General features: G+C 36.9%; 12 protein-coding genes and 1 non-coding gene across 13 annotated transcripts in view; 3 read left to right on the forward strand and 10 right to left on the reverse strand.

Annotated features, from left to right (window-relative positions):
• Positions 1–20: 20 nt before the first annotated feature.
• EV154DRAFT_570794 (uncharacterized protein) lies at positions 21–869 on the reverse strand (the record flags this gene model as incomplete). Its single annotated transcript, XM_051606220.1, has 3 exons — positions 21–85; positions 151–632; positions 698–869. Coding segments are annotated over 3 exons (719 nt in total), but the record flags the coding sequence as incomplete, so codon positions are not given.
• Positions 870–5,735: 4,866 nt separating this feature from the next.
• On the reverse strand, positions 5,736–7,220 carry EV154DRAFT_581112 (uncharacterized protein; the record flags this gene model as incomplete). Its single annotated transcript, XM_051606631.1, has 1 exon — positions 5,736–7,220. A coding segment is annotated over one exon (1,440 nt), but the record flags the coding sequence as incomplete, so codon positions are not given.
• A 438-nt stretch (positions 7,221–7,658) lies between these two features.
• Positions 7,659–8,759, reverse strand: EV154DRAFT_581118 (uncharacterized protein; the record flags this gene model as incomplete). The annotated part of the gene is made up of 2 exons (XM_051606632.1): positions 7,659–7,909; positions 8,006–8,759. Coding segments are annotated over 2 exons (1,005 nt in total), but the record flags the coding sequence as incomplete, so codon positions are not given.
• Positions 8,760–9,017: 258 nt separating this feature from the next.
• EV154DRAFT_431654 (Endonuclease/exonuclease/phosphatase) lies at positions 9,018–9,599 on the reverse strand (the record flags this gene model as incomplete). Its single annotated transcript, XM_051596624.1, has 1 exon — positions 9,018–9,599. A coding segment is annotated over one exon (582 nt), but the record flags the coding sequence as incomplete, so codon positions are not given.
• EV154DRAFT_431660 (uncharacterized protein) lies at positions 9,600–10,913 on the reverse strand (the record flags this gene model as incomplete). Its single annotated transcript, XM_051596625.1, has 2 exons — positions 9,600–10,440; positions 10,495–10,913. 2 exons carry the CDS (start codon positions 10,911–10,913, stop codon positions 9,600–9,602), a joined length of 1,260 nt encoding a protein of 419 aa, XP_051451159.1.
• A 555-nt stretch (positions 10,914–11,468) lies between these two features.
• EV154DRAFT_t143 lies at positions 11,469–11,542 on the forward strand. Its single transcript has one exon. It is a non-coding gene; the product is annotated as a tRNA-Val (tRNA).
• Positions 11,543–17,782: 6,240 nt separating this feature from the next.
• Positions 17,783–18,835, reverse strand: EV154DRAFT_394795 (uncharacterized protein; the record flags this gene model as incomplete). Its single annotated transcript, XM_051595169.1, has 2 exons — positions 17,783–18,329; positions 18,429–18,835. Coding segments are annotated over 2 exons (954 nt in total), but the record flags the coding sequence as incomplete, so codon positions are not given.
• Positions 18,836–19,417: 582 nt separating this feature from the next.
• EV154DRAFT_529882 (uncharacterized protein) lies at positions 19,418–19,746 on the forward strand (the record flags this gene model as incomplete). The annotated part of the gene is made up of 1 exon (XM_051603711.1): positions 19,418–19,746. A coding segment is annotated over exon 1 (235 nt), but the record flags the coding sequence as incomplete, so codon positions are not given.
• Positions 19,747–26,881: 7,135 nt separating this feature from the next.
• Positions 26,882–27,424, reverse strand: EV154DRAFT_487747 (uncharacterized protein; the record flags this gene model as incomplete). Its single annotated transcript, XM_051599008.1, has 3 exons — positions 26,882–27,036; positions 27,063–27,197; positions 27,226–27,424. 3 exons carry the CDS (start codon positions 27,422–27,424, stop codon positions 26,882–26,884), a joined length of 489 nt encoding a protein of 162 aa, XP_051451162.1.
• A 12,554-nt stretch (positions 27,425–39,978) lies between these two features.
• EV154DRAFT_570807 (uncharacterized protein) lies at positions 39,979–40,780 on the reverse strand (the record flags this gene model as incomplete). Its single annotated transcript, XM_051606221.1, has 3 exons — positions 39,979–40,085; positions 40,143–40,177; positions 40,308–40,780. 3 exons carry the CDS (start codon positions 40,778–40,780, stop codon positions 39,979–39,981), a joined length of 615 nt encoding a protein of 204 aa, XP_051451163.1.
• A 16,759-nt stretch (positions 40,781–57,539) lies between these two features.
• EV154DRAFT_487753 (uncharacterized protein) lies at positions 57,540–58,078 on the forward strand (the record flags this gene model as incomplete). The annotated part of the gene is made up of 4 exons (XM_051599009.1): positions 57,540–57,551; positions 57,611–57,618; positions 57,718–57,794; positions 57,873–58,078. The coding sequence occupies 4 exons, from the start codon at positions 57,540–57,542 to the stop codon at positions 58,076–58,078; spliced, it is 303 nt and encodes a 100-aa protein (XP_051451164.1).
• A 7,409-nt stretch (positions 58,079–65,487) lies between these two features.
• Positions 65,488–68,614, reverse strand: EV154DRAFT_570816 (uncharacterized protein; the record flags this gene model as incomplete). Its single annotated transcript, XM_051606222.1, has 4 exons — positions 65,488–65,603; positions 66,596–66,802; positions 66,880–67,249; positions 68,462–68,614. The coding sequence occupies 4 exons, from the start codon at positions 68,612–68,614 to the stop codon at positions 65,488–65,490; spliced, it is 846 nt and encodes a 281-aa protein (XP_051451165.1).
• A 716-nt stretch (positions 68,615–69,330) lies between these two features.
• The window catches only part of EV154DRAFT_570817 (uncharacterized protein), a gene marked incomplete at both ends in the record, with an annotated part of 3,240 nt that continues 481 nt past the window's right edge, over positions 69,331–72,089 (reverse strand). The window contains 6 exons of the mRNA XM_051606223.1: positions 69,331–70,089; positions 70,155–70,348; positions 70,413–70,683; positions 71,267–71,689; positions 71,756–71,805; positions 71,866–72,073. Coding sequence (XP_051451166.1) covers positions 69,331–70,089; positions 70,155–70,348; positions 70,413–70,683; positions 71,267–71,689; positions 71,756–71,805; positions 71,866–72,073 — 1,905 coding nt within the window. The remainder of the gene's footprint in view (positions 70,090–70,154; positions 70,349–70,412; positions 70,684–71,266; positions 71,690–71,755; positions 71,806–71,865; positions 72,074–72,089) is intronic.

Consider the following 72,089-nt stretch of genomic DNA (forward strand, 5'->3'; position numbering starts at 1 on the left):
CGTCTGCTATGATGGGGGACTCATCGCGACCCATATCTTCGAAAGCGTCATTGATAGAGTCTGAACTATCGGGATCTTGTTGATTCTACATTTTTTTACCTTGTCAAAGATATTGATGAAATAAATCGTTAAAGAATGTTTTACTGTTACCCTTCTTCTGTGTGTTTGCTTGTCACTTTTAAAGCTCTCCCTTAACAAGCTTTTGGCACACCACATTCCCTTACACTGGTATATTTTGAATCCCTTGTCATTCGCAAGCTTTTCCAGGCGCAACATGTAAAAATCCCTATTATTTGCCGGGATATCCTTCCAGATTTTTAACACGTCAGGGTGGTCCAGGTCAATCAAATCATGCTTCAACGAACGTGCCAGTGACTTTAACTGAACTCGTTTGATTCCCAAATCACGTTGTGAAATTGGGACTAGAGGTGGCTTTTGTTGCTCATCGGGAATATCCTTACAAAATAACTGCCAGTCTTTTGTGTGTAAAAGTTGCAGCAGTACATTAAGTCTATCCGAGACCTTCTTTCCTTCAAAATCTTCAGAATTTGTGTCAATCGTTCGTTTACCACGCTGATCAGGATATTCAATCACTTGGGATCTTTTTACAGACTCGGTGATTCGATCAAGAGCTAAAAAAATACAAAAAAAACTAATTCAGTCACGATTATCAGAATCTGGGAAGGATATGCTTTACCACTTTGTTCGACGATACTTTTTTGTATCATATTTACATCTTCATCGGTGATGTTTGGTGCAAATTGATTTTTGAACTGATGAGACAGCGCAGCTAGCATTTGTTTGATCTCGGTAACGTCAAGTCCGATTTTACGAACAGAATTAGTGAGTGCAATATTCATATCAGACATTTGGAAATGTTTGTTTTAAAATAATTTTTTTAATGAATAAAAAGGTATAAAAAAGTTAAAAGAAGCTATGCTAGTACATGTAATATATTTTTATCCCACCTTTAGTTACTTGGAGTTAAATTGTCTGCTTATCTAAATTATGTCATTTTTTTTTTTTGACGACATGTCGTCATGTCATGGCGTTTTAAAATTTAAATGACGGAAACAAAATCGAAATTAATACTTAAGGTCAAAGACCATAGCTAACAATATATCGTACCTGTCGTCATCTTCCAGGGAACTTTCATCATTGACGTATGTCACTATGAAAGGGAAATAATTAAAAAGACGATTTTAAACTTAGGTTATTGAGTATATAAAAAGCACCTTACATATAGACATTACTTACACCGGTTACATTTTCCAAATATAAATCACACTTCCACAAATATTAAAATTTTCAAATGTCATTCCCTCCCTCTTCTTCGTCAAATGCCAACAGACAAAGAGATAGACTTCCTCGTGAAGCTTTTGAATGTGACAGCTGTTTGATGATCTTTGACAGTTACCGTCAACTCCAAAACCATAAGAGAGTTCATATAAGAACAACAACATCTGAAGATACCGATATGCAAGAAAGCAATTATAATTCTGCTGATAATGGAGACGTCAGTGATTACGGTATAAATAACTACCTTATCTCCTTATTTTAAAAATAACTTACAAGATAATTTTAGTCTCTACCACAGTTGGCATGGATGTTGATGACCAAATCAATTATAATTGCGGATGCAGCTTTGAAGAAAATGAAGGCAGGGCTCACGTTTATCAAGCCAGTAGAATCGGCTCAAACACATTCACAAAAGCTGAATTAATGAGCATTCATCTTTCCCAATTGATGCTGTAACACAAGATAGCCAGAGCTGCTTACAGGGACATTGTAAGATTTGTTAATACGGTTATTCGGGACCACGATGAGATTATGATGGGTAATAAAAATAAACATATGGCCTTGATACATTAAATTTTCTAACATCACATTGGTAATTCATTCAGAACCCGGAGCCAAAATTAGCTATGGTGAGGTTGTTGATGATTTAGTCAAAGCTAAATCCAGTGTTCATGGCCACGAATATGATGTCAGTCCCAACGGCTGTAGATTGTATGGATTGGATGATGAAGAAGACCAATGTATTGACTGTGACGACAAGCGATATAAGACTAGCACTGAATTGATCAAGGTCCCCAACGCCAGTATAAAATTGATGTCTATCGGTGATCTTCTTTCCAATATGTTGGCTGATCCGCACACTAGAGACCTTCTAAATTATAGAGCCAACAGGGAATCAAGTAACATGCAAATGAGTGATATTTTCGATGGGCAAATTTACAAGGATCTGGTAAGAAAGGGATTTTTCTCCGATCCTGACGATATCGCCATTGGTCTTTACACGGATGGGTTTGTAAACCAAAAGAAGGGCAAAAATTCTTTTACAATCATCCACGTTGTGATATTCAATCTTGATTCTTCCATCAGGTAACAATTATACTGGTCTTAAAAGTTACAACTTTCTAAACACTAGACATTAGATACACAAACGAGCATATGTTACAGCTAGCAATTTTACCTGGTCCTAAAAAACCTACTCATCTGGATTCATTCTTGCGACCCATCATCGACGAGTTAAAGGATTTGGAAACCCATGGGCTTGTTGTTAAACGTGGTGATATCGAAATCTGTCGCTCCAAAGTATATTTGTTGCTGGCCTCTGGTGATATTCCAGCTGTGGCGGATATGGCTCACAACGGTTCTCATACCAGTACATACGGTTGTAGTTTTTGTGAATCGAAAGGGAGAAGTTCAGACAATAAGTCTCATGGAAAGTATTTCGACGATAGTTCTACCCCATTGAGACCACTGCAAGACTACATAACTGGAAATCCTGTAAGTATAATGACTTGACCTTTTGTTTTCTCGAGACTAATAATGTGTACCTACTATAGATAAAAAACATTTACCAACCTAGTGTTTTCAGTGAGCTATCGACATTTACCGGTTCCTCATATTTTGGGTTGGATGAGCTCCATCTTATAGCCAGAGGTATCGGCAAACATTTATACGATCTGATCACAGTAGAAATTTCCAAAGATCAAAAGTACTACTATGCAAAGCGAGATAAAACCGTCTCAATCGCCAACTATCCTTTCTACATCTCAAGAAACAATTTGGATATTAGTGGGGATTGCATCACGTCATCGAGAAAGCATGTCCCTGTTTCTTTCCAGGGTAGCTTCGACAATGTTTTTGAAAAGATTGATGGTACACGTGCGGTGGATTGGTTGGACTTCCTTTTGTACATTGTTCCCACACTGGTTGTGCCCTACCTGCCTAACAGGTCTGCCAAAAATAACGTCCTGGGCTTGGTCAAAGGTTGTGCTCTTGCATTGCAGTGGGATCTTATACCAGATCTTATCAATGAAATGGAGGGGTAAGTCAGTATACTACAGTATTGGGATATCAGTTATTTAACAGAAATAATTACCATTGACAGCTTCTTTGCGACTTGGCACACGTATCTTCTGGAGCAGGTCAATCTGAAAAACATCTCTCGGAGCGTGTTTCGTCCTGTACAACATTACTTAATTCACGTTCCATACATCATCAAGAAACAAGGTCCCTTGAGGTGTTACTCTGCAAGATCTCATGGAAAGAGCGATTGGTGTATACTCGAAATCTAATTTAATCAAGAAGAATGGGCGGTAGAAATGCAAGTATGCTCATTGAAAGATTTGCAATTCGTAATTTCATCAACGGCATTATCGATATTACGAGGAAAATTGATTTGATCGTACCAGCCGGACTAGGTAACATCGATTTCATGTATCTTCCTGATAGCCTGGATGATGTGCAGCTTTGGGCGCCGTTTGGTGGTAACGCCTCTCTGGATGGTGAGATGATAGAAGGTATCAGATGCAGCCGAGTAAAGGAATGCCTTATCTAGATATTACCGACGATCTAGTGGTGTGAATGCTGCTACTTCTTTCGGTGATTCTGAAATTGCCATTGCTTCTCGTGCTTGGATAAACAACAATGTTTATTCCTCCAGCATGTACCGAAGACAAAGGAACGAGATAAGTCGGGGAAACCATTACGTGATGTTCACCACCAGCTATAAAAAGTAAGTCGATTCCTGTTTTCATTGAGTTAGCTTCTAACTCCTTTTTCTTTTTCTATTTTTACCTTAGCCACTTCCACGTTTCCCTTCGCTGTTGGCTTGTAGGTGCTGTTCAGTTCTTTTTCAAGCATGTTGACTTAATAACATCCCACAGTTTTTGGCGCTAGTCGAAGTCATGAAACACCACGACGTGGCCCGACACGACAAGTCTGTTCCAATTGTCAAGGCTCGTTCAGGATCAGCACAAGCAACATTCGCGGTCATCAATGTGGCAGACATTGAACATCAAGTTGGGTTAATTGAGTTTCCTCCCAATGGAAACCAGTTCTACGTCATTGCCTCCTACTATGTATTCAACGATAATCTTCAAGCAAATAAAGGAAACATTTCCATTTTGTAAGTTTTTGTAATTGCCATTCGTTTCATTACTTTTCTTTTCTTTTATGGAACACATGTCGAATAGAATAAGGTCATATTTTCTTGGGGCAAAATGATAATAAAAGAATCACAGAACCGAAAAAAAGGAACTTCCTTTTTTTTTAAAAAAAATAAATAAATAAATCTGGTTTTTAAAATAATAAAAAAATGGCAGTCTGTTACCATTTGCTTCACAGGCGCAAAAAAATTATTTTTTATACCGTAACCCATCAAATTCGGATCAATATTGCATCAAATTTTTGGCATATAGCAATCTAATTTTAACTTCGAGATAGTTTTTATAACATCTAAACTACATATTGACGGTTCCAGAAATCTTTTTGAAGCACTTTTGTTTTTTTATGATATTATTATCATTTGTAGTAATATTTTTCTCGAATCTTATTGGCTGGGGATATCGAGCAATTAAAAAAATGGTAGTTATGTTTCCATTTAATTCACAGCTGCTGGTATGTCCGCCATAGTGTCCCTATTTCTTCTGTTGTATATTATTAATTGCAAGTCTTTACAGTCTCCTTGTATATTAGTATGTACTGTGTTTATATTCCCGCTCCAAGCGAAGGTAAACATAACAGACAGAGAAATCCTTATCAAAATGTCAGAACCAATCCAGCCAATGAAATAGTTCCGGCACAACAGCCCGGTACGGAGAACTACTATGACGCAATGGAACTCACAAGACCTAAACGAAGGTTTAAACCAAAGGTCACGAAAACAAGACCAAACAAGAAATCAAAACTATATGTCATAAGAACAAACAAGCAAAGCCATGAACTAACTTAGCATAAAACAATTACATACATATGAAACATCAATCAAATTAGATAGTATAAATAACCCCACATTATAATTAATAAATCTTTATCTTTTATCTCATACTTTATTTTGTACTTGTACTTAGAAGAGTACTCTTCTGGCCAATAGGAATAGGTTCACGTGATAGTCACGTGCTTGGTTATCACGTAAGGGTCCAGTAAACATTTGAGGTTAACAAAAAAGAAGACGGTTTCTTGGTGTAGGCAAAAGATTTTATTTAAGTATATGATAGTAAGATTGGGCTATGGTGGGCAAGTATCTAATCATTGGGGTCGAGGCTATAAGCGCTGTGGAAAGTGAAGATATAAAATATGATAAATATGAATAAGGTTTGAATTGCGTTTTGACAGATCTATGAACTGCAGGAATTGTACGGAGACGGAAATTTGTTTGTTGTTGTTTTTTTTTTTTTTTTTTTTTTTTTTAAAAAAAAAAAAAGAAAGAAAAAAGGCGAAAGGGAAAAAGATATTTGAGAGTTGAAGAAGGATTTCAAAGACGTGGTTTATGAACTTTCGTCCATGTACCAGTATAAGGTGGATTTAAGAGGCGGGATAGCAATGCTATTTTGTTGTTGTCGATGATATGGCAGAAGCCAGTTGAGGGTGGTATTACCAGTACAATCAGAGGCCTCGAGGGAGAAGACACTATCTGGCTGGCAGATCTGGTCGATTTCCAGCATGATATCCGATAGGATAGGCCACCAAAATAGCCATCTATGGTATGTGTGGGTTTGTTGTCGTTTAATAGACGGTGAGAGACTGGACCATTTTGGAAGCTGGTTGATGATATAGTCTAACGGGTTTGGGCTGCTTGTAGGAGCTATATTGAATTTTTCCGCTACCCGAAGACAGTCAACCAAATGATTCCTTGATGCATGATGGTGGTCGCAGCGTGAGCATGGTACTCGACGAGCAGGGAGCCAGCCCATACGCCATCGGAGTAATCGGCTTCTTTCGAAGGTGGTCATAGGTAATTGTAGTATTGGGTCTACGCCAATATACGGTCGACATGCTTTGAGGAGGATATTGCCAGTAGTTGTTGTAAGGCTGATATTAAGTTGCTGTTGTCGGAATTTCAATATGGCAGGGGCAAGCTTCTTATCATTGACTTCGATCCAATGTTGGTACGAAGTGTACTTGGGAGGAGTGTTAATGGTAGGCCAAATTTTGCACGTATTTAACAGACGGGGCCATTGGAATCTTATCGAGATAGGAGCTGTGGTTAAATGAGGTAACAATGACCCAATGAGAGTCGATGTAGGCAGCATTGAAATGCGTACATTACTCTTCAAGCGGATCATGTCGATACGTTCACCCATGTGGGGAAGGTTGGTGAGGTGTTTAAAGACGGTTGTTGAAGCCGCTTTGTGACCACCAAACGCCAATCGAAGACATTGATCTTGGGCCTTTTCCATTAATTTGTTGTGTTTGATTAGCAACAGTGCAATGTTTAGACCATATTCCATTTTTGATCGTATAAACGTAGTGTAGAGTTTAGCTGTGGTGAGCCGAGAGAAACACGGAGAGTGCACTCCCAGAGGTTGAATTCCAGTTCTCATAGCCACGATTGCTGATCGAGTGTTTCGTTCAATGAGCATAGTAACATCTATCTCTGCATTGCTGTTGAATGGGATGCCCAAATAGCTAAAATGGTCTGCGCAAGGAATTGGAGAGCCGTAAAGTTTGAGGGGTGAGGAGCCAATGTACTTGGGTGAGTTGACAATCACACTTTTCAGTGGATTCCACCGGTAACCCAGTTCAAATGAATGTTGTTCGGCCATCTTCAGTAACCGTGGCATGGTTTCGAATGTGCCCAAAATGACCACATCGTCCGCATATAGAAGTGAATTGAGCCAGAGACCATTATAGAGACGCTTCGGGACCTCATCAAAAAGTCGGGAAGAGGATGGTATTCTAATTGATCTTAGCAGATTGGGTAAGGTGTTGATGTATATAGAGTACAAAAATGGGGATAAAATCGACCCTTGTAAAACTCCAGTACCAGGCCAGAACACTGGGGATTTTTCGCCTGCAACAAGTACCTCAATGGAAACTTGATCGAAAAGACATTGCAGTAAACCAAGCATTTGTTCGGAAACAGTAAGCTCAAGAGCTCTCCAAATAATGTTACGGTCGACCGTGTCATATGCTTGTCTAATATCCAAAAAACAGAGAATTGGGGGTTCACCCATATGGTCCACTTTATGTTGTCGGCAAAGTTCATGTAAAGCAAGAGCTTGATCAGTAGTTGACCGTCGTTCTCGAAAACCACCTTGGACGATATCAAGATCTGGGGATGTTGCATGTAGTGTTCTTGTCAGGCACAATTCCATCAGCTTACGTAGTATAGATGTGAGACTGATAGGTCTATAATTGGCGGCTTGTAAGGGATCACCTTTTTTAAATATGGGTACGACTTGAGCCGTGTTCCATGCTTTGGGTACAATAGACCAAATCCAGCACAAGCTGTAGAGCATAGCCAGAATTGGAGCGATGGCATCACATATAGGTATGAGCATTTCAGTTCGAAGATGGTCAACCCCAGGTGCTTTTCGTCGAGCCAGTTTGTACTGGAGGCTAATAATCACCTCATCGACTGTAAAAGGACATTCACCAAGTTTGTAATCGCAGGCTACTGGAGGAATACAAACACCGCCTATTGCTGGTTTTGGTGGGATCAGCTTTGGCATGCGTATTTCTAGTAGGTCATGGAAAAGTGGTTGATCACGATCCGTTATTGCTGGTCCCATTGGTATCAGTGGGGCAGAAGGACGTAGTTCAGGGAGAGTGTCTCCAGAAAAAACACCTCTTAAATGTCGGGCCATTACAGTGGCTGCTGCTTTTGGACCTTCAGGGTGAGAGAAAGAGGGTGAGATTACCTTTTTTCTACGTAATTTTTTGATGATGGATGTGGTTTCAGAAAAGGAACCATCTGACAATTTGCTACAAAAATTTTTCCATGTCTCTCTACGTTGTCGTTTTAATTCGATCCGGTATAGGGCCATTGCATCAGTATATTCTACCCATTTTAGTGCCTTGTTCAAGCCATTGGAACAGCGTTTCCAGGCACGGTGTGCTTGATCCCTTGTATCCAATAATTTTTGCAGAGTTGGCGTCCAAAAGTAGGCATCACCAGGCTGTTTTGGTTTTTTACGTCCGACAGATAGATCCAAGCAGTGATGGATAATGTCTGTCAATTCATTGGCCAGATAGTTGATATCAGGTGGATCGCTGTCGTTGTGTGTTGAAGTACCATTACTCATCGCATCTTGTAACTCCTGTTGGAGTTCCAGGTGGAGTGGTGAAATTTTTTCTGTAAAGAGTGAGATATATTTTTTATGGTATTTTTCTTGACCTAATCGGGAAAGGTTCCATAGTAATCTTGGATGCGCAGATGGTGGCGGTAGGTTACTAGTCATACTAAATGAGAGCGACACTGGTACATGGTCAGATCCCATATGGTGATCTTGATGTACCAACATTGAGGGATTTATCAGATCCTTTAACGAGATGAACAGATCAATGATACTCTGAAAAGATTTGGATCCAGCTTGTCGTTTTCTTGATGAAAGTGTCGATGCAGTTGATACCTCATGATCATTCTGTGTGTCATCCTCACTCTCGGTACCTACATCGTCATCATGTTCAGAGTCAGAAGGTGAATCATCATCCACGAGTTTTAAAACTTCAGGAATATTGGGTTTGGATTTTTTCTTGACACCTCGGCTAGCGGAAGTATAGGTGGGTATACCTTTTGCTAAGATGGCGTTCCAGCAGGTTAATCCATTTACTGTAATCCAGTCGCCTAATTTGGTGCCTCGAGCGGATGATCGTGTGTCACCTAACAGGATTGAATTTCTAGCATTGAAATCGCCACAAATAATTGTGTTGTTTTGTGAGTGATGTGTTGTTTTTGGAAGAGATTCAAGAAGATCTAAAGCAAATTCATCAGATAGAGAGGGTGGCAAATAGACACAATGGATTAAAATATCTGAAATTTGGCAAGAGAAAATAAATTGGCTATACTTATGCTCTGGAGCAAAGAGGTGTAAGTGTGTAACATTGTAATGGCAGTTAGGATTAATTAATAGAGAGATTCCTCGTTGTCCACGCCATGTTTTGGTGCCTTGTGCTTTGGATCCAAAAGTGTGATATTGGGTCCAATTTTTTGTTGTTTGTAACTGGAGAGGAGGGAGAAGCCAGGTTTCGGTGATAAATATGAGATCGGAATTAAAGAGATTATTAGTAACATGGTCAGTTTCTTGACGAACCAGACCGTTTGCGTTCCATATGGTGATGGTGAGATCCTTGGTAGTACTCATTTAATGATGGGGGCTAGTTTCACCTGAACCAGCTAAAGGAGTTGTTGTTTGTTTTTGTTGTTGTGTAGATCCAGATTGAATGGTAGTGTCAGTGTCTTCTTCCATTAAATCTATTACCTCTGTGCTACCGCCGAAAATCTTTGCCAAGTGTTCATCATCCAGCATAGCTTGATCAATTTTATCCATATGCCTCTGGTCTTTTGCTGATCGGGTTATTGGTGTAGTTGTTGTGCGAGATCCACTTTGTTGAGCACCTGATTGGTGTTTCCTGACAAAAGAGCTGTTGGGCTTGATCGTTTTGTTTTTTTCGATCTGCGCCTCCATCCGGCTATTATCCTTAATATCGCCGTCTGCTAAAGCCTGACGAGCTTGATCGTCTGAAATCCATCCTTGTGAAATAAAATCACGTGCAACAGAACGTCGAAGATACTTACGTATATATCCAATAGCTTTTATCAATCTATTTTGATGAAATTCAACCGCCTTGGAAGTACGTGTATCAGTGTCCAACTCAGCAAGAGCTGGATCCGTAAGATGATCAGTAGATTTAGGATTAAAATCTGGGATGGGATCAATCTTGAACTTTTGGAATATGTCTACAATCTCGACTTCGTAGTTTTGATGAATCAGGAGAGCCACCACACCACGAGCGGGATAGTTGATATCCAAAATACGGCCATTATCGATACCTAATTTCTTAAGTTTGTCACGAAAAGCCTTTAAACGGTCTCTATATTTGTTAGGTAAATAGAGATATTTGTAGGATCCACTACCGGATAATTCACGATTGACAGGTGCTTCGAAAATACGTGCTGCGGTCTTACGTTGTTTTGCCGTAACGCTGCGAAATTTATGTTTTGTAGGTACCTGCTGTTTGGTAATGTCAGCAAAAGACGGTACTTTCTTAGTCTTTGGAGCCTTGTCTTTGTTGACATTATTGTCGACAGTTGATTCCTTTGCACGAGTTGACTTTGCTTGAGGAAAGTTAGCATCCGAATATTTTGACGCTTGTGTTCCTAATTTCTTGAGGTGATCCTCAGGGACTGAGAAATTAAAACGATCTCCTAATTTAGAGGCGGGGTTTTTGCCTTCTAACATGGAAATTCTGGAATTGGCTTGTTTTAAGGCACTGCGTAGCTTGGCATTCTCATTCAGTACTGCTTCCAACTGGTTGAGCTGGTTGGCGTGCTGTTCGAGTTGCTTTACCATTAAACGAGCCCATTTAGGTGCATCCTCACCCACCAATAGATCGCTCAATGGTGACCTGGTTTTGTTGGAGAATGTTGAGGTTTCACCGAAAGAGAATTCTTCCATTATGATGTCGTCAAAGTCACTCGCTTTTACCGTTTCGGTGCTGTCAGCAACGGTGGTAGAGTAGTTCTTTCTGTTTCCACTGGAGGGTGTTTTAAGCCCCTTATTTTCAGTAGCATTGCGATTGGGTTGTTGTTTCTGACCTAGTAGCTTAAAAGTGCTTTTGGATGATTCAGTTACTGCAGTGCTTGTAGCCGGTGCCTTTTTTTTGGAGAGAACCATATCTCCCAGAAAAGTTGCAGCGGTTTTGGAGTGATGTCTTTTGAGAGGTAAAATTGATCTACTATCAGAGGTAACAACTTCAGGAGGTGTTTCCTTGGTTGTAGTTGCTATTTCTTGTTTTTCTTCCATTAATGTTCGGATCTCGTTTGGAGAATCACTGGTGACAATGATGTCCTTGCTGTTTAACGAGATCTTGGTTTTTTGGGTTGGGGATTTCACTGAAATGATTGCAAAGAGTTGTTCTTTCGTTTAAAGTAGTAAAAAACGCTAGTTATCTTATAAAATAAAAATTTTAGAAAGAATTTTTATGTCAATAATTTGGTAGCAGAACAAGATGGTTTCTTGGTGTAGTCGGTTATCACGTCTGCTTAACACGCAGACGGTCGCCAGTTCAAGTCTGGCAGAAATCATTTTTTAAAAACTGTCACAGAAACGTGAGACGATGATATTGACCCAAGATTTGTAACAGATGCTGTTTTTTCTTAAGAAATTTTTTTTCCTGAACTAAACCTGGTGTTACAATGCGGATTTTCAATATGTAATAATTGACTTCAACACTAAAAACGTTACTCAGACAATTTATATTTTTCATGCTAACTTTTAGCATTGTACTTCTCTAACTTGAATCTTTACCTTTTTATATTTAAAACCTTTTGACATATTTATTATTATTATTATTTAATCGAAATCAAGGGTATCGTTACCGATCCTTTGATTTCTCAAAAACTATATAAACCTTAAAATAAAACATATTTCAATAACATTCAGATTTTACTATATGCTTTTATCATAAACTTGCCTATCAAATATTATATCTTATTAGTGTTCGAACTTTTCGAGCTTGCACCGATCTTGCGCCAGTTCGAACGAAGCTCGAACCGAGTTTTTGTACTCGAGCTTGCGCCACTTTTTTTGGGTTCGAGCGAGCTTCGATCGATGCTCGCTCGAAGCTCGCTCGGCTAAAATGTCGATAGTAGTCACTTTAAGGTTAAGGTACTTGAAAGACTACAGATGGCATTTCCCCTTGATTTTAATCTTTTCTTCCCTTTACCATTTTTTTTTATTTATGCTCTAATAATTCCAATTAAAATGCTTTGGACTTTTATTTAATTGTACAACCAACAAACACATTTACCATAGAAAATGAAACAGTGTTGCACACTATACCCAACTAAGCCAATTTTTTACAGCAACCATAGTAACATGACGTAACAGAATTAATTTAAACCTTCATGTTCACAAATCCAAATGTATCATAATTAATTTAAACCTTCATGTTCACAAATCCAAATGTATCATAATTTTAGATGCAGTAATAGTTTGATTTAATTATCCGAATTTGGTGTTAAGGCTGGTGAAAAAAAAAAGTTTTCTTTTTCTTTTTCCAACTTCTATTTCAATAAATAACAATTTTATTATCATAATTTTCTGTAATTAACATCACTTTGACGTGCACTTTGTGTAATAAAAAGTGCAAGCGAGTTCGAGCTATCGTATTCGCAACCGAGCCCAGCTTAAGAAACTTCGAGCGAGCTCGAGCTGCAAAAAAACGTATCCGAGCGAGCTTCGACTGGAACACGATCGAAGCTCGCTCGAGTGTCTCGATCTTCATTCCGAACACTATATCTTATATATATAATTGGCCTATTATCTTACTGTCTCCCTAGAAAAACCGAAGCCTTAGTCTCTTTTTCTCTGTATCTGTCTATCAAGACCTTTTATTTTATTTTACTTAACTGGATCGTTACCATATATATTTATTATATATTTATATAAAACAACGTGGGGCTCACTTAGAACTGAATAATTAACTACAAACGTGTATTATTCTCCTTCTACCTTACTGTCAAAACTAAATCTAAACCAATCACTACTACTCACATTGTATCACTAGTTCTTGAGCTCCCATCTATTGTATTTTTTGTAAAAAAAAATTCTGTGTCTTGCCGGTACTACTGTTCATACAGAATTGGAATCGATCGACCAACCAAGGATAAAGGTTGTTGCGTGAGAGCATGGGTGTTCCAATTGAATTTTTATAGTTTTAGTTCTACAGAGTTATAAAAGATTACCTTTTCACGCAGAAAATATTATTGGCCAAGCTGTACAGCTTGGTCAAATATACGTATTTGTCGGACACCAAGACAATTGACATCAGGAAGCTTCAGGAGACAAGAATCCATTGTAATTCTACCGAAGTAATATAAAAGAATGTTACAAGAGTCTTCTAATTTTCCAAATAAATATCATTTTTATTTCTATCACTATGACTGACTATAATACAGTAATTTTAAATTGAACAAAGCCAAAAGAATAACCAAGTATACGGTTATAGGCGAGTTTGAATAAAAATAATAGAATGAAATAAACATGAAGTTTAAGATAAAAGTTCTCAAGAAAAGTGAGCACGGGACTATATTAGGGGTCCTCAGTCGTCGAGGTTTTAAAAAATAATATTTTTTGAATAAAAAAAATTAGCCAAGCATAAATATAATTACATTTTTACGAATGAGGACCCAAAATTATTTTGAGTTTTAATGCTTCATCAATGACGTAAATATGACATCAGTCTGTGCCTGACAAACTTTATTTTGACTGTTCTATCAAACAAGATAGACAGTTTATAAGATAAAGAAAAAGGTAATTGTGAGACTGGGTAAATTGAATATCGTTTTATTATTGAATTAGAGGATGGTTTATATAGGAATTGACAAAGTCCTTTCGGTACTTGTCAATTAATAGAGCAGGCTGAGAGAATGATTTATAATGTGAACATATTGCAGTAAGCATGTGTGGACCATGCGTGCATTGTAAGCTGTGATATTATTTATAAGTTGTTTTTATCATTTGTTAATGCAGATGTTGCGTGTAAACCGCGTGTACGTGAGGTGACACAAAATAACTATTTCGAGTTTCTTCGCTAAAGTAACTCACAGAATAGTGCTTGTATACACTACGAGATATTTGTGTATACAACATTACCCCCAACGAAAGGAGATTGTATCTATCTTTTTAAGAATTAAGATTTATAATGTGTTTAATCCTTGTTTCATTAAGAAATAATAGTCGTAACACAAATATATCGCAGATAATGACAAGCATAATATTGTGTCGTATTTTAGTAAAGTTGTCGTTAAGTTCTGAAACATAACTTGTGATAATGTGTATGTATTTTCTATCATTGTATTCTGCATGTATGTAAGTTGATTCTCCATGTCGTAGATGTATAAATAAAATATGTATCGTACTTTTTATGGTTCGTGATCTGCGTGTAACGTTGTCTTTATTGTTGAGCTTGTACTAAAACCCTTATAAATAATGTAGAGCGTGTTGAAGATCTTCCGGTTGATATAACTAATTGAGTATATGTTTACAACGCGTTGTTATAAGTTGTTATTTTTCAATTGTAGATTTCTTGATCGCTTTTTTAAGGAGTACGCATTTCTATCTGGTATCGTCCTTTTATTAACGGTCTTAGGTGGTCGTGCATGACCAGTAGTTACAGGCGTTTTTCTACGAGCCCAATATTTTTCTATTTCTTGTTTAGAATCAAAACTTTCAGTTGGTTCCCAGGTATCGTGACTCGAATCATAACCTTTTCAATTAACTTTGTATTGATAATTTCCGGCTTGACCTCTATGATCCGTGATCGCCTGTACCTCGTAGTGTAACTCAGTTTCATTTTCCGGTTTTACGTTAGATGTAGATACTAATTTTATATGCGACGTAGGTATATCTCTTGTCAACAGAGCCCCTGACTTGTCTACTAGTATGTAGCTGCCATTGGACGTGTAATTTGATACAGTGAAAGGTCCCTCATATCTGGGCTCAGTTTTGGAGTTACGTAGTACGTTTTTTATCATAACTTCACTGCCGATGGGGAATGGCGTATAGATTATTTTATTTCTTTTCATAAAATATTTATTATCGGCATCTTGCGTTTCTTTGATGCGTTTTTTCAAAGCTGGTATAATTAGGTTTGTAACTTGATCGAGCTTTTCTTTAATAGCTTTCGGATCAATCGTCTTATTAGTCACGTACCCTGTGTCTTTAGAGTAGTCAGCGTCAAAATCATTAGGTTGCCTATTAAACATGACAGTAAATGGCCTACTGTGATGTAACCGGCTGTACTTTAGATTTAAGTAGTATTGCGTACTTGGTAAATAAATATCCCACAAGTGATTTGTACCTTGTAGGCTTTTTACAATAGTGGATTTGGCTTTTGATACAAATGCTTCACACGTACCGTTAGACTGCGGGGTATAAGGTAATCCTGTACGATGTTGGATGTTTAATTGCACTAACACTTCTTCTAAAAGAGAGCTGCAGAAATCATACCCGTTGTCTGTTTGGAGTATCCTTCCGCATCCAAACAACGTAAATATGTCTAAAAATTGTTTTGCAATGGTGATTGCGGATTTATCTGGTATGGCTCGTAAAATTGTAAAACGTGAGAAAAGATCCACTACTACTAGGATATAATTGTTTCCTTCTGCGCTTGTAACTGAGAAAGTACCTAAATCTGCAACGTAATGTGTTCCAGGAGCATCAGGTAATATAGATCTAGGAGGATGGTGCCCGTGCTTACCAATGTTGAATGCTAAACATTTTTGACAGGTTGCTATTTCCTTTTTTATATCTTCTCGAAGATTTTTCCAATGTAACAAATCATTGTGTATGGCTGTTTCAATCGCGTTGATGCCGTAGTGACCTAGCTGATGATGTCTTTCAATTATTTTTGATCGCTCGTTTTCTGGAGGAGTCATATAATCTGCTAATTCAGATTTTCGAATGATTAATTGCTCATTGTTTGATTTAAGGTTGAGCTCTTTCATTGCATTGTCTTTAGCTGCAAGTGACTGCTCAATTTCAGCCAGGGCATTCTCTGCCTTAATCAGGTCTGTGTTATTATTTTTTGAAACCGTTTCTTTTCTTTCTTTATCTTTTGTTTCATGCAATTTGTCCTTCTTTATGTTCGTGGACATACTACCCCCCTCGAAGTTTGAAGACTCGTTAGGTGTTTGTGACATGGAGACATTTGTCATGGGACCGTGATTGGAAGAAGCATCGAGTGGTTCAAATAAACGTGATAGGACGTCTGGTATGATATTTGCGATGCCTTTAACGTGGACAACGTCGAAATCAAATTCTTGAATTGTTTCATGCCAGCCCAGTAACATAGAATTGAGAACCGGTTGGGTGTTAATGTAAATCAGACTACGATGATCGACATGCAAAGTAAATTTGCGTAAGTACAACCAATGTCTGAATTTGGTAAACAAGTATATGCAACCTAACATCTCCCGTCTATTGGTGCTATAGGCCATCTCGTGTTTACTTAAGGATCTCGCAGCGAATGAGATGTAATATATTTTATCGTGGATAACTTGGTAAATGATCCCACCTATACCGTAGGCGCTGGCATCACTGGCAACGTGCATGCGATATTTGAAGTTTGGAGGGGATAACACAGGCGCGTGTGACAGAGCATATTGTAATGTTCGAAAAGCCTTTAAATGTACCTCGGTCCAGATGCCTTTCAGCGACCCCTTATTACGCAGCTTGTCAAGAGACTGTGTGAATCGTGAGTAAGAGCACAGATTGGCTCGAAAAAAGTTACAGAATCCAAGGAATCGTTGAATGTCCTTTCCCGTTTGGGGTATACGCCAATTCATGCAATCCGTTAGCTTCTTACTATTCAATGATAGGCCGTTCTTATTAATGGTAAAACCCAACACGTCAATTTCAAATTGAGCATATTTAGCTTTATCTAAATTCATGATCAAGTTCGAGTTGTTTAACCGTTTCATTACTTCTTGTAGTTGCAAAGTGTGATAGGCCATATCGTTATGGGTGGATATTTGGATGTCATCAATATAAACCGTAACGGATGGAAGATCTTGGAAGAGTGTAGCTATTGCTCTTTGGACCTGATTTGCCACATGTGTAATACCAAAAGGAGCACGCTTAAACATGTACTGTTGACCTTCGTATGTGAAACTGGTGTATGGTTGACAGCTTTTTTCCATGGGAAATCGATGAAAACATTGTTTTAAGTCAATGGTACTAAACAGTTGGAATGCGCTCATTTTCTGATGTAGATCTTTAATTGCAGGTAAGATAAAACGATCATTGTTTAGAAGCTGTTGATTAACCAACCGAATGTCAATGGTAATTCTAGCATCCCCTGTGTATTCCCCGTGAACATTCTTCTTTTTGACAAAAAGCAAAGGGCTGTTGAAGGTGGTATTGGCTGGTGCTAATGTAATAATGTCTTGGTCCCACCAATCTTTCATTTGGGTATACAATTTTTCCTTGTATGCAATGGGAATAGGATATTGACTCTTATGAGCTGTGGCGTTAGGTGGTAATTCTAAAGTAATCATGGCACCTGGTAATGTACATTCCGAAGTGGTGGGTATTTGTTGATTTATTTCAACTAATGGTAATATGGCGTCCATTAAAGCTTGGCGCTCTTCTGGTGTACCATAGTGTTTATCTATTTGCTCTTTAGAAGCAAAAGGATCAATAGGGTCGGGAACAATAGGATTATTACTTTTATTCCAAGATGTGCCTAATCCCGTAAAGTGAATTCCTAACTTATCCATGAGGTCTATCCCAATGCAAACCTCACAAGCAGAGTTAAAATCGAATATTTCAAAATCATGTTTTAAGGTAATACCATTATGCGATATAGTTAATTGTGGTAGTATACCGATACGTTCAATAAAGGATTCTTTATGTGCTAGTTTAATAAATTGATTTTTATTGTAAATGATGGAAGGGGAAAACTTTAAATTGGTAATCTTTGTTGACAAAGAAGGGGTTACGCATGAAAATGAACTTCCGCTATCGATGAGCGCCCATGTTTTGATACCTTCTAAAATGATCGGAACGATAATAGAGTTAGTTTCTATTGGTAATAAAGGAGGATTGTCTTCAAATCTGTTCTTTATGTTTAACTTACAGCTTTTGGAAAACTTGTCAAAGCTTTCTTCAGGATCATCCATTTCCATGTCTTCATCCACGTTAGGAGGTGGTGTGGGGAAAGTCGTGGGACGAGTGTTGTTGATTCGTGTCATAGATCGAAAGGTCAACAATGGTTGTTCATTAGCATTGTTGGTGGCACAAACGTGATCCTTTGTCCAAGGAGTGAAGTCGCACTGGAAACAGCGTCTAGGTTGATCATTTTGATTCCTGTTATTGGCAAAGAATGTTCGATTGGTGGGAGGAGGAGGTCGGTGCTCACTGTTAGAGTTACCATTTTTATTGAGATTACTAGTCGCGGCTTTTAACGTATGACATTCCTCACTAGTGTGACGACCGTTCTTGTGTAAGATACAAGTGTTGCTATTCGTAATAGGTCTTTTCTTTGCAACGTGACCTTCATACAGATTGTTTTGACGTCCCGTCAAGTGTTGTCTGCTGCTGCTCCCATTGTTACTGCTATTCAACATGTTCAAGTTGTTACTAAACTGAAATAACTTGGTGTAAAGATCTTTAGCTAAAGACATGACGTAAATAAGCGAACGCTTATTGGTATCACTTGCACCTGTTAGGATAAAAGTGACTTGATTAGATAGCTCGACGGGGAGTGCATTGATAAAACGACTGATCAGGATCGTGGGATCGACAGTGGCTGCTTGCCTTTTTAACTGTATAAATCTTTCGATAAATACTTCGATTGATTCGTTAGGTTCCATACATATAGTCATTAAAATGTTTGACGCTAAAGCTTGTTCCTCAGCCGTGGTTATTCCATAGTTTTGTATGAAAGCTGCTTTAAAATCGTGGTACAATATAGCTGTGTTTGCGTTGTCTAAAACAAAATCATCCAACCATGCTCTCTGTTCAACTGACAGGCAATATACGATTAACCGTCTCCAATGAGTGTCCAACTTCAAATCATGGGCGTTTAGTATGTCCTCGAACCTCATTAGGCATTCCTTGAGGCTGTTGAAACCAGTGTCAGAATTGGTGGCTGTGTTCCACTTAAATAAGGGCATGTTGTTCGGTACTGTAGAGCGCTTGTCTCCGTTGTTGTCTGCATCACTTTCCTTATCTGAATCTGATGTAAGATTTTGTGCTTCCAAAATTGTCTTCAACACTGATTGTCTTGATTTCACTTCTTGGTGTAAGCTATTTACCATATTGATATCTTTGTTTTTGGCGGAAGTAGCTACGACCAATTTAATGATTAAAGCATTCGTCTCTACTTAGAAATTGTGGAGGACTTCCGTGACATCCATGAAGTTGTCGAGATCCAGATCTGCGAGGGATTTCATATTGGCTGTATCTAGATCCATGTTACTAGAGTTGATGTTGGTGGTCGTTGTGGCTGAAATTTTGCCTGACGCACTGTCATTGATGTCGTCAGCTGATGTGTTGGCATCGTCAGAGACATCCAAAGAAGTAGTAGTAGTAATGGGTTCAATGACACCATTGTTACTAGAATTTGTACTGGCAGCTCTAGACCGCGTAGCGATGGTAGCGTTGAGCATAGGGTTTGTCATTGACAACAGTTTTTTTTTTTTTTTAAAATTAAAAATTGGTGGAAAAAGGGGTAACAAACGATAGTTTCAAATTATTATACTCTTCACAAAAAAAATGTTCTATCAAACAAGATAGACAGTTTATAAGATAAAGAAAAAGGTAATTGTGAGACTGGGTAAATTGAATATCGTTTTATTATTGAATTAGAGGATGGTTTATATAGGAATTGACAAAGTCCTTTCGGTACTTGTCAATTAATAGAGCAGGCTGAGAGAATGATTTATAATGTGAACATATTGCAGTAAGCATGTGTGGACCATGCGTGCATTGTAAGCTGTGATATTATTTATAAGTTGTTTTTATCATTTGTTAATGCAGATGTTGCGTGTAAACCGCGTGTACGTGAGGTGACACAAAATAACTATTTCGAGTTTCTTCGCTAAAGTAACTCACAGAATAGTGCTTGTATACACTACGAGATATTTGTGTATACAACATTGACTTCCTATATAAAGCTTATTAACTTGTGAAGTTCTTTATTTAAAAGCAGTCATTGCTTTTGTCTCTCGAATATCATTGCTACTCTCTCGTCATCTCTCTTTTCTCTTTGGAACTCCAGTAGCTCGTCCTCACGATCTTCATATTTTTGAGATGCTCTTTTTTGTCTCTCAAAGAAGTAGGCAATGCACTCATTAAGTCTCCTTTGTTTTCCTCTACTTTGTCTAGGCGAAGGTGATCTGGTGGAAGAGAGGGGTAAAGCATCATCATCATCATCATCATCATCCAAATTGACATCATCAACATCATCCATGTTAGTTGAATGAATATCGTCTTCATGATCAGGCTGTTCATCATACGCACTTAAATCAGGAGTACCACTGACGATATTCCCATTTGACTGCATTCCTTCACCACTTACAAGTGGATCCGAGCCAAGTAAAGGGAGAAGATCATAATACCACTTCAAAAAATGGGTGGTTTCCTCTAAAAGTTTAGATATAGTAAGTTAAACAAATTTAGCGGCATAATAGTTAGCAGTTAGTAGTTTTCTTCTTACCTTCAACAGTGACGTTACCATCAACAGCAGGATCAACACCATATCCAGTAGCGGTAAATAATGTTTTCAGATATGTAATTGTCTCTATCATACGTTTTGTACTTCTTTCATGATGTCCTCTGTTGACGAGGATTTGAGCTAACTTTTTCGCCATACCTTTTTGGCTTTTGGCTTCACCTGCTTTTTGACTCTCACATCAGCTGAATTCACTCCAATTTCTCCTACCAGCATCCATTCAACCACAATATCTTTAGAGCACTTGCCAGTACTATCGTAGCCATTGATCCAGCTCTTTGAATTCGGGATCTTGTCTTTAACACCAGGACGACTATTAGTCGTGGAGCTTCCCTGGGGCTTAGGGGTAGATGCAGACAGACGTGGAGTTGTTTCTAGTTCCTGAGTTTGTTGAGGTCTAGGCTGAATGTTGACAGGTGTTTGGTTCATTTTTAAAATTTTATGTGATATTTCAGATGATATGAATGACAATCCGATACGTTTTTTTATATAACACTCATCATCATTTCGGGAGCCAAACATTATACGTTGTAATGACATAAGACCTCTTCTAGTACATCTTTCTCTACTATCTTTCATCATACGTTCCTCATTGTTCTATCAAACAAGATAGACAGTTTATAAGATAAAGAAAAAGGTAATTGTTAGACTGGGTAAATTGAATATCGTTTTATTATTGAATTAGAGGATGGTTTATATAGGAATTGACAAAGTCCTTTCGGTACTTGTCAATTAATAGAGCAGGCCGAGAGAATGATTTATAATGTGAACATATTGCAGTAAGCATGTGTGGACCATGCGTGCATTGTAAGCTGTGATATTATTTATAAGTTGTTGTTATCATTTATTAATGCAGATGTTGTGTGTAAACCGCGTGTACGTGAGGTGACACAAAATAGCTATTACGAGTTTCTTCGCTAAAGTAACTCACAGAATAGTGCTTGTATACATTACCAGATATTTGTGTATTCCACACTCATTGATTCATTACATCATGTTCAGGACCTCCTCCAATCGAATCTTATTCTGGGTAAAAGTTCGGAATTTGAAAGCTGGAAACAAAAAATAATCATTCAAGTTCATAGTTTTTTATGCAAATCTTTATTGGACATCGGACGAAGAAAAAAATTTGCTGGAAGCTGGAACCTGGAGGCTCGATTTTATTTGAGCGTCCCTATTGAATCGTCCCATGAAGTGAATGTTCTTTTACTTTTTTATTTTTAATTTATGTGTAGATATGTAAAAAAAGGAAAAAAAATATAGAAATTGTAAGTTTGTGGTGGTACAATATCACGTCCGGAAGTTCAAAAAATCAACCAGTGGTTCATTTTTACAACCTAGTGCGCCGATGTGCTTGTTTTTCAATCCCCAAGTATTATCAAAAACAACTCCTTATCAATTCTAAAATGACGACGAAAGTAAGTGTCTGGACACGTAAGATTCTCGGCGAAGTATTGCTTATGAAGTCTTCAGTGTTACTTATCTTTGTCCCGGTCAATATGTCTCTTTTTCTCTTTGACACCCTATTCTGTCTTTCTCTTTTTAAATGCGTGCAATGAAGTTTCTCTACTACGATCTAATTGGAATTTTCTTTGCTTTTCTTTGTTTTCAAGGAATTGGCTGATTATGTTATATGTATTCATGTTTACAAAAGTCGAAGAAAAAAATCAACGTAGTTATTTTTTGACCGCTGCGAACTTTCTAAAAGAAGACAAAATCTATGTAGTCCGACCGGAAGATAACGCATTTAGGTAATAAAAGTGTAACTGCACCACAGCTGATGCTCTTACAAAACAAGTGAGAGTAGTAAAATTCTAAGAATTAAATGGCGTATCTAAAGTTTATATTGAATATTTACGTTTATTGAGGGACGAGAGCCTCATCCAAAAGACTGAAAGATTAGACGGCGTTTCATCTAACGCGTGAATAAATGTAGTCATTAGCATCGAAAGAAGGTCTCGAAGCTCCATGGTTGTTTTGTCCTTCAGCCATCCGTAGCCTGTTCCCCTCTAGTTTCTCATTTGAAATATCATATTTTTATTATTTTATGAACAGATATTGTATTTTTGTTATATGGTGCTATTGCCGGCCCGGAGTATACATGACAATGAAGGATAATTAATATTAGTGTGTTCCTTATATTGGTAGAGTAATTGAAGAGTACATGTGTCCTTAGGTGATAACAGTTACACTGTGTCTCATTTAAATACAATATAAATTAGATAAAAAGATAAAATAAATAAAAATAAGCCTTTTACACCCCAATTTTTGAAGAATGATAACTACCCTATTAAAGTCTGCATTTTGTTATTATATTCAAGAAGAGTGTTTTTAGTTTGGTTTATTAAGTGAAAAGGTACTGTAATTTGAATCTAGATACAACATTTTAATAAAAAAAATAGAACCCCGATATTTCAAGCTTAAATGTACCCTTTCCGGAGTTTATTTTTAGGCATGAACCTCAAATTAAACCACCCTAGATATTTAAAACATTTCGAGATTTTCGTTTATTATTTCCATTTTTGTGTGTAAACCATTAACGTTTACCCCAAATTAAAAAATGGGACATGAAGTAATGTTTGCCGAAAAGTTAAAGGTCATTTATTCAAAAAGATGGCCTAAAAAAGTTGTCTACGTTTGTATTTAGGCGTTTAATATCACATGAACAAAACTAGATTAACTGATCAAAGCATTCAACAAGACGCCTGGAACGGATCAATTGCGGATTAATAATAAGACAATTTCAAGCATCCTGCAGTTACAAAAAGGAAGCAAAATATCGGTAAAGTTCCAGCTTTCTTTAAAATTAGAAACTGAAGGTCAGCCATAAAAAAGGACATCCAATTTCCTATTCAAAAAAAGCAAATAAGTACAACCCTTGTCTTACTTGAGATGATATACACACTTAATATGTCTAATCTTGTCTTTTAAACAAATATTCGTGTGCGAGTAAATCTCAGAACAATCATAATTTTACTGATGACTCCATCGCAAGATGGTTTGGTAGACACTATTTTAAGCATCCACAATAATTACAAAGAAGTCATCTCAGTCAATGAAAATAATTCTTTACTTTCCATTAAGTAGACAAAGATCATCTTGTGTCTCACCGACGTTGTAACAGTATATTTAAAATCAACTCATGATCACCGTATTTTACCAGAAATCTATTAATGACAAAACTGACTTCATCATGATTTTTAACAATATTAACAATTTTGAAGATGATGACTTTGAGAATGCCAGCGACATACGCAACGTCATGGACTGTCGTAAAGGATTTTTTGTAGCTGCTAGTTATATTCAGATCCATTGAGAATGAGCGGTTATGGGATGAATTTAATTAAATACAATTGGCCAGTTGTGGTTGAATCAGCTACAAGTAACCGATTTAAATAGCACTTGTAAATAACTGTAACTTACAGGTACATATATACAAAACTTTATACTGTGTTTATATGTATATTTCCATCTCAAATGTTTCATTAATTATGAAAATATAAATAATTATTACAGAGTAATTAAGTTGGTTCTGTTTTAATAAGTGTTAGATCCTCTTCCCTCTTTTTGCTTTAAACGACATCTAAATTAATTTTTCAGACGCAATAAATTAGCCTTCCGAACTAAAATTTAAACAGTTTTCACTACAAAATTTGCCGATAAGCTTACATCACAAATGGTAACAGCACGGATAAATCTTTTTTAGTTGTAATATTGCTATTACCATGCTGGGTCACCAAAAGTACACAAAATATATTCAAAATATTGTTTTTGTTAATTGCTGTCGTATTTTGTTTATAAAAAAATTGTTAATAGGAAATAAAATTGCTATTGTCGTTATAATTTAAGTGATGACCACAAGTTTATCTCGTTGCCGATTTTTTGTATCGATTTTTGATTCAACATTAAACGACGTTTCCTTTTGATTGTTTTTCTTAGTTTTTGTCATGTGTAAATTTCTTTCACTTGGCTAAAGCTGTTTGGTCGATTCCTTTACGTAAATGGATTGTTAACATAAACTGTCGTAGAACAAATGGAATTTTTTTTATCGGTTTTATAGTCTCTAGATGACGAAACGCTGTCCGAATATGTGGAGTCATTTTTTATGTTGCTTTGCTGGCTACAGTACTCACCGTGCCAATTTAGGTAAATAATATTTGTCAATTTGCAAATTGTTTTAAGTTGATTAAGCTTTTTTAAATCACAATTCGGGCTTAAACTGGAGTTGACTTTTACATGATACATAAACCTTCGATAAATTGTATTTTAGAATAGGGTAATAATAAACTTTTTTTTCTGTCTTAAAAGAAGTCGTAAAGGGATTTTGATTGAATGACTTTGTGATTTTTGTGTAGAGTGCATCTGGACTTCAATATGCCAAAAAAAAAATTTTAAGCAGAGAGAAAGGTTAAAACTGGACCACCACACTTTCCTCATAATTAAAGTCCAATATGTTTGGACAGACATCATTTTAATCATGATTAAAATGAGAATATGAAGTTTTTATTCTAAAAAAAAAAGTGTGTCCGGGATTTTTGCAACTGGATTTTAGGTGTGGGGGGAAATAATTGTCACAAGCAGGTTCAAAATTTTAAATTTTTCTTTTCCGACCAATAGTATTGTCCCGCGTATAGTATTTGCCGCCTTCGGACCATGAAATGCTTACTGCCTGTACTCTCAATTTGAGTACCCGGATGCGTAGTGTCGCAGCCTATTAAATCAAAGTCTGAGGACATTTACTGTCAACCCTGTAAGACACAAAAAGGATAAAACAAACTTTATGTACTAAGTAAAAACGCTTCATATTTAAAAGATATAATTTAGAGTATTTTGAAAATAGATCCAACTAGTTGTTTATTTTAATTTATGTATTTGAGGGGTCGTATTCGTTAGATAAAGTACACAGTGCCACAACCCGTTATATCAGAGTCTGAGATCAAATATGATCAACACTGTAAGGCACAAAAAAGATAAAACAAACTTTATGTACTAAGTAGAAACACTTCATATTCAAAAGATATAGTTAAGACTATTTTGAAAATAGATCCAACTAGCTGTTTATTTTAATTTATGTATTTGAAGGGTCGTATTCGTTAGATAAAGTACACAGTGCCACAACCCGTTATATCAGAGTCTGAGATCAAATATGATCAACACTGTAAGGCACAAAAAGAATAAAACAAACTTTATGTACTAAGTAGAAACACTTCATATTCAAAAGATATAGTTAAGACTATTTTGAAAATAGATCCAACTAGCTGTTTATTTTAATTTATGTATTTGAAAGGTCATATTCACAAGTACCATTGTGAGTGCAATTGGATTGAAAGACATTGGGGTGCAGCTAAACGATTTGCACGAATAGAATGTGGTTACTCGTTTGACACTCTGAAGTCAAGAATCGAAGAGTTTCTTGACCATGATGAGGCTGTTTTCGGTCCTAAAATCAATAGACGATATTATAATCGTTCTTATAGATATATTGACGCCTACAGCAAGGGTAACGATGTCATGGAAGCTGAAGATATTATCAGTAAGTTTTCCAAAGAATATCGATCCCACAGACGTGCTGTTTAGTTGCTCCTTGATGACTTTCAATCTAAAAAAAAAAAAAAAAATACAAAAACAAATATAGACTCCCCCCAAATAAAATATATTTCCCTGAAAAATTTTCTTAAAAAAAAAAAAATTTCTCCCCACATTAAAAAAATCTGGCTATAAATAAATTTCCTTTTATATTACTTGTACTAGTCGGAGATGAATGCTCAAAAATGTCACAGATTACGTTTTGGCACATTACAATGAAGATGCACTCTACATCAACTACGTCTCAAAATTTAAATATTCAATTTTTAAAAACAGTTAAGCGATATATTTGTAATTGAATCGAAGAAATGAATACGGTTTAATTTAAAAGTACTCACCTTTACACCTTTGTATGTGTAGTTTTGTTAGACATTTGTAACAGTTAGGAAAACAATCTATACTAGACACTATCCGTAACATACCACCTATTAGGGAACAACAAGAGTATGTTCATCGATTGGCTAGAAAAAAATCGATTTACTATTTTTGAAAGGACTTTATTGGAAAAAAAAGTACATAACTCTATGCACAACGGCCTCAACAATGTCTAGTCCTCCCCGGATGTCAAATTTCGTCACTTTTTCAAAGAAATGTTGAACTATACACGGCTTATTTCCAGTTGATCAACTGCCTGCTCACTCGATATACCGTTCTGAGCAGCTAACCGTTTAACCTCTCGCATAAATGTGATAGTTCGACTCAAGACCCAGGATTCTCTGCGATCATCCTTTCGCAAACCTGTACCATGGTGTTCTTCAAGGAAAAAATTGGTGCCCCACCCACAAGCCCCACACCATACGCACGCCAAGCATCAGTCACAGTGACCAAGTTTCGATTCATCCTATAGTTGATGTGGGTCTCGTCGTCATGATTTGCGCCGGATGCCTCATCAACCGAGATAGGAGCTGTCAATGCTGGTGAAGTTGGACACAGAGGATATACCAGGCTGGTTTTGGAGGTGTTCGGCGGTATGCATCAACAACTCAGCAATGTTACCGGTGACGGCTCTCATGTCGCTTTGTTGGGCACTAGCGGTTGAATTTACTTTGTTTTCAATGCTGTCAATTTGAGCTTGTATAACTTTCAATGATGTCGCCAAAGAGTTGAAGCCGGTCTTCATCGTGTTCGCAACCTCTGACATTAGGTTCGTTAGTTGATGATTGATGGAAAACTTTCGATTATTCTCCAAAATTGACGCTAACGACTGACGTTTGAACTAAGAGTATTCCTCGGTTGCAAATACTGGACATGTTCACATATAATTATCCGGGCACTTTTGCTTCAATAAAACAGAGTCCTAACGTAAAAAGATTTAAAAGTTAATGCTGTGATTCTGAAATAAAATTATTGTTATTTTACCTGTGAAAGAACCCTGCCCAAGTAATGCATCAAACAACGATGTCCTTTTCAGTCTCCTTGGCATCTAACTTTGCCTGCCAGGCCTCAATCTCAGGGAAGATCGACTTTTCCAGTCCAACAGGAGGAGCCGCTACAGACATGGCCAAGAAGTAATCGCCATCACGAACAGTAAAACCAGCAAGTACTTTAATTGCTTGTACTGGTAATGTCACGACATACGACCCCACCATACGATCGTTGCTCCATCAACCCGCCATACGCTGTTGGTCACTTGGAACGTTTTGGTTTGTCATCATGTTGAGGGCACTCTTTCGATTGATGTGAGTGACCTTGGATGAGCTGATACCAATCTCTGCAAATGCCTCCTTGTAGATTTTAGCCTGCTCAGCGTAGGTAATACATTCCTTGCTGCCTTTCTTATTAAACAAGTAGGTGTCATACCATTTCTTACGGCTCGAAAAGCCGGGAAAAGTTTCTTTTTCAAAATGGAACCGAGAGAAAAGGTGTACTGCAAGAGCACCAATTGGACAAAGTTCAACATTGTTGTGGCAAAGAGCCGATCCATACTCGGTTTTTCCATCCTGGTTGGTCTTACCAAAAGCGATTGTAGCAACCAAGGCTATACATTGCGAAACGCCTTGGTCGTTAAGCTCGTTTTGGAGCAGGTCGGGCAGTTTCATACCCAAAACCGTTTCACTTCGCAAAAGGATCGCATGACTGATCATAAACAAAAGGCGATTTCTTGTGCCAAAAGTGGAATTTTGTCGCATGAAGTAGCAACAAGCAGCAAGGTAATGTTCTCTCGTGTAGCAATCGTTCAAAGTATTGACACCACGATCATGATAAGTTTCTCTCTTTCTTTTTGTCTCGTTCTTGTCCAAAGTCTCCAAAAAAGCGATTACCAAAGGTCCTCTGACTGGCTTTTCGGTCATGAATCCTAAAGCATGTTGACTGGCACCGAGATCCATGCATGCCTTAACGTAACTGTAAATAGGCTCGCGGACCAATGGAATTAGATTTCATCAGGATCAGATTTCGTTTTGCCACTTCGCTTGAAGCTTAATTCTTCTAAAAATTAGCTAAGTTTAATATCGTTGATCAAAACTTCATCAGAGAGTCATTCACTAATACATCAATTCTTGTTTAATGTATGATTTTAGCAATTTTATACTATAATGTTTTCGTTTTTCTTACCTTCGATTAAGTCTGTGCTAAATTATATGTCTTTCGGTATTTTTAGGCCAGATTACTCTACTTTCGGCAACAGTAAACTGGTTGTTACATTCACGCCCGCATCCAAGTCCAAGTTCTCGTCGGAAATCTTGATAAACAAACGTAATCAAATTGCAAATTAGTAACGTGGTTTCATAACAATATGTATAAGTTGCATTTTATAATTCGTCTTAGGGAAGACAAGATAAAATTTGATAAGTAGGTTGTGTTTATACTTCTAACAAAACAAATGACTCCGACAAGATAGGTGGCAAGAATATTTTTCGAAACTAAAACTATAATAAAGTGAAGTTGATAATGTAATATAACAATCTTGAACAGACTGTAAAGGAGTTTAGCATCGTTATTTTTTTTTTGAAATCTTGCTTGAACAACTTGACAGATTATTGTTGGTTACTGATATTATGTAGATGAAAGTAATGTATTTACTTTCTTTTCTTTTGTTCAAAGGAAAAATTAAACTGTAAATTGAAGCACAAACATTGACACATTTAATTTTTAAATAGTAGAAGGATGCTACTTGAAGCGTTTTTATCAAAATTTCAATTGGTACAGTCATTGGATAACCTTCTATTTGAGTTATAAAAGAAATTACCATTATTATATTGAAATTATTGGAACCGTAACTACACAGTCACAAGGCGAGCTAATTTTCAGTCACAAAAGTTACAAAAGTTAGGATTTTTTATAGGGGTGCGGGGGTTTAGGGGAGGGGGAACCCCTCCCCTCAAGAATAGGGCCCATAGTATTAGCATGAAAGAGCTTATATCGTATAAAGCAGTATTTTTTTTTTTTTTTTTTTTTTTAGCAGTGTAATTTTTAAGCAGTGATAAAAAAAAATTGGGCGTGCGGGGGTTTCCCCCGCAAGAGGAGAGGGGGAACCCTTCCACTCATGAATACGGCTCATAGGATTAAGCATTAAATTGTTGAATTCTGAAAAACAATATTCCTTTATTTTTTACATCACAATATCCTAGAGCATAATTTTTTTTACAGTCGTATGTTTTTAAAGCGTAATTGTTTTTTTAAGTCTTAATATTTTATAGCAGAGGTACAAAATTAGAGGCTGGGAAGGCCCCTTCTCCTAAGAATACGACCCATAACATTAAACATTAGACTGAAAAAAAGAGCTTATATAAAAATTGACTATTTTGTAGAGAGTCATAATATAAAAATTGACTTTTACGTAAAAGTCATTCAAAAAAATGTAAGTATCGGGTTTCGTGGTTGAGGTAACCTTCGCCCCAGTATAAAAGCCAATAGCATTAACAATTATATTATCGAGGTTATAGAAACAGTCTATGAACAGTTTTTCACAGACAATATGTCATTATTTGAGAAGAACTGAAAAATTGTTTGTTTTAGGTCGATGAAAGGGTCACCTTTGAAATTAATATTTTGGACCATCAAGTCTTTCATTACAAGTCTTTCATTTTGAAGCAAAAACATTGCGCATAGAATAATTAATCAGAAAGATAAACAAATATTACTTTTGCGTAGATCAACGTTCTAGCCTGGGTATAGGGATATATTCTTTTTCCAAATATTTAAACATGTATTGAGAAACATCAAAGTTTTCCCCAGTGTCAAACTAATAATAGGCAGTGTAGCTTAAGGTATAATGGTGCATGGGCTTCATGGTTAATTAATATATGTTAAGTTTGTTATTTCAAAAACAGGCCTGCGGCAGCACGAGGTTTTTTCAAAGCGCAGCGTACCGAACCATAGTGCAGGTTAAAAATTTACCGCAGCGCAGCGAGGGTCAAAAATTTTACCGAAACGGAGGTTAGGTTTGAAAAAGCCTCGTTTATTTAAAATTGATTAATTTTATTTATTTGGATAAAAAGAGCCCATGTAACTTTTTCAGACACGTGTTTTTGGAAAAAATAATTACGAGATGGTTGACCAATGAGGACTAAATCGGCGGAAATACCGGATCATTTTTCCAAGTAATCGGCATGCATAGTATTTTTACCACTTAAAACAAGAACTTATTTTTTGGCGGACAGCGGAGTTTTTGTACCACCCGTTTCACTAAGGTTAGGATACTGCTTAAACTTACTCGAAGTTAGTCTGTTATAAGGATTGAATTCTTTTTTTCAGTCCTTGGACTGCTTTCCGTTATCATTAGCAATATCCCTCCGATCATTTTCAAACACTATCTGTTCAGTGATTGAATACGTGTTAAATGATTTAGAAAACGAAACGCAAATTGGTCAAGAAATTGAAAATATTATGCTTTTAAAACGTAAAATATAATTCAGACTGATGCAAATTGGTTTCAAGAGATGCGCAAAGTTTGCGAATAATATTTACGCAAATTGGGATTTTGAAGTGCTCAAATATTTTTTAAAACACGCAAATTGGTACCGTGCGCACTGAATACGTTTTTGTGTATGTTAGTAGCAGACCTTTTTGATTCCATAAGCATATAACTCAAATCCCTTTCATTTTTTAATCCATTGACATCTAAACTATTATACCCCAAATGCAACTGGTTATTCTAAGACATTATTTTTTAGATATAACGGCAAGTCTTATTTCGAGAGTAAATGTACAGACCGAAAGAATTTTTTTTTTAAATTTTTTGTTTTTATGGTGATTCCTCCTCTACAGTGCATTAATATATAAAAATAATAGGAATTAGGAATTGTAAAAAACAGTCACAGAGTTACGATTTTTTTGAGGGGGTGCGGGGGTTTTCCCCGCAAGAGGGGTGGGGGGTTTGGGGGGAGGGGTTCCCCCTCCCCCCAAGAATATGGCCAATATTATTTAGCATTAAATTGTTACCTTCTGAAAAACAATATTCCTTTTTTTTTTACAGCGCTGTGTTTTTAAAGCATGATTTTTTTTATGGCGTAATATTTCTGAGCCGAGATACAATAGAGGATGGGAAAACCACTCCTCCCAAGAATACGACCCATAGTATTAAACATTAGACTAAAAAAAAAGATCATATATAAAAACTGATTGTTTGGAGAAAGTCATAATATAAAAAGTGACCTTTACGGAAAAAATCATTGCAAATAAAATTGTTACTATGGGGTTTTCAGGGTGGAGGTTACCCTCCGGCCCAGTATAACAACCAATAGTATGAAGCATTATATTATCGAGTTTAGAGAAACAGTCTATGAACACTTTTTCACAAACAGTATGTCATTATTCGAGAACAACTGGAAAATTAATTGTTTTAGGTCGATGAAGGGGTCGCCTTTGAAATTAATATTTTGGATTATCAAGTCTTTCATTATGAAACAAAAACACTGCGCATAGAATAGCTAATCAGATAAATAAACAATTAATACTTTTTGGGTAGATCAACTTTCCTGCGTGGGTCTAGGGATATCGTCTTTTTCCAGATATTTATACATATATTGAGAAACATCAAAGTTTTCTCCAGTATCAAACTAATAATAGGCAGTGTAGCTTAAGTTATAATGGTGCATGGGCTTCATGGTTAATTAATATATGTTAAGTTTGTTATTTCAAAAACAGGCCTGCGGCAGCACGAGGCTTTTTCAAAGCGCAGCGTACCGAACCATAGTGTAGGTCAAAAATTTACCGCAGCGCAGCGAAGGTCAAATTTTTACCGAAACGGAGGTTTGGTTTGAAAAAGCCTCGTCTATTTTAAAATTAACAATTTTTGAAAAAACGGACATTTTTGAGAGTTTCAAGTCCGATCCCTACAATTTTTGGCGTATTAGATGTAGTTTACGTAGTCAAATAGCTTGAGAACTGGATAGAAATCAATAAATTTATTACCATACTTGGAAGGCCATTTAGCAATCTTGAACGCTTGTTCAATTGAAATCTTTTAAATTAAACAAACATAAAATTGTGGCAAAAGGTAAACTAAGAAAGAGAGATAAAGGAAAACAGAAAGATCTGTCATGTAATTCAGCTTCTGCACAAAATGTGATTAACGAACAAGGCAATGGCCAAAAACTTTTTCTCAGATTAAGAAGAGTACCACAATCTAAAGATGATGAGTCTTCCAAGATTAACCAAGCTAGTCCAAAGGAGACCGTTTCGGAGGCAGTTCCAAATATGATTGTCTTAAGAATACCAGGAAATGTCTTCGAAGCCATAGCCGAGATTAACAGAAAGAGGCCTCGCCCACGAATGAATGAACCTGAGTCATCTGAAGACAAAACTACAGAGGACACTGGTGTAGGTAGAGACAGGGTTAGGGTAGAAACCGAGGATCCAGAAATGAGAAGAGAAAGGCAGCGTGAATATCATCGAAACTACGGACGTCAAAGGTGCCAAAGAACGGTCGTTAGTATAAATGCGATATCAACAAATCTAAAGGTATTTAACCCTGAAGCAACTTATTATAGATTTCATCATGGAAAAATACTAGACGAAAGTATGAAAAAAGCATAAAGGAGGGGCCAACTTTATTTTGCGTATGTTGTGGAGGATTGTTTTTTCTCAAAAATGTATCCCTGGTTGATAAGGAGACAATGCTATCGAAATGGAAATGCGAAAGTGACGTTGTAGAGGTGGCATTGTGGGCCGTTGATGATCACAAATTCGAGGATTTAAACAACGTTACGATTATGAAAAATGGCAACCCAGAGAAGAATTATTTCTGTTCAACCTGTAAAGCTTCTATCGAAAAAAGCAGAGTACCAATAATCGCTTTAAAAAATGGTTTTCATTTTCCGGATAAAGTAGCATGTATCGATTCGTTAACAAGACTTGATGAGCGTTTGGTATCCCCTCGACATGTATTTCAGTCAATTTGGTTACATAAAGGGCTTTTGGGACAATTCAAAACCAAGGGAGGCATTGTTAACGTTCCTCTTAATGTTGATACCACTGTGAGCTGTTTGACTTGTAATTACGACTCTACTGGCATAATACATATCAGTTTAGCTAGAAAATTAATATTTACGAAAGATCACATAAAAGGTAATGTCAGTCCTTTCAAAATATGGGATGCCGCCCTTTATTTGCAATCGACACCAATATATGTCGAATATGATATTCAAACTGCAAATCAAAATGAATGGAATGAAAACAACATAAATACAAATGTACCTGTTCAGACAAACGAGGATGATGATGACGCTGTTGATGATCAAGGGATTAAACCTAAAAGCAATGAAACCAACCCTGCGGAGAGTGAGATAGAAGATGAACCATTAAATGCAGGTACAACAGAATTGATTCTTACTAGTGACAATGAATTCACAATTCGACTTGCTCCTGGGGAAGGAATGACACCCATATCAGTTTTGACAGACAAAGATAGTGATTTCTTATCTTTCCCAAAAGTTTATTACGGTCATAAGCTGGAAGGGTCAGGGTCAGTTTCCTATGGCAATTTGGCAAAGTCCGTTGTACGAAGATTTGATAGAAGAGCTGCAATGCGTCTTGATCTACTTTTGTATATGGATCGCAAATGCTTGTTAACCAAGATGAGCTTAAATATCAGCACTATTTTAAGAAAAAGAATCAGCAATGGAGCTGATGGCATTCATTTTACAGCAAAAGACGTGTCAAATGAAGATTATGTCTCCAATCTTTTAAACAAGAATCAAACTTTTAAAACATTTTCAGGTATCCGTTCATCATCAGAATATTGGAAGAACCAAAAGAAAAATTCTATGACTATGATCAGACAATTGGGGGTCCGGACTTTGTTTGTAAATGTTTCTGCTGCTGAGACCAAATGGAACGAACTTTTATGCATATTAAGGAAAGTTATAGATGACGATGTTATGACAGAAGATGAAGCTGAAGAGTTATCATACGATGAAAAAGCCAGATTGTTACAAGCTGATCCCATGACCACGGCCAGATATTTTGATCACAGATTTCGAGAACTGAAAAAGACTTTGCTTGACAAAGAAGGGCCTTTTGCTGGATTTAGCATCAACGAGTACTTCTTCAGAGTTGAATTTCAACACAGAGGTAAATTTGCGATTTTAATAGATTTTTTCCTGCGCAATTAAAATGTAATTAAATACAGGATCTCCCCACGTGCATATGCTTATTTGGCTGAAGGATGGACCCAAATTCGAAGATAAAAAATATGCAACTCGAGACGAAGCCGCCAGTATGAAGAGCGCAATTTGTGAATTCGCTGACAAAGTAATTACTTGCAGCAAAATTTGGGATGGTACCCCTCATCATGATGTGGAGTCTAAAAGTACAGAAACTACCTGGGATAACCTCATCAAAACCAGACAAACGCATAAACATACCAGTACATGTAGAAGAAAAAGAGGCGGTAACGAAATCAAATGCAGATTTTTTTTTTTTTGGCTCATTTCATTTTAAAATGTTCATTTCTCATGTCCTTATGTATTTATTTTTTAAGAAGTTCGTAATTTATTTCGTGATTGTAGGGTAATTTTTTTATTGGTCGAACCGAAGCTTGCGATGTGATGTTTGCAATTTAGAAAAATATTTGACAATGACGAAGGCGTCTTTTGCATCTTTACCTTTGCTGTAAGCTTCATTCTTTGACAATGACGAAGACGTCTTTTGCATCTTTACCTTGGCTGTGAGCTTCGATATAACGGAAGCTTTTGTTCCAGTATCTTCTAATTAAAAGAGGTGGCTCTCCAGGAGGAGGAGCACTATCCAGAAACATGTTGATATTATTGTCGAGGAACTTGAAGTTGTAGTTGCAATTTTGTCTTGCAACTTTCTTAGTGGCCCCCAAAATCGTTCGATCGGATTTGTTTCGCAATGGAATCTGGGGTACAGTTCAAAGATATGGCCTGCATTGCCAATGACTCCTTCCAAAATTGATTTTTGCTTCAAAAAATTGGGTTGGCTACTAACAGGATGGTTTGCACAACACGTATGATCAGCAATGGCGATGTTATGGCAGTCGTTAATTTGGCCACTGTATAGTCCTCGCTCTTGAAGGATTAATTTGAGGCCCTGAAAATAAACCTTCATTTTGTTTTTCTGGCGTAAAAAATATCAGAATGTTAAAAAAAATACTCTAATTGGTATTCCTCAAGTAACTTACCGGATGCTTTTTTCTAATAAGCGCTACAATCGTTTGTCGTTTTAAATCAGCATCCAACTTTGAGTTGTGTAATTTTTGAATTTCAACAAAATTGTTATCTCTTTCGACATAAATCCTGGATTTTGGAAGCTTCTTCACCTGCGGCAGACTATCCGGTATACTCACCATTTCTTACTCGAACCTCATCTTTACCTACTTCATGGGGAAGCATGTTCATTCTGTTGGCGACCGAAGCATCGAAAGCAAAGGACTTGTGGTTGCTGCTTTGGGCGAACGAGAACAGGCCGATACTATCTTTATGCAAGAACGCAAAGATCACAATAACGTCTTGCAACTGTTCCAGCATGTGAGAACTAGTCCAATAGCACTCACTTTCTGCAACCGGAAAAAAAAATCTTTCTTGAAGTCATTGTCTTGTTATCAATTGTGGCCCTCATGGTACCATGGCACTTGCAATGAAACTCTGAGATCATGATTGATCTGCCCTGAGATTTAGGCAGACAGTAGCTCTCATCATTTTCTAGCCATGCTTGTTTTTGGTAATCGCTGGCATAGAACGAGCTCTCATCATGTGTAACAAAGACATGTTATTTTTGCCTACTGGCAACACCAACGAAACTTCTACACTAACATCATTAGGATCATACTGCTGGGACAGTTCCAGATAACCCATCATTCGCTTGGCCCAAATCTGACGATACTCGATGACGTCTTCTCTCTCGTGTTCATCAAAGTATACGGTACGACCTACATACAAAAGCAGAATTATTACAAATGGTTACCAATGCTATGTCGAAATATTACCGATAGGCTTAAAGCTAAAACCCCATTGAATTGACTTTTTGCGAATACATTCGGCAGACAAAAGGCTGCTGGCATCCACAGAATCGACATCTATATCGGGAAGGATATTTATACGCAACTGATTTTGTATGCCGGGAATACTTCTTTGGCTACGAGGTACAGCGCGAAACCAATCAACGATTTTTCTTTTGATATGATTATCGACAAGAATTGATACTCTCTTGCTATTCAATCCTTGCATTCCTTTGCTGATTTTTTTAGTTTCCAAATATTCATCTGCGTATTTTCTTATGACAAGGCTACGGTAAATAGTAGCTTTGCTGTACCGAAATACGTTTGCTGCACATTCAGATGCTTCTGTCTTTTTCAACCCTTTTAAGCGAAGTGACATGTACAGATGGACAGCTTGATACTTAGAGTTTTCACAAACACCATTTTTTTGTTGCTCAGAGCGAGCATTAATTGTTGGTGCCAATTCCGTATCTAAAATAACAAGAGCTTCGGCAATCTTTTCCATTTTAGTTTTTTCTGGAGTTGTTTCCTCGATTGGTTTAAAAAATCTGAGAATAGATGTACTTCCCTTAGCCATCTCTCTGTTCTTTTGAAGTTTTCTTCTCTTATGTCTATCACACACATCAAATCCACAACCGTACAAAGACGTTGCTTGATCTTCGTTAATATTTTCAAAAGCTGTAGGTTAAAACGAAGCGAATATTTATTAGATACCTGTAATAACAAAAATAACTGTTACAACTTTATTACCATTTTCCTTTTTATCTTGCTCCAAGGGTATAATTTGAGGCTCATCACTGATTATTTCTACTGTTGGTTTATCGTCTATACTGCGATGTTTGCGCATTTTTTGAAGATGGCGTCCTTGTCTCCTTGATTAAGGCATAGAAGTATAAGATTATGTTACACAAATGTCAAAGTTTCTGGTACCTTCCGCCAAAATCGGTTGCTCTGGTGATTGGTCAGAATTAGATTTACGAAAAAAAAAATTAATCGTATTTTTACCTCTCGGGCGGCAATTTATTTAGCCGGAGAAAGCTAGCACAAATTTATAATTTTACACTGTAAAAACAACGCAGACATATTTGGCTCTCCTCACTGTAAATGGCCAATTTTGTGTGAAAAAAAAAATCCGGTTCTGTTAGTTTGTGGAGAATTCTCTAATAAAGAATGTAATAGAGCCGGATTTTGGATATCTGTTGAATTCATCGAGGAGATACAGTTTTTATTTTTATTTTTTAAATCGGAGCCAAAAATTGTTCATTGTAAAATAGATGCACTGTACCCTAATTTATATTTTACCCCCATCCAAAACACTATTTCAAAGACAAGCAGATCGAAAGAAAAAAATGCTGATACGTTTACTTGTAAGGTCCGAAGTTGAAATACTTTGATGGAAGGTGTCACTTCTGCTGATGAAATTGTTGTTGGGCAAAAACGTTCCAAAATCTTTATAATCGCGTTGCGTTGAGGTTGTCCCATTTCTGCCTTCTTCATGGTGGTACAGACAGAGGCTCCGAGCTTCCTGATCTTCAAGTTGTCAATTTGAACAAGAATACCCTGCCCGTTTCTGGTGATGAAAAATGGCAAGACCAATAACTCTGGTGGATTGATTACTGGTGCATGTAATAGAAATGTAGACATTTGAATTTGTCCGTTCGTGGTAACTGCCTTGCATTTCTTTGGAATGTTTTATGCGGATTGTAAGCCGTTTCCCGATTTCAACAATTCCGAAAGCTGATATTTCAACAAGTGTTTGAGGACGAGTGCTGTTTGCACGAAGCAATAGTCATAATATACCCAACACAAAGCAAAGGAGAAGGCCCTCATGGCTTGTAACATTGGATCTTCCAAAGTTAAGCAAATGGTTTTTGGGGCTGGAGCTCGTATGTGCAATTTTGATGGAGTTGATCAGTCACTAATCACGCGAATTGGTAGATAGGATGCTGATTGTACGATTAGTTATTATGTTACTGGTCCTCCACGTTAAGCTATGTATTCTTTAGGTGGTTATGGCACACAAAACGTTACATTACACGTACCAGAATGTACCATAGAACCTCATGCCGAACGCGAAACAAAATATTTTTTAATGTGAGGAATGAATAGTTGCATGGATATGTTACACTTCATGTCACAATTAAGCTTAAACTTTTTCTGTAAACAGCTTTGCAACTTAATTTTTATCCTCGAACTGTCCATGCTTGAAGTTCTTTATGATGATTTCCATAAGCTATGACTAACCTGGTGTATTTCGGTACAATCAACTTACGAATAGATAAGTAAACTGTTTAGTCAAATATAACATGAAGTTTAAATAACTTGAGATGTTGCATATCAGTATAATTTTTTATACTGCTATACAACGTCTCCTGGTAGAATTACATACTTCTATATTATGGGTTGCATGACTGGCTTAATTATGACAGTTAGATAAATAATTCTCTGCCACTGAGTTACTATATCACCGATCGCGGAAAGAATCATCTCATATCTAATAAGGAGTTATAAGCAAAATAATTTAATACTAAAATTTTCTTCCCTGAATTAGCTACACGTAAGGAGAATGGAACAAATATTAAAATAAATAGATAATTTACTAACATATTAAAATAGCTATGAAGTTAATATAGTGTATAAGGATATTGTGTATGAATAAATTCGGACCTACTTTCTACAACCTAATATACAAGCCTCGATATTTGCGTTCGTATTTTTTTATTATAGAAATAATAAATAAATGATCATCTACCACTATTGTTTTTTGATGCCAATTAGATTTAACAAACAACTATGCATCTTTTACTGAAACCCGTACATGATATAATAAATACGTGTCTCGTAATACTAAAATTTAGATAGAATACTCGCGTTTCCGATTCAAGGATATGGAACAACGTTACGTGGAAAAAATTCTAACGTTTAGTCTTTGTTTAGGACAAGTCGAGAAAAAAAGCATATATCTATTGCAAAACCAGAACGGCTAAAACATCTTTAAAACCCAGGAGAGTCGCGCAATAAAAAAAGGACCACTTATTTCATAGTACCTTAATATTTTCAGTCTATTTTTGCCTCCAATAAAAAAAGGATCACTTATTTCCTATTAGCTTAATATTTTTAATCTATTTTTGCCTCCAATAAAAATAAATGTTTATGTCATTATTTCTGAAGTGTGTTATTTTCCTCATAAACGATATAACCTTTGTCATTGTTTATTTCGTATTTTCTTTTCTTTTCACATTTTTCTCTAAATGTAGCTCAAAAAATTTCATTTCATCTGATATATTTCGTAATCATCTCCTCTTTTCTGATACACTTCCTTGTTTAAATGAACAACCCGCCTTTAAAGATTGAATCATTCTTGGTTTTGTTTTGCGTGTCAGGCTGGAAGCAGTTGTGCCTAAAAAATTATACATTAGTTCAATGCCAACTTTACATTTTCAATTGCAGTATTTACATTGGTCATAAGAATTGACTTTACGCGGTTTCTGACTGCAGCAACCAAAAGGTTTTTAGACCCCCAACTTTTGGAAAAAGCAAAGAGAGGCAGACAGTTATCAGCTCCGAGGTAAGAGAAAAATGATCATCAGCGATCAATGCGAACAATTCCCTTTGTTCAAACCTGATCTTCATGTAAGTAAAACCTGAATACAGCGTAAACTGAGGAAGGACGTAAACGGTTACGAAATTTTTCATCGCGGTGTAAGACAAATCGTATCGACGTTCCAGTTCGCAGTCATTCATTGAAACAGGACCACCTTCCAATATATTGTGGTCGCTTTCGAAGTAGGTTCCCGAGGCCTCAATGACCTGGTTCTTTGCAGAGACACCTACGGGTTTAGCTTTAACACGTTGGCCTAAATGATTGGGGTTCTTCAACAAACCCTTTTTCTTCTCCTCGGTGTAGATACTGCTGAGTAGGTTTCTTAATTCCGTGTTGCCTTCTTGATCAGTAGAACCGGACATACCTTGGAACCGAATTATCACTGTATGAGGTATTTCTTTCTTTAAAATTATCTTACCAGCAACCCGTGAGTGACCAGCCATGTGTTTAATCATTTCTTTTAACTCTGTAATGGTGTTCTTCATTTCCATAACTTCATGCTTAAGAGATTGCACTTCAGCTACAAGAGGAGCTGGAGGCAGAGTTAAAGAGACTATCAAAGGAAGAATCTAATCATTGTGTAGAAGAGATTCGGTAGTCATAGATGTTGGTATCAAGCATAGTTTAAGTAGTTTTCTAAAGAGATGATAAAAAGATGTAGTTAAAAAAAATATTAAAATGCATTTATACTTTCCAATTCGGTAATCTGTCCCAAATAGATAAAAATGAAAACCGGCTACCATCACAAATTAGGCAATTTGACAGGCTTGGCATAATTCTGCAACGTATTAACCGGAAACTTTGCAGCGAAGGATTACTCATAATTATTGAAAGTGATAACGTGTTATAAAATAAAGAGATGTTAAAAGGCTGGTAAGCAATGCACTGGGTATGTTACTAACTTACATGGGAATACTTGAGATGGTCATTCCGATTGACAAAAAAAAAGAATCTTGTCGTTATACACAAATGTAATCTTGTTTGTAATGTCAAAGAGTACTGTTTTTATACCAAACGTTTTATAGGAGGTAACTACGTCCCGTAACTACGTCAAATTATTATGAGTGATAGCTCGTTATGCGTGCTTAAAAGTGACAAATCACCTAATATAGAACAAGCCCGAGGCAAAGCGTCTATTTTTCGATATAAAAGGATGAGGAAAATCGACCGAAAAATTAGACCACCACCATATTTACAATGCAAACGCCTCGAAACAACACTAGTCAAAGAAAATATAAAAGGCTTGAACTAATGCTCCTACGGCTGTGCTTTTCAAATGGTTGTCCAGGTATTTTGAAAGTCTTGCTCAAGTTGAATTTTCAACTGTTCCAACAGATACCCATAATATGTCTAAGTATGCTCCCCGCGAAAGTCCTCCTAGCTATCTCAACTTTGAAGGGTTAGACTAAATAAGTGGGTTCATGAAGAGCATGATAAACCGTTTGAAGATGCATTTTTCACCGACTAGAATGATTACGTAGATACTGCTGGATTTTGATCAATGGAGATAGATTTGTTTAGTGAAAATAATGAAGGTATGTATAATAAAATAATTAAATGAAGAAGATGATACTTACATGGCCCACATTTTAAGACGTTTCTAAAAATATTCACACTTGTTGTGAAGACGACGAGTCTATTTATACTCTGGGCGATGTTTTTATTCCATCCAATCCCTTTAGTCCAGCTCAAGAATACAGTATCCGCCTTTCAGATATTTGTAAAGAGAGAAATATTTGTTGCGAAGGTCATAGGCAACTGATAAAGTTATTTAATAACATGTCGTCTGATAAAAAAATCGGTAAATATAAGAACTTCAATAATACTGAATACAATTTATTGACAGTGCTAAATATTTTACCATAGACAAATTGAGCAAGTTACTTGGACTTGAAGCTTGCTATAAACTCATCAAACGTGTGGTACCGATGAATCTTGTCAACAAGCATGAAATTTGTGCTACTAATGGATGTTACTTGTATGACGCTATAAAGGATGTTGATCTTATTTCTTGTCCCATTTGTGATTGTTCTAGAAATATCAAGAAAGACCTAAAGACCATAAATATCCCAGCCAAATCGTCCACGCTTTTGGCTTGTAATGATGTAAGGGAAAGAATAGCATACCGATTTGAAGAACATCCCAACTCAGAAATTTTGCAGCCATCGCAGGAAATATTTTACAGGGATACTTTTGATGGAGAGCTCTATGCGAAATTTGTAAATAACTCGCATTTTGACAATAAGTATGACATTGCTTTAAAAATTAACATTAATGGCTTTCGCAGCAATGTTTCGAGCACGAAGATGACAATGATCCATTGTGTAATTTTAAACTACGATATTTCGCAAGTAAGTAAAAACGACTCCAGCAAAATTGAGGTATACTTACATTATCAGAGCGTTTTACTCGAGAAAATACTTTTCAAATCGGTATTGTTTTTGGCAAAGTCGGAGGTCAATCTTAACTCGTATTTGCGACCAATTATCAAAGAATTATCTGAATTCCACTCCAAGCCTCTTCTGGTCAAGCGAAACGGACAACAAGTTGCAATTAGTTAAGTAACAACTATGTATGTTTCTGGTGATGGTGTTCAATGTAGCGAGTTGATGAATTTTGGTGGTCATTGTTCAACATATGGCTGCAGAGTTTGTTTGACAAAGGGAAAGCATACAGGCGATGTAAAAAATAATGACGGGATTGTTGGCGAGGGGACCCATGGTAAGTATTTTTAGGATGGAAAAGCTTTGTTGAGATCAATGGATAGTTTGTTGAAAAAAGACGATAGTGAAGCTATGTAAGTATGATAGTGTTTGCGTATGTTATCCTTTATTTATCATTTCATCATATTACGCAGATAACGACTACAACATTAATCTTCGTAGTGTTTCCGGTGATATAGTCTCTTTTACGTCGGCTGCTTTTCATCCAATTGATGAGATGCATCTGTATTAACATTGCCAAAGATGTTTTTTACTTGATTTCTCCAAGGTACAACCTTCATTTCAAGTACTGTGTAAAGGAAACAGATTATCCATTTGAATTGTCTAATAACGCGTTCACTGCCATCAAAAAGAGCATGGAAGGATCTAGACATCTCGTACTTGATTTTGCTGATATAAGAAAGCGAAGCTAACCTGCCCAAAGTTTTAAAGCAGGTCTTGATCAAGAGAACACCGTCATCATGTCGAATTTCACCAGAACAGATCAATTGATTCAACAGAATTGGTACTTGCTGAACGAGGATTTTGTAATCCCTACCTACGAAAATTCTATGAAAACGCAATGATGAACGCAGCTTTCGGGTAAGCCCTTTGCTAACGTAACCATGCAATCTTGTTTCGAGGATACTTTTCTTGGTTGGATTCAGATGGTCTTGCAACAATTTTTTGACCAAGGCTTTGCCGACACCAAGCATTTTCGTATGAAGGAGCTCAATTGGACAATCGAACATCGTATCGAACGATTGAAGGTCTACCAGAGCCTGACCAGCAACAAGTTTGTAGCCAGAATCGACATTTACCAACAAAGTCTTGTCACCGCCAGAAGCCAAATACCGCGCGTACATATCTGCAAACACGTTTTCAGAGCGAGGGTCACAACGATAATCACTGCAGTCAAGTCGAGCTAGGGATATTAATTCCCAATCACACTTTCGGCATGGCATCTTTGAAATAGCATCGCGATTAGAGGTAAGCTCCGAATGACGCGCATTATCAGCAGTGATAAGTTGCATAGGAGCAACGACAACGACAGCCTCCCCACCAGGCAAAAACATCTCTACACCTTTCTCCAACAACAAAAGATCTTCAACAATAGCAGGAAGCATTTTCATTGCAGACAGCAAATGATCTGTACAGATGAAGGCTGTATTCTCAAGTGCATGTCGTTCCGCAATAGGCAAAGCGGCGGGTGCCATGATCCAGCTATCAAACGGTGGTGGGGAAAAATGTTGCAAAAAAAATGTTGTAATTTCGCGGGATTTAGTTTAACCGGATATGCTTAAGCTACTAAATGACTTAGCCGATTTTACAAAAAAAGAAAAATTACCTCTTTTTTTACCTTTTAATAAACATGTCAAAAGTAACGTTTTTTAAAACACAATTCCCTTTCAACAACGTTGTTGAGACTTCCCCTGCACTTTTCTCGGAGTATGCAAATAAGTTTGTCGATGTCGACTTCAACATTGGGTGGGTAATGAAGACTGTCCACTCTTATTTTCCCAACAAAAATAAAAAAGTTGCTTTAAAGGATAGCGATCATGTTAACAACCATCGAGTTGTCAAGAAATGTCAAGGATCTATTATGTGTAATAATAGTGCTTGTGCATTGTACGAAAAGCAATTAAGACCCTCTGTTGAACAGAAATCGATTGCGATCAAGAAGTGTATTCACTGCAACAATGCGCAGTTACCGTGGAGTATTACTTCAGTTTTATTTGATCCCAGTGTACTATGAGCCATAAAGTAAATAAATTTAAGAAGATCGAACACCTGCACTCTTCCTATGTACAAAAACATCGGACCAACGATCAACAAAAAACGGTCGACCAGATCATTTTGAAGAACCCAGCTGCAACACCAGGCGGCGTTATTGCTGGAATCAGTATGAGATCTGATGATATTTTAGAAGATGTCGAAGATATCAATCCTGTTCACCTCAAAAGAGAGAGAACATAGCATGAACTCCGAGTAGCCAAAATTAGAAATGGCTTGGTTCTCGTCAAAGGAACAGATTTGTTGGAGGAATTTTCCAAGATTGAAGATGAGTACCCTGGATACATCCTCTCAGCGGAATTGGTAGCCTCGAAGTTCTGTATCATTTTCTCTTGCCCTGAAATGGCAATGGCTAAATTGCCATTTGAGAATTATCCCATGATTACGGACGTAACCTTTAAGGCCGTTCCCAACGGTTTTTATCTTTGCTCGACAGTAATCTTTGTGCCTGAGATGAAAAAACACGTAGTCATCTTCCAGGCTATCATGAAGAAGCTTGATGCCCAACAATTTGCTGTTTATTTCAAAGCTTTGTTTGAGAAGTTCGCAATTAAAGATGATAATTTTTTGGGAATGATTATGGACTTTTCTCAGGCACAGCGCGAAGGATTCTATCAGGCCTTTAACTCTTCTTTCCCAGACTCAGGTATTTTGCCTACATGCTTGTTGAAGGGCTGCTATATGCATTGGAAGCAATCTGTTCAACGGGCTGTCTGCAACCACTCACTTGTTCCTGCGGAGAAGTCAAACCAGTTTGTCTCTTTGACTTACAAATTGTTGAAGACAACTGTTGAAGAAGTATTCGTTGAGACTGCGGAGTCGATTATCAGGGAGTTCCCTAATGTGCGTCGCTGGCTTCAATGGTGGTTACAGCCCACCATTTCCAGTATGATTTTTAACTGTCGGACTGTTTTGAGTGATGCTCTTTGCAAGCATCCTTCACGCACATCTAATGCAATTGCGTCATACCATAGTGCCTTGTATCGTTTGAAACCTACAAGAAAGGCATTAAATGTTAGCTTAGGATTAATTCTTCAAGTATGTAGAAGGGATGGGCGTTTAATCAACAATTACTACAAGTTCGGCCTGGCTCCTTTTTACACAAAGACTGGCAGTAAGGAAAGAATCGCAACAAGCCCGTAGCCAATGATAGTAGAGCCCCAGATTGTAATAGGGCAATTTTTACTTCTCAGAAGAAAACAAAACTCGAGTCGTTGAATACAAAGGTAGATAGCCAGTGCAATGAGATTGTTAATCCTATCAAGAGTACTAAGGATGCATTTACTGAATCCAAAGACGATTTCGATTTGTATTTTGATCAGATAGATCAAGCATCTGATTCAGAGGTGTCTATTGACCTCAATAATGAAGAGTCTTTAGTAGTTTTTGAGCAGCACGATGATATTATGCTTAAAGCATTGGGAGGTAAATAATAATGTGATATTAAATATTGAACCAAAAACTATAATTAACACCTCATTGCCCAGGTATTGTTGATGATCCTGTAACTGAAATGTTCGGTACCGGTAATAGTAGTCTTGACATGGGCGAAACCAAAGAAGCTCTACAAACGACTTCAAAGGTAGAAAGCGATTTCGATTTTGATACTGAAGCCATTTTACGTGAATTCGATGAAGAAGAAAGACTACTGCGTCAGGAAGAAAAATTATATATGCCAAAAAAAACTGTCACTGTATCTCAATACAAACAGAATGCAGCATCGTTTAACTTAGCCTCCAAGCAGGTCAATGATGATTTGATGGTGAAGAAGGGTTTTTTGTCTGCGATCGCAGCAAATAGAAAAAATTCTTGCTTTATTGATGCGACTTTCGAGCTGTTGTGGAATGTTGTCCTGCCTTTTGTCTCCTTGGAAGGTTTGAAATACAACAGATACAATTCAATTTTAATTGATTCGTACAAAAAGTATACTTCCACTGTTGAAACCATGGATCAAAAAAAGCTTGTTGTCAGGGAAGCATCAGCAATGATCAGGGGGTTTGTTTGCGGAATACCCAGTTCCATCGATGACTGATAACAGCCCACCCCAATTCACAGACGGCGAACCTGCTTGTGCACTAGAGCTGTTAATGTTATTGTTCAACAACATGTCTGTTGAGTTTAAAGCACGAATCGGAGGGTTTAAAGTAGTGTTCGGAATGAAGATCGAAACTCTCGAGCGAGCTTCGATCGTGTTCCAGTCAAAGCTCGCTCGGATGCGTTTTTTTGCAGCTCGAGCTCGCTCGAAGTTTCTTAAGCTCGGCTCGGTTGCGAATACGATAGCTCGAACTCGCTCGCCCTTTTTATTACACAAAGTGCACGTCAAAGTGATGTTAATTACAGAAAATTATGATAATAAAATTGTTATTTATTGAAATAGAAGTTGGAAAAAGAAAAAGAAAAGTTTTTTTTTCACCAGCCTTAACACCAAATTCGGATAATTAAATCAAACTATTACTGCATCTATAATTATAATACATTTGAATTTGTGAACATGAAAGTTTAAATTAATTCTGCTACGTCATGTTACTATGGTTGCTGTAAAAAATTGGCTTAGTTGGGTATAGTGTGCAACACTATTTCATTTTCTATGGTAAATGTGTTTGCTGGTTGTACAATTAAATAAAAGTCCAAAGCATTTTAATTGGAATTATTAGAGCATAAATAAAAAAAAATGGTAAAGGAAAGAAAAGATTAAAATCAAGGGGAAATGCCATCTGTAGTCTTTCAAGGACCTTAACTTTAAAGTGACTACTATCGACATTTTAGCCGAGCGAGCTTTGAGCGAGCATCGATCGAAGCTCGCTCGAACCCAAAAAAAGTGGCGCAAGCTCGAGTACAAAAACTCGGTTCGAGCTTCGTTCGAACTGGCGCAAGATCGGTGCAAGCTCGAAAAGTTCGAACACTAGTTTAAAGACAACGTGAGCCGCATTCATCATTGCTCGGAAACTCACGAACATAATTATATCAGTGATATACGTTTTGTAAATCTTCTGGACATTGATGACTTGATGCGAGACTTCTTATTAGAGACGCAAGAGTGTAGCTCGTAGGAGGAGCAAGAAAAAGAATTTTGTTCCGTTCTTTTACGTCATTTAGTTGTCAGGGAGAAGAATTTCCCCTGAACATACGAAACTGATTGTAAAGGAATGGTAACCGCAACAAACGAGATAATTGACTCTCACACACCTCCTTTTCTTTTCATCACCGATCCCACCAATTTTGTGAGACGCCATGAATCATTTCCACGCAACAGCGAAAACGCCAACATTAATCACTCCAACATATATTTTCCAGAAAATATATCATTAACCCAAAACTCTCAATACCAATTACACGGAAGAGTTTACTCTACTTCTTCAACAGGAGATCATTTCTTTACAGTTTGTCACAAAATTATCGATGGTATTAATTTTCTCGTTCGCATTGACAATCTTGATAAAGAAATCAAAATAATCACATCAGACATGAACAATGCCCGGCAAATCATTAAAAGATGCCGTGGAACAGTTTATGCCTGCTACAAAAAAGAAACCTTATAGACATTTTCTTTCTTTCTTTCTTTCTTTTCTTTTAAAATATATATTATAATCAATAAACATTTAGACACATTCACTCTGCATAAAATTCATGCACCTGTGAGGTACGTGCCTGAGTGACCGTTTTTTATATAAATTTCCGTTAAACTAAATCCCGCGAAATTACAACATTTTTCCCCACCCTCCTATCAAACGTATTGTGTTTCTTGGTTCGATTTCCACTCATATCATCAGTAAAGAAATTCAGGGGAATAACCTTAACGGGTTTGAATTTACGAGCAGAAGAAGGAGTGGGGCGCTTCAAAGGATTTGGCATTTTTAATCTACTAAAAATGGTACTAGAAGCCCTAAGGAAATTCGAGTCATCCAGCACATTACGTTCGAAATCCAATGACAAAGCTTCCGGGCGATCAAACAAAATGCTTGAAATGAGGGTCACTTGGACAGAAACTTTCCTGGGCATGTTGTGGAGGTATAACCCATCAACGGGAAGAACTTGGTAACCTTCATCCATGTCGATTGAATGCTTTAAGGTATAAAACCTCTCCAAAATCACAAACGTTTGACCTGTTTTGATCAGATTACCAACCCAGATATCCTTTGGAATGTTGTTAATTCTGACAAAGACCATTGGATTTAAAACATATTGTGGGTTCGACTGGTATCTATCGACAAGCTCGCCCTCCGTATGATCAGGAAGTTTTGATAAGTGATCAGTGACAGAAGGGTTTGCAACCAACAACTTCAAGACTTCGGAGGGCGGATTCATATAGAACGGGGTATCTTCTTCGACTTCTTGACCATTCACATTTTTCTGATCCTTGACTTAGTGCTTCGTCTGTCTGAGCAAGGGAATCTGGTTTCTTGTTCTTCTTGAATCATCAAAGTTGAATATGAGATCAGCTGCAGGTACTTTGGCTTCGGAATAGGCAACCTTGGCTTCAGTGACCTCCTTGACAAGCTTCACAATATTTTCATCAAACTTTCAGATAAGTCACCCCGAGACCGATAATAGAATTGATACATCAATTGATGTATCTTATCCCTGAAAGAAAAAATCTCGCCGTTGACAACTATGGGTGTTTGATCCTGGATTTCGTTGACTACAGCTTCCGGTTCATCAACAATGGATTCAGTGAATTCAATGTCTTCATCAAAAAGGTTCATCTTCGCCCTCGTCGTCTTCCTCGTCACCGTAAACTTGGCATTCAGATTCGTCCTCTTGATGAGATACCATACGATCCGGACTGATGTGAGTAGATCTAATCGATTCAGGTAAGGCAGTAACTTCTGGTCCATTCATGTGCCTGAATGCCCTGTTGCTTGGGGTAATGGGTGCCTTGACAGTGAAGGCTTCGGTAATTTTATGTGTTTTTTTATGACGTGTAAGGGCGCTTGGATGCCGGAAGCGCTTACCACATTCATTGAAATCGAAACGATAGGGGTTTTCGGTCTCGTTGGTTTGTTCAAGTTGAGTATTCATAATTCAGGAAGTAAAAGAGATAGAGATATAGTTTTTTGTTTTTTTTTTTTTTTTTTTGACTTAGAGGTTTATATATGCAAAGGTTTAAACCAGAATTTTGAACTACAGCTATTTCCAGCGGCTTCTTTTTCTTTTAGCTTCTTTTTTTTTCTTCATGTCTTTCTTTCCGTTTCTTTAAGTTTTTAACTCGGTAAGTTATTTTCTCTTATTCCCTTTATAAACGCTAAAGCTATCTATCTTATAGTTTTTCACTTTTATGCTCAATAGCACACTCATAACTGACCCATCTATGTGGAAGGTATATTGCTAGCACTTTTGTTTTGTTCAAATGAAGACTAAAAATTGTTTTTATAACAGATTTAACGCGTAATGAAGTAAGGTAAGTCTATTGATTTTCGTGTACAAATAACATGCATAAGCTTTCATACTTCTTTAGTCAAATACGCATTACTCTGAATGGCACCAGAAGTAAGGTAAAGTAATTTTTATTCAACTATTCCAGTATCATTTACTAACTATTGTTTATAGGTTTCTGAACGTATCTGGCTATATATGCTCTGTAGAGCAATGCATACTGCCTTACAGTCTTCTGGGAGTAGTGGGTTAAATTTATGTATTTTTTACACCATCCTGAAGGGATTTCCAATGGCTGGCAAGGCCGTATGGCATCCAAGCCATCCATTATTTTTTTAAAAAAAATCTACATTTTAAGCCTATAATTCTATCCAATCAATAATTATTTTTAAACAATTTGAACCATTTTCATTTTGGCAAATACGGTTCCACCGAAATACAAAAAATTCTATAACCCGACGATTTCCATTTTAAGATTAACCAAAACAGTTGAGCTTTGAACGTCCGAAAAACTCTATGGGTGTGTACGCTTGCCCTGAAATGGACTCGCCTTAATGGCGGACTTGTTCATATTTTTTTCGAAAATATTTATATCGGGATATATTTTGCAGTTTCATTTTCTAATCATGACCCATGCGAACATTAATCGCAGGCTATCTAGCTGATGTTACAGGGCTTATAAATGTCCGTAGCAATTAATACAGAAATAAAGTTTTCGGACTATCTGGACAATTTGCTTTCTTTGTTTTATATGAATTGCTTGCATCGATAGTTTTGTCTAGCTGAGCCATTCGTTCAGGACATTCAGGATAGGTCATGCCTAGATCTGTTGGTATGTTTACAGAATACCGGGTTTGGTTTCTCAAAGTCTGTCCGTTATAAGGATTGAAATCATCCTCCTGGTCTTTGCCTCATTGCCGTTCTCGTGAGCAATATCCGCCCATTATTTTCAACCATTATTCCTTCAATGATTGAAAACATGTTAAATATTTCAAAAAAAGAAACGCAAATTGGTCAAGAAGCTGCAAATATTATTTTTTTCAAACACAAAATAAAATCCAGACTGACGCAAATTGGTTTCAAGAAATACGCAAGTTGACCACTAATATTTACACAAATTGAGATTTTGAAGTGCTCAAATACATTTTAAAACACGTAAATTGGTACCGTGCGCACTGAGTACACTTTTTGTCTATATTAGTCGCTGACGTTTTAAAACCTTAAGCATATAGCTCAAATTCCTATCATTTTTCAGTCCATTGAGCCTTAATTACGGACCGGATGTTGGAAATTTTCATGTTTTTCCTCAATCCGGTCAGCCATTACGAATGTACTGAAATCTTTTAACTCCTCTTGCAGACTTTATTTTGTTCTTATGTTTTCAACAAATGATAGTGATAGTCCATTCGCAAATTATAGCTTACCGTAGTCCGACGGACAGCAGTTGTTTTTTATCGTTTATTGTGGTCCCTAACCGGTCATTCATCAGTCACCACAGTTGAACTGTGGACAAACCGAAATCGTATACAGCTCCTCATTAGACAATTGAGCGAGTGCATGTCTAAAAGCGACTACAGTTTGATATGTAACTCTTTCCCTCACAAACAGAAGGGTATAATTGAACAATAAGACGACTTCGTGACAAAGGCGACGACAACGAAAACATTTTATCAAAATTAAGTATACTAAAGAACGGAAGATGAGACAGGCTTGGGTCAAAGCTCCATATGACTGATCCAGTAAAAACGGACGTCTGTATATACCTAATATCATACAAGATAAATCACAAGGGGATTTAAATTATACATTTAGAAAAGAATGACTAAGACTCCAAAGGGTGCCTACGGAATAGAAAGGATGGAATAATTTACTTCTAACAACGGAACAAAATTGTTCGATAAGTTTGACCTTAGGAGAATATGGTCGTAGATAACGCAGTCGTTCTTCCCACTTTCGATAAACTTTATAACATTATCTGACATTTAGATAGGCGCATTATTTATAATATCATAGTGCCATTTGAATGCGTAAGGACAATCTATCACATCAATTGTACATTTGATAGAATAAAAATAACGTCCGGTAAAATTCGAGTGGTTTTCTGCATCTTAATACCACCAGCTGTTTGTGTTTTTTGAGAACGTAGAGTATGGCACTCTTACCTTAACATTGACAACGCCATATGCATATGTAACCTTCACAATCGTTGCTGTCTTGGCTCTTGTGAGCTGTCGAAATACCTCGGCTGGAACACCCTTTTTACATCAACACTTTTTCCTTTTCAATTTAAATAAAACACGGACAAATCAATAAAAACGCAGCTGCTACTGTAATCCATGTCTGTTCGGCTGCATCTAGTTACCTAATCAAGTCTTTTTTCCATGTTATTAAAGGTGTTTCTTCCCTTCAAAAGGAAATGTGCTTTCTTAAAAAACAAGACTCATTAATTTGTCATGAAATTATAAATGGTAGTTTTGGTTACTTTTCAATTGGTGAACTGGCTTCTAAGATTTTCCATAGCCTGATCCAACGTTGCAGAAGGGAGGCAAATAAGTTATTCTATAAAATTCATTTTGTAATCTTGGTTCAACAAAGCTGGTCTACCAGCTTTTTTTTAGGATTAACTGATCCAAATTTATCCAAAGACTCTTCTGGTGTATAGATCAAATCCTTATCTTTTTTTAACCAGTCGTACTCAGTCGTCATTGTTTAAATTTACACTTCTTGATATATGCATAACGTAACCTTGAGAGTCAATCCATTGTAAAAACATTTGCTGCAAATCCTGCCGATATTTTTTTTTCGTTAGATACGAAACCTTTTTGGGGAAACCTGGAACAAAAACATTTATAGGTATATCTCACCGGCCACCAGCCTCCTTTTAAACATATCACTAATCTGTATCCGAATATTATTGCCGCTGGCTGTCCGGCTTAATCTTAGTACGCTTTTGCTAACTTTTGTTTGTTTCTATTCCTAATACAAGTCCTTGTGGGTTTCTGTTGAGGATATTCTATATATAACAACTTAATAATTCTCATATCTTATTAAGGGAAGATAAAAATATAAAATTAGGGTTTAAAAAGACATATCCAGCCTTGTTCTCAATCTACCATTGAGGTCTGAACACAGGGCACAATCTGATGGCGAGTAACTATGTTTTCTGCAAAAAGTAACAAAATCTAATGGTCCTGGACAACAGAATATTAATTTGTGCTGAGCAAAAATATTGCTCTTGTCATTTCTTGTGTTCTTACTTTGGATCCCTCCAATTAATATTTATATAGTAAGCATGGAAGGGAAAAATTTAAAGACATATCGATTATTTTTTATTGTCAGTTTATTACATCGTGATCCAGTAAGGGGCTTAATATTTTCTCTGGAACTATCAAGTTATTCATAAAAATATTCAAACGTTTTTCTAATAGACCATCATACGTGTTTTAATTAATTTATTTTTGCCGTTCGTAATAAAGTGAGCCCCAAGTTTTAACACTATCACTTTTGGTTTTACTTCAAATTTTCTCTTAATGTAAAACATTGCCGAAACATTGATTGAACCCAAATTAACGTACAATATAATGTTGAATAAATCTTCTCTGTTAGTATTCGCCTAATCTTAATAGCTGATCTGTATCAATCAACAGCTGACGATTAGCTGGTCTGACTATGTTTCATATATTCTGCATAGCGTCTATAACATACGCCTTTTGTATATGTTCTTTAAATTTCAATTTTAATCATCGAAAGCTTGATCCAAAAACGTTATTGTTTAATGATTCACTTTAAATTTAAAAACCAAACCCCCAAATCCAGATGGTTACTGTAAGTCAGTTCTCGTACAATTGTGAGAAACATGTTTTCGGAGAAAAGACTCCTCCACCGCAAAGAAAGTTTTTTATTTAAATATTTTTTTTAATTTAAGCCATCAGGGCTTTTCCTCCTCTAAAGATTAAAAAGAAATAGCGTGAGTAAAACGATTTTCGAAAAGTCTTGAATATTAATACTTACCCTCCTCAAGGATGGTGTCCAGGGAACCCTTGAACTCTCGTCTGACCCTTGCACGGTTAAAACGGTCACCATTTTTTTGGCGAGTTACACCAGTGCGGGAGACGAGAGCATCAGGGCTTACCCCAGAACATCCTTTGGTAGTAGGGAGAGATGGAGGAGAAGGAGGAACTGGCTTGCGGTTGGCCTTCACCGTCGCGGAATCACCAGACAGACGAAGCAACCGTTGGCATTTGCCTTCGGGCTCAACGTCCGACGGACAAAAGGACACACAAGAAAGCTTTCTTTTTTGTGACGATCTTTCAACCGCAAAAGAAGAACCAGAAGAAAAAGAAGAGCCCACCGAACACCAGGAACCAAACACCGCAAAGTCACAGTCCATCTTGTCTTCAAACAAGAATTCCCTCGGATGGTTTGGATCCATCAACGAAGGAAAACACGAGGAGAAGAAGAGCACACAGAACCAACAGCAGTCTCACTAGCAGCAGGGTATTGCCAAGAGCAGAAGGAGGTGAATAAACCTCAAAGAGAGGAGATTCCGGAACAGAGGACGGGACGGAACAAGAGGAAGAAGCATCTGAAACACCTCCAGCAAGAAAAGGGTCAACAGCAGAACCCGAACAAACAGCATCAATATCCATGTTATCCGGACAATGATCCGCGGTGGTTAAACCGGGACAGGAATATGTCCAGGACTCAGGAGCGCACAAGGGCAAGGAAACAGCAGACATGTCACCCCCAACAGCAAAAGGGGACACACCAGCGGCAACACCAGAGAAAGAAGAAAACACGTCGGTGGGTCCAGGCGGACTACCCACAGGAGCGACGAACAAAGAAGAAGCAGCCTCCACAACGGGAAATTCCTCGCAAGGACCGGAGGGAGGAATCCACATTTGTTTGGGCAGTTGGGTTTCTGCCAAGAGCAAAGAAGCACGAACGGAAGCATTGTTTTCCAACAAAAAGTTGGTTATCAACTCGCAACCGATGGCCCAGGAGGGAACCGAAGAAGGCAGAGTTGGTTGACGAAATCCGCCGGAGTACGCAGCCGAAGAAATGGGACGAGGTCCCAACAAAGACAGACCGGAAGATGGAGATGATGGAGGTGGAGCCGAAGGTCCAAGAACGGCATAATGGTCACCCGCAGAAAGAGACGGAGAGACAACGGGAGAAGAAACGGCTGCAGTCGGTGGTGGTGTCGGGACAGAAAAGGTCGACCAAACCAAACACACAGCGTCTTTTTCTGTGCTGGTAGTGTTGACGTTGATGTTGATGTTGTTGCTATTGCTTGTTTGCTTTCCCTTTTCCTTTTCCTTTTCCTTTTCTCTTTTCAAGATGATGTAATCGATGATGTTGTCATCGTTACATATGGAGGTAGCATTACTACTGGTAGTTGGTACCATTGGGAAAAGAGAACGAAAAGCCGAAAAAACATTTTCCCGCATGAAAGAACTGACTGTTGCCCAAGAAAAGCAAAGAGCACAGGAAAGGAAAAAAGCGGCGTTCGACATTGCGAAGGTAAATCTATCAAATGTCAGAATTAGCTTTACGAGTCCTATTTACATCGCGCTACAATTAATACTTACTGGCTTATGAAATCCAATTCGCTCATCTTTGAAATTGGTGGAAAAGACAAAGAAACAGAATAAATACGAAAGTTCGTTCAAAAAAAATATGAAAAAAATTTTCAGGGTGTGACGTCAACAAAAACGAAATTGTTCGGAATAAGCCACCAATTTTAGAGACGAAAAAACTGAATCTGCCGAAAACTAAATCAACATATTAGCGTAAGCCACTTCTCGGAGCCATGAAGATGGACTGAATGTTAGAATTTGCCATGTCACCAATAATACTAGACAGCCATTAGGAATGCCTAAAAATCTATTAAAAGAACTACCCGCGTTATTTGGTCTTAATTTTTTAAGAAAAAAGTATATTTTATCCTCTAATTATATTCAATAGTAATTTTGCGAACAGCAGACCCTAGCAAAAATATGCTTATTTAGTTCTACTGTTAAGTGTCCGCGCGAACAATCATCTCTATAAAGATCCTTACATCAGATTCGAAATGTCAACCGCCAACAAACCGAAATCACAAAAGGTTACTCATTCGACAATTAAATAATGCATGTTCATAAGCGACTAGAGTTTGGCATATGACTTTTTCAATGTAACCTACATATTTAATCCAGGTAGGCGTATTTTCCGCTGGTATATTTCAAGCGATTATAAAAAGGCGTAGAGAATCTTTTCTCACTCATTATGTTTTGCATCTAGGGAAGAGCAAACCTTATTTGAAACCTGTTAATCAGTAATTAATGTTATGGACTTGAAGGTGGTGGTTTAAAATTTTGACTCAAAATGAAAATACAGGAAAAAAGTTCATAGCCATCCCATTAAATGACATTTCAACCTGTGATCCTTCAAAACATTCACGACGAGCTTTTTTACTCGTAAAGCGTGCCATCGAATACGTCAATGTTAGACTTCTTTTGTCAAAATATCCAAAGCAATTACGTTTTTTTTTTATTCTTTATTCCGTAGCCGACAATATGCTTGACAAGCGTTAGAAGTCACTCTACGAAGCGTTTTATACAACTCCAGTAATTCCCGGATGGCATGCGTTTTGTAGCATTTCGAACGAATCAAAGAAGCGGTGACACTCGACACACCTGCTCGATACATAGATCAGCACTCGTACATGTAGTCATCTGTTAGAGCAAATCAGTTATTAGGACTGGGAAGGAACGGGAAGAAAGAGGAATAAGTTCGGCGAAAGAGAACATCTTACTGCTTTTTTGCACCAATATGAAAGAAACATTTGTGGCATTTGTTGTTCATAAAAAAACGTAGATAAGAACCGAAATTTAAACACATGGTGACAACTGACAGTTTGCTATTTCGACGGTCGACCTTACTATTTCACTTGTTTAGCGACGACGATGCACTTCAAACTGCGAAGACGTCTCTTTTATTTATACTTATTTATTACAATCACTATATGCGTAACGTTTAGCATCGTAATGGAAAGGCCTACGTGATCTGTTAAGAGATACACAAACATCATTATGTCATTTCCAAAACTGCTGCAATGCATAGACTGATTGAGCTCTTTTTGGGAATTAGGAGCACTTATCATTAAATGGATTATTACATAAACGATTATCCCAAGTGCGAATAAATGTGCAGGACGATCATATAATTAACGAAAATTATTGGAATAAACCGGGATGGGGACAAACCTCAGAAACTGTTTTTCGATACGCGTATGTCAATATGATTAAATAAAAAGACATTTAACTATAAGAAGTGGATGGGGATTAAACTATGATGCAGAGAACCTGTCAGGAGCGGGGCGGGGCAAGAGCAGAACAGAATGATTATTAAGGTGAGGGGACAAGGCAAAGAGAAATTATATATCTATTAGTATTAATATATATATAAAAGGAATGTAGGTAGAAAAAGGTTTATTCAAAGAAACAGGAAAAATAGATAAGATCTTGAATACAGAAATAAGAATAAATAAACATGCTGTTATTTATATTAATTGACAGATCGGGTAAACAAGGGTTCGGGGATCAGATATACAGAGACAGATTATTAGTCATATTGAGTTTGGGACATCTTTGGGGTAGCGGGCATAGATACAGATAATTTCGGGGATAGATGCAGAGGATAACATGGGCTGATATTATTAATGTTTTACAAGGGAGTTCAAAGGCAGAGGTACAAAAGAAACGGGTGTTAAATGGGTTTTACAAGGACAAGGGAAAACGGAGATACATTATTTGGAACAGAGACGTTAGACAGGATACAATAGTGATGTTTGACAGTGACATGTGTGACAGGAGACAGAGAACAGGGAACAGGTGGAACAGGTGGAACAGGGACAATGGGCTAGTTGGGTTTCAATAATGATCTGAGACATTTTGCATGATAGTATGCAACTGAAACCTAAGCGGTTCATGACAGAACCATTTTTCTTCCAATTATTCAACATTCATTTATACCAATTGCTTTTCATGAGACAACTACTACGGATTGAAATTATAGAGTAACGGAGAAACTCACGGAATAGGTAACATGAGGGGATATTCGGCGGGAATGCGTATCTGTGGTTTAACTAATAATAACAGGCTAGATCTAGTTGACATTGTATACTATGATGGCTTGGGTGGTAATTTTTATAAACTTGCATTCTTTTAGTAATCACAGATTTGCCAGTAATTGTGAAACGCTGGTCTTTACGTTCACTTTGCCTTTAAACAAAAACCTTAAATGAGGACATAATGTACTATGTATATATTAACGAAACAAAGGAGTAGCTTATATTTAAAAATATTTTTTTCTAAAGAGAATTACGTCGATTGTATCGAGTACGGACCAGCATCATTAATGTGTTTTGTGTTCGGTATAATCTGGCATGTAGATATTCTAAAGTCTAATTAAACTTGCAATTTTATCATTGATATACTCGCATTGATGATCTACCCTTTAGGATCTTGCTATAGGTACCTCAATATAATTGAAGGATCGTATTCAAGATTTATGTTATTTGATGTAGAGTCTTACAAAGCTAATATAGTGACGATAACTTTACGAAATATTTCCTTTGTTGTATGCCGGTAGCCTTATTTTCTTCGGAAACTTGTAAGAATAAACATCCACATGGCTTCACTGTTTCAATAGACACATCCGGGCAGTCCATAGCATCAAGTAAAAAATCAACCAATATTCGCAGATAAGTATGAAGCGGCAGCGTACGTCATCACAGTACAATAATTCCTCAAACATCACAGCAAAATATGTATACCCAGACCATGCACAATAATAACATTCGTCGTAATTCGAAATCGCAAACAACATTATATCTAAAGTCTTAATAAAATAAAAGATGGTATCAACAAACAGCTACTGTATACGTGCACCATACTTTTTGCCGGCAAAAATAAATCTCGCGCACCATCTTTTTCTGTCCGGTCAAATAATAGAATTCCGGGTTGGACCAATAATAATGTTTGCACATAGAACTTTTTTCTTTCGCACCATGCTTTTTCGCTGGCGCACCGTTCTTTTTTTTCTGATCGCGCACCATAGTTTTTTTCGCTGGCCGACTATACTTTTTTTCGCTGGCGTACCATACTTTGTGATGAAAAGAATCAATATGGTTTTGAGTGTGAGATCAAGCTTTTAGTCTAAGTTTTAATTTTGTTGTTGGTTTTTGATTATTATGAGATAAAATATAAAGTTTGGGAGAATGTTAAGGATTGGGGAAGCAAATTATAAAATTATCCTGTCTAGTTGTTTTGAAAGTAATGAGACACGTCGTTGACACAGATGTCTCGGTGCCCGTCGAATACTTTATGGTGTGAAAAGTTCAATGTTGACCATTTTTTGGCCTTAAAAGCATTATTTGTGTTGTTGTCGATTTGAGGTAAAATTATGTGAAAGTGACTGTTGGCAAATAAACGTTGAATGGGAGTATTCATTGTTTCCAAATCCAGACAAAGAAGTAGTACAAAAGTGATTGAATCTTTGGTGTAAATGATGTTTCCATTATTATCTCTCCACGTGATTTCATACTTATCGACTTCAGTGTTGTTGCATGTAAAGTTACTGGTCTTTTAAATGTGTCAGCATCTATCTGTTGGCATCCGTAACAGTCACACCCAATACTCATCTCATCAAGACAGGGAGCTTTGGTTGGCTGCAACTTTTTCGACGTATATGCTTCGTTTAGTCCATATGTGTTGTAAAGAGTGTTAGCACACTTTGTAAAGGTAGCTAAAATTATTTTCGTTACTTGGATCCGAACGGTTTCATTCTCAAGGACAGCGAGGCTTACAGCACGATATCCGTAATTACCATCAGGATGGGGTTGAGGAACCCAAGTACATCATTGACCCATGCATCATTTAGCAATCCAAACAAACCACTGTAACCTGCTTCACGAGTTACGACTGTGGAAGGCTCGTATCTAGAAAAAAAATTGGTGTTATGGTTGTCAAATAATTACGAATATAACATAAACCAATACTTTGACTTGTTCTGCTTGATCACGGCTGTTCATGGCTTGCGAAGGCTTAAGGTCGTTTTGGTTTTTTTTTTTGCTTTTCTACTTTTATTGTTTCCTGCTTCATTTTTTTGGCATTTTTTTTGCTCTATCGAAATTTTGTTATCTTCATGCTCCACACTAAGCTTGTTTCTTTTTGTCCTTTTAGGTCGGACCTTTAGTATATCAACAATTGACGGGGCAAGAACAGTTTCCAGACGGTCTACCGAATATTTTTGGATCAACGCATTCATATCTTTGATTAGATCAACTGATTCTTGCTGACTACCTAAGACATTGCTTAATAATGAAAGCTTTTCCCACCTAAGTCGGTTAGCACGGGTATCAATAGGCAATGTTTCATGAGATTTTTTGCTCATCTCAGCGGTGATTTCAACTATTGTGGCGACTATGAAAAGTATTCATTTTGATTTCAGTCTAATTCAGTTTGTATATTAATTTTTTACCAGTTCCCTTCACATATGTAATCCTCCATCGTTCGTGGACAATGTTCAGAGGAATTTTATTCTCAACAAAAGAGACGGCAAGAACATGTCTGCAAGGAAGTCGAAAGTTTTTTCTGAGCTTGCAGATGTGGTGACCTAGCAAGGCTATAGCCATATTAGAGCTAAAAAAGGTTTATCCATGCTGATACCATTTGTGATATAAGCTTAACAATAAATGTCATAGTAAGAACTATAAGGATATTACATCACAAGTCTAATTTAGTACGTCCGAGAAATACTTAAAATTTAGTTTAAAGCAAAGAGAGTTAAGAAGACTTAACATTTATTAAAAGAAGACTAAATTAGTGACTATGTAATAATCATATACATTTTTGGTTAATAATTGATGACTTCAAGATAGCACTAGAGATATGTACACAGCAGACAGCCTTTTATATAAATACTTGTATATTTCATTTATAAATAAAGGACAGTCTTATAAACAGTCTCAAACTACTTCTATAGTCTTTTTATAATTTAAACCTTACCTTGAAACACAACAGCAGAGACCGCTTTCTCCAGGGCGCACATGGCTTACATGTTCAGGCTTTTCTTTAGCAGCCTTCATTTCCATCAATTCATTCTTGATGTTTTCAAAAGCAAAACTTGAAACATTTAATTTGATGAGAGCAATTTTATCTATTACATCAACTTCCAAAAAAAATTGTCCTTTGTGTCATAAATTCCTTGATTGATTGTACATTTCGATAATTCTTCAAATTTTTTTTCGAGTTAAGAAAATAAAAATATGTTTAAACATTACGTACTCTCTTTTTAATCCAAAGATCTATTTTTTCAGTGACAACTGCTATGCTACCAGATGAGGTGCTGTTGCTTCTTTTGATATTTGCATGAGTAAACTCAACTCTGTTCGAAGTTCTGTTTCCCATATGCATCAAATTGTTAACATAATAACCTACCCATTATTACTTCTTTTTCATTGTACTATATTTGTATCTAGTTAATAAAAAGAGGGAAAGAGGGATTTTTAAGAGAAAAAAACGAAAAAAAAAACCTACTGATGCAGATACTTAATCATCGTTTGGGCACCACCTTGTACACATTTGCTCTTGGCAGATACGAACGTTTCGTATTCATTTTTGGCAAGTAAAAGCTCATTCTTTGTCGTGCATTTTAAAGCCATTTGCTTGATGATATCCATGAACGATTAGACCTCCATCTCCATTTTGTTCTCTACAAGATGTTTATTTGGCAAGTTCATGAGGACTAATGAACGTAACTTGTTTTAACATACTATACAGTCTCTTTTCCTTCGCAAGAGTCTTCTTCAATCTCAAAATAAAGTTTTTTTGGATATGAATCCAATAAAGAATTTGCTTACTCTCGGGAAACTCGGACTTGATTGCTCCCAACAAGGCTTCATGGTTGTCAGTAACATAGCACATCGGCAATTTATTTGTGCTTGTTCCAGTAGGACAAACAAAAGCACGGAAACAGTTTGAAGTCCAGCGGTAGCGCTCGCTTGTCTCCCGATCCATCTAACATCCTCCAATGGAAACTGTTGTCAACTGCTTTGGCTTTTCTTTTGATCTCAAAGTACCAGCGACGACGAAATTCAACAAGACCATCTTGTGTGAGTTGGTCTTGTAGGTGGCATTCACAATCATACATTTTGAAAGCTTTCTAGCTTCGTCGATACCATGTTGGTGAATGAAAAAGACGCTGCAAATTCTCTCATCAGCATCTGTGTTAAACGAATTTGGTGGCCACTTGATTCAAGATTCTTGTCGAAATTCTACATGTCAGTGTGGCTGTCCGGACATAATTGTTGTTGGATGTTTATTAAATCGGTTACAATCAGGTTGCTTACGCCTCTTGTTTTAATCATCTAATTACCAGGAAATTCATGTTATTTTAAGATATAAATTCGGGACATATTTAGACTTATAAAGAATAATATTGGCAAAATAACTTTTATTATGATTACAACTCTCCTAACTATTGAATTCTCAAAGGATCTCTTTATCTCATTTTTAAACATTACCTTAAACGTTTCACTGGGAGTTATACCTCCACGAATAAGCGAAATGGCGAACTCTTGATCATCTGCATTGGGCTTTTGGTTGCTGTGATAAGTACTTTTATCATCGATCAAAGAATGGTTGTGTTTGAAACAGTTGGATCGAACAGTCCAACGATCTCCAGATAATTTTACATCCTTACGAATGTAGATGAATGCTGAACAGCCTTTTGGGTCTTTTATTACTCTTTCCAACTCATCATCATCAACAGCATCCTTTTGATATGGTTTCCAAAAATCTCGTTAAATAATTATATCAACAAATATCGCAATTGTGTCAATCCTACCTTCTCCTTTTTTCGCAGCACGATATTTACCAAAATGCTTACAGATCATTTTGATGCAAGACTTCTCGCTTTTAAAAGTCTCAAAAGGACTATTGCTAGCCTTACTGAAGGACTGTATTTCGAGTCTTGCTGTTTCTTGTAAGCAAAGGTTTTTCCGACAGGAAACTCGGCTTCAAAAATAGCCTTTACATTGGCAACACGTTCGTTGACGGACACAGTCTCAGCAAAAGATGGAACATGTCGTGTTGCCTTGGCGCTGATGTCCTCCATCTCAGGTTAACTGAGATATTCCCAGTCGTATTCCTCCTGTGTCACTTTTTATATGTGTTAGACTTTTCATAAACTTGTCTATCAAAGGCATTATCGAAACTGTCCTTGATTTCTTCTACAGGATTGATAACGGATTAAAGACTATTGATGAGAAATTGGCTTTCACTCAAAGATTGTTGTCAATCGTTTGAATTCATTCTAAAAATAAAAGTTAAAAGAAAAAGAATGAAGAGACGTAAACAAGAATTGGGATAATAATTAGCCTTTGGAAAAACCTTGTGTCACCTTTTTTTTAAAAAAAAAAAAAAAAAAAATTATTTTCAACACTAATGCTATTTTTATCCTCCGGTTCTTTAGAGCATTCACAGCAGTAGCGCTTAAAAAACGATTAGCTGAAAGTCCCGTTAAATAAAATTTCAAATCCACCCAAGCAATTGTCAAAAAAAAATAAAAACTGACTTTAAAAGCTTAATTGTATGTGCCTGAAAAAAAACAAGTTAACTTTTTACTCATCTTAAAGACTTTTTAACATGGAGAATTACGCAACCCTCGCAATGGCAATTATCAAAAAGCGTAGAATAGACACCGCTGTTCAGTTAATCAAAATTGAAATGTGTTTAGACGAAATGAAGAGAAAGTCAAAGACAGGTGGCTCTGTCAAGGGACGTAGAGTCATTAATAGAGATAATGAGGCAGGCTATCAGCTTCTTATGAAGGATTACTTTGCCGAGAGACCAGTTTACGGTGGAAAGGAGTTTCGTCGTCGATTCCGAATGCGTAAAGACCTTTTTATGAGAATTGTGGAAGCTGTCACCGAGCATGATCCATACTTCCAAAGAAAGCCAAATGCTGCTGGAAAATTGGGTCTTTATCCTTTACAGAAAGCTACTGCTGCTCTCCGACAATTGTGTTACGGTTTTAGTGCTGATGCAGTAGATGAGTACTTGAGATTGGGCGAAAGTACTGCAATGGAGAGCCTCAAGAAATTCGGTGCTGCAGTCGTTGATGTTTTCGGTGAGGAATATCTGAGAAAGCCCAACGAGGAAGATACGGAAAGACTGTCGGGGCAGAACAAGAAACGTGCATTCCCCGGTATGCTGGGATCAGTTGATTGCATGCACGGGGCATGCAGAAACTGCCCAACAGCATATCATGGGCAGTATACAGGCAAAGACAAGAAGCCAACTATCATTCTTGATGCTGTGGCATCTTACGATTTGTGGATCTGGCATGCTAATTTTGGTTTGCCTGGCTCGCTCAATGATATCAATGTTCTCAACGGATCGGATATCTTTGATAGGTATACGGAAGGAAGCGGTCCCGATGTCAAGTTTAACATTGGTGACGAAGAGTACAATTTGAGGTATTATCTTGGTGATGGGATATACCCCAATTATGCGAACATTGTGAAGACGTATTCCGTACCTAGACCAGGTGCCGAAGCTGTAACTATTGTTTCTACTAGCAATATTAAGTATTTGGCTTTCTAATTGACTCTTTCTGTTAAATAGAACTTTGGCAAAGCACAAGACGCATGTCGAAAGGATGTGGAGAGAGCTTTTGGTAGGGAATCCATTATTTGCCTTTATCAGTAATCTTGCAAGACCAGGAAAAATGGTGATTTTGATACGATCATGAAAGCATGTATCATCATGCACAACATGGTTGTTGAGGATGAGCACAACGAAAGCAATATGATTTCGTATAGATACTACAAAACGCATTCTGCTTATCCTGCTGAGGCTGCTGACATTTCTCGTGATCGTTCACATTATAGCTTAAGTAACATTTTGAAGCATTATGGTCATATTATAGACTCATTTGACCACTTCAGATTGATAGCTGCCCTGGTTTCCCATCATTGTCACATAAACGTATTGGGAAACCACTCAAACCGAAATGCAAAATCACATTAAAATTAAATAAAATCGATTAAAAATGAAAAACAAAAGATATATTGTTCTCTGGCAAGTCTTGCCTTTCCTGATTGTTCCCAAAATTGCTCTAAGGCCTCCTCACAATTAAGCTTATAATAAAATCATGCGGTCTTGTCAACCTGAAAATCATTCAAGGTAATTTCGAACAAGGCGTCATCTCTTTCTCGTTCACGTAGCTCGCGATCTTCTTCTACTTGACGAAGTTGGATCTCTCGAGAATAGTTCATTTTGTCAAAAAATCTCCCTAAAGTCCTTATCTCCATCGGATTGGATCTTGTCTAATTCATCCAAAAGTCGTTGGTACTTCCGGTCCAAATTGGCACCCTTCTTGATATTTTTAGGGAAAACTGATCAAAATGTAAAAAGGATCAATTATTTTATCGCAGCAGAGTTATTTCAGTCTATTTTTATCTTCAATAAAGATATACCTTTATCTCAATATATCTCAAGTGTATTATTTTTGTCAAATATCACAGATGGCTCATTGTTAGATATCCTTCGTTTTTTTAATTAAAACTAGTGTATTTTTATCTTCAAATATCAGTCTTTTAGAAAGAGCACGAAATCGGTTATAATGCATATATTTTAGTGTTTCTTCTTGAATACAAATTTTACGTTCCTCCTAGCTATAGACGTAGTCTTATTTTTATAGCGACACAAGTGTAGCCTAATTGGTCGACTCAAATTAATAAAAATAAGCCACATCGAATGTGAAATATACAGTACGGGTCGGGGGTAACTCTGTTTGTCTAAATTGTCTTATTTCCTCCAATATACAGTATATCGTAAAGAATGACCTTCAATGCGTTTAATTTATAATCTTCTAGCGGTACTTTCATGTCACCTTTAGTGAAGAATTACGACAGTGGTACAAGAAGAGAAAAAGATAACTTATTTTGGGTAAAGTCTCAACTTATGACAGTCAAGAATCTTGCGCATCCCCTTCTGTCTACGAGAACAGTAAGACAGTGGCCTCGTCTGTTTATTGACATTCTATTCGGGCTGGTTAATGATGTATTCTCTGCATTGAAGAAAGTGGAGGCCGAACCTCTGCTACTACTGACACCATCAAACTCCCATTCATACTAAGTCTTGGTGGTCCTTTCTTCAGCAAAAAATATTTAAAGTGAATTTTTTTATCTTATTATTTTACTTTATCCTTTTACCCAAAACCAAAACGCAATTGTCGTTTTATCAAATACTTGACAACATTTATTTTGCTGGTATTAATAAAATATACTAAAAAACACAGTTCATATATGAAAAATAAAAAATAATTTTTCCTCGCAATGGACGCAAGCCAAATTCCCGCATTAGCGCTTGTAGCTGTTTTGCATACTTCGATTTTGCAAACTTTCAGCCAAGTTTGCGTCTTCATGAACACGTAACATCGTCAGGTCGAATTCTTCTCTTGACATTTGGTTAAACCCATTTATGGTGTACATCGAGGCGAAGGCGATTGCACCCTGTTTAAAGTGCTGTAAAAGAGTATTGGGTTTTTTGCCCATATTTTTCCAGGAATCTATTTCCCCCATCTTATGACCAGCTTCAATTGTGGAAGTTAATTCCTGCCGATAGTGTATTTTTTAGGAATCCAAGTCTTCATTAGGTCCAAATGCGTACCGTTCTTCTTCATCTCTTCCGCCACGCAGTAAAAGCCGTGGTAAGAGGCTAGCTGCATGCCACGGCCAAGAACATCCATACAATGTCCGTTTTGACAGTATACTTTCAGTCCTTGGCAGAACTTCAGCAACTGGTCCTGCGTTGCCTCTTTTGTTGGTTTAAAAGTTGGATAGATCATTGCTGCGATTGCAGGGGCAGCTTTCAGAAGTTGGACGTTATGTCCCATATCCTCCAACTTCTTCTCCTCTTCGATGAACTCTCTCTTCAGCTCCGGGGGGGGGGACTTCTCCTCATCCGAGTTCCGAAGATATTCATCTTCTTTCGAATCATCCTTATCATCTTCAGAACTGGGATCTTCCCTGCCAGCCCTCTTGGGAGAACGATTTTTTCAGGTCTTCCATCTACATAAATGATCGTTAATGTATGTGAAGAGAATGGCTTCTGGAGTAACACGCACCGGATCGGACATCGTTAAAGATCCTTACGTTTTTGAAGGAATTCTTAATCATATTCAAGTAGTTTATAACTTTTAAATGACAGGTAATATAATACTTACGGGTTCTCATAACTGCTTCTGTCAGGAGCGGGGCGGGGCAAGAGCAGAACAGAATAATTATTAAGGTGAGAACAAGACAAAGAGAAATTATATATCTATTAGTATTAATATATATATAAAAAGGTTTATTCAAAGAAGCAGGAAAAGTAGGTAAGATCTTGAATAAATAAACATGCTGTTATTTACATTAATTGACAGATCGGGTAACCAAGGGTTCGCGGATCAGATTATTAGTCATATTGAGTTTGGGACACCTTTGGGGTAGCGGGGATAGATGCAGAGGATAACATGGGCTGATATTATTAATGTTTTACAAGGGAGTTCAAAGGAAACGAATGTTAAATGGGTTTTACAAGGACAAGGGATAACGGAGATACATTATTTGGAACAGAGACGTTAGACAGGAGACAGAGAACAGGGACAATGGGCTAGTTGGGTTTCAATAATGGTCTGAGACATTTTGCATGTTAATATGCAACTGAAACCTAAGCCGTTCGTGACACTCATACGTAATTATTACATGTTGACGGTGTTACTGGCAAGTTTCAGTAAAAGTAATAGAAGAAACTAAAAATAGAGATTAAGAAAAAAGTTCTTAAAAAGTGGGCACCAGACTATATAGTTGTCAACTGAAAAAGATCAAATATATTTATATACGAGGGTAATTTATACGACGAAATCTGATTAGAGTGGTATTCGAAGGAGTATAGTTAAATACGTAATGGAATAACTACAATACTGATTTTACAGAAGGAAATGACAAGCAATTATAATAAATACAAAATCACAAAGACTTATTCAGATTAAAGTAAAGAACAAACTAATTATTTTATTATGAATTTTTGGTAACCTTTTATAGAAAAAGGTTCAAAAAGCAGTCAAAAAAATGAAAAATCTTAAGCCAAAACGACAAAAAAGTGAAGTGTAACAAAGGCCGCCCATATGGAATGCCAACGTCCTACCGGTGTTTTCATAAATTTTAACAATCGTGTCAAAAGTAGTCCTTGAAATTCTCAAATGATATACCATCTCTGTAGCTATTTTGACACCACGATTGTCATCCCAATACTTTAAAATTTCTTTTCTAAAGTTATTACTGATTGACTGATATTCTGTCCTTCTTTTTCTGTCACCTTGATTGGATTGGTTCTGTTGCAAGATATTTACTTCGTCAGACATTTAATATATTAAGAGGAAAAAATGTAAATGGATGAAATAAAGAAAATTTGGCAATCGGTTACAAGCCTACATATTTATATATTGTATTTTAAGAGTCATCAAATTCTCGAAAGTTCATGACGAAATTGATTTCCAGAAGAGACGAAATTGAACCCACGCTTGCGACGAATTCTTTTGCCGGCGGAGACGAAAAAAATACTTTTGACGGAATTGGACTATAAATACTGTAACGGTTTAAATACAGAAACTGTTCCGAATAAGGAGAGCCAATCAAAAAATTCTCTTGCTTATAGGCCTGGGCTGTGGAAAATTTACCCGAAATAGTAATGCTTCCTTTTTTGGATAAAATGACAAATTTACTAGGATCCCATACTGGAGCAGTGTAGAATTGGAAAATTTTTGTTGAAAATGGCATTTGAATGTGAATAAAGAGTAAATAGTCAGACATTGAAAGCCGTAAATGTCTATTTCAAACTACTGGTTAGACTATGTAATACTTTTATTAGTAAAACTTTTTGTTGTTGTTGTGCCTTTGTCACCTAAACATTTTTTAATAGAGCTTTTTCTACGAAAGGCATATATTTTTTTTATTTGATTTTTATGGTCGATAAAGAATAAAGAATGACTACTAGGATAAAAATATTTATATAACAAAGAAATTCATTGAAGAACTTGTATGCAACAGTGTACATCATAAGAGAAAAAAGGAACAAATGTTATTCGGAATTGGTAGGTTCGTAGCTGACCCATCTGGCTTTTTTCGCTCTTTCTTTTTGCTTTGGCGAGGTTGCGGTTTTCTGGTTAGCATTTGTTGATGCTATGGCAGGCTGAATTGTAACAGGGTGTTGTGAGTTGGGGATAGCAGGAAGGGATTGCATTGGAATAGTAGGAAAAGATTGCATTGGAATAGTAGGAAAAGATTGCATTTGAAGAGCAGGGAAATTTTGTGGCTGTGTCAAATTATTGTTGGCATTTGAGTTTGTGAAAGCGTTGTTGGTGGCCATCATTAGCTGCATCTGTGAATTCAGGCACTGTCGTTGCATCATACGAATCCTTAAATCTTTTGTCAGTTGTTGGTTCATGTTCATCAAAGGAACGTTTTGCTGATTATTTTGATTAACGTAATTATTAAAAGAAATTTCGAATTTTTCGAATCTGTTGTCTTGTTGATGTTGGAGATGTGAAATTTGTCGGGCAGCTTCTGCAACTCGTCTGGCCACCTCTTTGTCTGTGTCGAGTATATTTGGAGCAAGACCTTCGTGCTCTTCCAGCCTATCAATAGAAGGACTGTTGATAGCTGCTATTACATCTTGTTCAAACATCTTGAACTGATAGTTTGAGAACAAACGTTTATCATTACTGACATGTTTGTTTTCTTTATTCATATACAGATATATAGCTGCGTCTTGTAAGATGATTCTACGACATCTGATTAACAGTCTTAAGAACCCCCTCTTTGCCGTTTCTATGCTGTTCTGAGTTTTTTTTTGTTTCCCATTTGAATTTTCTCTTTTAACAACATCCTTCCATCTTCTTCTACAAATTCAACAGGATCGGCTTGGCTTCTTATTTCCATGTTGATTACATTGTCATCCTCGTCTTCCTTTTCATCAATTTCTTTCATCTTATTATCACACGCAGCCTCCCATTCAACGCTACCAACACCAAAGTAACTTTCAATCCGAGGAAAGATTGTTCTTTGAAGCTCCAAAGACGGAGAAACAGTATTTCTTGCTAAAGAGAATGGGCTTTTCCCAAAAACCAGCCATACCTCGGGCAAAAGGAGAAGGACGTTTACCAAGATAGTGGGTTTTTAACCGACCAAGACGATCTTTCCATCTTCCAACACGCTTGATCAGGTCAAATGGAATTCCTAATCCTTCTGCTTCCATTGAACCAGCATGACGGCTACAGTGAGTTACTCGAGTGGTAAAAATTTCTTCGTCTGCGAGTGCTTTCTTTGCTGTTTTCCATTGAGAACCACCAGACAAGCTTTTCTCGGGACTAATACGCCCACGCAATACCTTCCAGTTATGCCATCTGTCTTCATTCAAGAAATCGCCACTAACCTATTTCTTTATACATTTTTATAAATTAGCATTGGATCTAAAATGTGGTATATTGTTACACTACCATTTTCTTCTTCTGTTGGTCCTTTTTGACCTCAGATGTCTTATTTTTTTTTTGACTGCTTTTTGGTCCTTTTCTTATTAAAGGACCATAAAATTATTTAATAAAATCTTTAGTTTGTTCTTTACTATAATCTGATTTAGTCTTATTCATATAAGCCTGGTTTCATCATAAATATATATAACTACTATAATTGTACGAAAGCCCTTCTTATAAATCAGCACTGAATAGTCTTAACAGTTGTATTTTACTATACTCCTTCGAAGACACAGATAACTGATTCGTCGTAGCATTTCCCTTTTATATCTTTATATTTTATTTTGTCTTAGTTAACAGCTTATAGTATGGTGCTCACTTTTTAAGAACTTTTATCTTACTCTTTTTCTTTATTTCACGGTACCCTTTGTACACTTAAACAAGCCAGTAACAATATGCATATTATTAAATAATGTTATTCTGTAAACATACCCGAAGTACACTAAACATGAAGAAAGCGAACGCACTGAAAGGGCATCTAAATACGTTTTCATGACGCATAGCACAAGCAAATTTAACCTCGCCTTCTTTTAGGGTCTTACCCTTGTCAAGACTAAAGACCAAAGCTAAAGCCTGCTGAATACCTTTGTGCTGTGTTTTGGGAATGATGGTACAAAAACAGTCAGCAAAGTTCAGATTTCTCAGATCTTGATCACGACGTAACATGTGGTGACGAGAAGATATAGAAAACATTTCACGTACACCAGAATTAGCACTTGAAATCCAAAGGCTTTTTAAAATTCTAATTAATTCGCCAGACTTGCAAGAATCACGAATAACACAATGTGATGCTCTATCCACATTTGTTTGAACTTGATCGTAAACAAGATCATGCTCGTACTTCTTGATTAATTCAATTATTTTCTTCGTTTTTTTAGGAGATGACCATTCGACTTCTCGGCGACTAGACTGAAATTCATGCAAAAACATCAGAACCTTTATGTACTGGTTGATAGATTCAATTCACAATGGTACTTCAATTACTTTTTTAGTACCATTTTTATTAGATGGTGCATTATTTGCCACTAAAAAAAAAAGAGAGAGATCAATGACTGCATACATCTAGAGTAATTTTAATAGCTTACTTTGTCGCAATGATGGTTGGTTGTCTACATTATCTTCAGTTCGTAAGCCAATCTGTGTTCTCACATCATTTTCAATCGAAACACTCTTGTTATAAGTACGCTTAAAAACAGACTCTTTGAAGAAAGCAACAACAAATTCGGTAGGCCCAACAGTATATCGATACATAGGATCAACGGGATATCTATGTCGGTTCTTTTCACAAACGTCCTTCGATTTGGAAAGG

This window comes from Mucor mucedo, assembly GCF_025094135.1.
Source record: "Mucor mucedo strain NRRL 3635 chromosome Unknown EV154scaffold_201, whole genome shotgun sequence".
NCBI lineage: Eukaryota > Fungi > Mucoromycota > Mucoromycetes > Mucorales > Mucoraceae > Mucor > Mucor mucedo.